The sequence below is a fragment of the Notolepis coatsorum genome (assembly GCF_963971535.1).
Source record: "Notolepis coatsorum genome assembly, chromosome: 1".
NCBI classification, from domain to species: domain Eukaryota; kingdom Metazoa; phylum Chordata; class Actinopteri; order Aulopiformes; family Paralepididae; genus Notolepis; species Notolepis coatsorum.
In genome coordinates, this window is record NC_140165.1 from 159,659,121 (window position 1) to 159,731,209 (window position 72,089).

The 72,089-nt window shown below is 42.3% G+C and overlaps 2 protein-coding genes across 10 annotated transcripts in view; one reads left to right on the top strand and one right to left on the bottom strand.

The window, feature by feature from the left end:
* Positions 1-1,089: 1,089 nt before the first annotated feature.
* Positions 1,090-52,889, top strand: LOC311230308 (E3 ubiquitin-protein ligase KCMF1-like). 6 transcript variants are annotated; one of them, XM_084316541.1, is made up of 9 exons: positions 1,090-1,227; positions 10,080-10,252; positions 14,173-14,232; positions 16,185-16,352; positions 31,036-31,175; positions 34,687-34,788; positions 39,688-39,868; positions 49,378-49,831; positions 51,254-52,889. In XM_084316541.1, the coding sequence occupies exons 2-9, from the start codon at positions 10,117-10,119 to the stop codon at positions 51,621-51,623; spliced, it is 1,611 nt and encodes a 536-aa protein (XP_084172667.1). In that variant the 5' UTR covers positions 1,090-1,227; positions 10,080-10,116; the 3' UTR covers positions 51,624-52,889. The 6 variants fall into 6 exon arrangements, with proteins under 6 accessions (XP_084172667.1, XP_084172669.1, XP_084172672.1 ...); XM_084316542.1 differs by having other exon boundaries at positions 1,107-1,227; positions 10,147-10,252; XM_084316543.1 differs by lacking the exon at positions 14,173-14,232.
* A 14,930-nt stretch (positions 52,890-67,819) lies between these two features.
* The window catches only part of slc20a2 (solute carrier family 20 member 2), a gene marked incomplete at its 3' end in the record, with an annotated part of 192,973 nt that continues 188,703 nt past the window's right edge, over positions 67,820-72,089 (bottom strand). For 3 of the 4 annotated variants that reach the window (XM_084330475.1, XM_084330473.1, XM_084330474.1), the window contains exon 11: positions 67,820-68,000. In XM_084330475.1, the coding sequence (XP_084186601.1) occupies positions 67,836-68,000 (165 nt within the window). The remainder of the gene's footprint in view (positions 68,001-72,089) is intronic. The other variant, XM_084330477.1, reaches the window with a different exon arrangement.

Below are 72,089 nucleotides of genomic sequence, written 5' to 3' on the forward strand. Positions count from 1 at the left end.
ACTGTATTGTACCCATTCTGCAATCTGTTAAATAAAGTTATCATTCATTCATTCATCACTAGACATTTCACAGAGTGCATCCAAACTGCTCACGAGCTGGCCATTGACATCTGTGTGTTGGCTGAGACTGGTTTGCTTCAAATCTTGGGGTCTCTCAGTCTCTTCATTCAAGCCTATAGACGGTGGGCCGAACTTTAGACTGACTCGGCCTCCCCTCTACTAGACCCCAAGGTTTGGAAAGCCTTGTCTGCGAAGTTAAACACGGGGCAACCACTCCCTCAAGTGGTCAGACAGCGGCAACAGCAAATGCATTCGACGGTGACACAGCAGGGGGCGGGGAGGCGTTATTTTTTCCGTAGCCGCATTTCTGTCAAGACGCTCTCTGATTGGCCGACGCCTGTTTCTACACTGGTTAAGCTTAGGCACTCTTTCGATGTTGGTTAAGGTTAGAGTTTGTCTTAGAACGTGACGGCAAGTTCTTTCGACGGTTAAGCTTAGGCACTCTTTCGAAGTTGGTTAAGGTTAGAGTTAGAGAGCATGGCGATAGAACGCCAGGTAGTTTGCAGGCTGTTTGACGCTGAAATGGGCAAAGACACAGCTCGTCACGCGATTGGACAAACGAGTCAGTGGCCAATCAGAGAACGTCAGTCAGTGGCCAATCAGAGAGCGTCTGCCAGAAATGCGGCTACGGAAAAAAATAACGCGGCGGAGAGGGGAGGAGAGGGGCGTGATTACCCAAAGTCGCCGCATTTCTGGCAGACGCTCTCTGATTGGCCGACGCCAGTTTCTACACTGGTTAAGCTTAGGCACTCTTCGAAGTTGGTTAAGGTTAGAGTTTGTCTTAGAGCGTGACGGCAAGTTCTTTCGACGGTTAAGCTTAGGCACTCGTTCGAAGTTGGTTAAGGTTAGAGTTTGTCTTAGAGCATGGCGATAGAACGCCAGGTAGTTTGCAGGCTGTTTGACGTGGAAATGAGCAAAGACACAGCTCGTCACGCTATTGGGCGCGCATGTCACATGACCAGAAACGTCTGCCAGAAATGCGCTACGTTTGGTAATCACGCAGGAGAGGGGGGGTGTGCCAGACCGGATCCTTCATGAGGAAAGAGGCCAGGGACAGACAGCCCCGGCTTCTCTCCTTAGCTAACGTTACCTACATTATTTGCATTTAGCAAGCCAGGAGCCCGCACAGGGGACTGTGTAGTGTCCATAGGATGTCCCGTCATGAAGGTAAGAGTACAATCTACTGTTATGAAGTGAAAAACGATCAGGGGCCAGGGGTGGGATGTGTGTATGCTGTCGCGCTTGTCTTGGTACCATTAGCCACCACTAGCAAAGCCAAGCATTTCGTGTTGTGCCCAATAGCATAAAACTGCAGTGCCGCAGCCCCATACATAGGAGGGGCCTGTACTGTGCGTTGGGGGCCTGTACTGTGCGGTGCACTACTGCGCATGCGAGAAACAAAGTAAAGTAATTCTAATCTAGTCTAAGGGTTAAATTTAGGCCCTCATCCAGAATAGGTTAATTTTAAGAGTAACAGTCAGGGCTGGTAATCCAATTGATATTCAGTTTAAGATACAAATTCTAGTCTATAGACAATTGGTTGCATTGAATGCTTTATTTGGTTACTCCTAATCCAATTGATATTCAGTTTAAGACAAAAATATTTTGGACATTAGGTCCTATTTTCCTTATGTTCTGTATGTTACTTTATGTTTCTAGTGTCCTATATTATATGTTACTTTGTTTCTCGCATGCGCAGTAGTGCACCGCACAGTACAGGCCCCCAACGCACAGTACAGGCCCCTCCTATGTATGGGGCTGCGGCACTGCAGTTTTACCCTACTCGTTGTGCCAGCTTGTCCAGGCAAAACGTGTGCTAGCCAGCGTTAGCAGTCAAGTTACGATTGGCTAACCGGGACACATTATGGCGGCCGCACAACGTCTTCACAATATCAGCCCTGCTCATCCACTTACAGTTGTCTTGTGAGGTTCTCAAACCTGTTAGGGGTCTGTCTAGCTCGCAAGGCAGGATATCGCTAACACATTAGCCACAGAGGCTAACTTTAGCTAACTTAACTGTTAACGCCCAGGGCTAACGTTGGCTAACTAGTTAGCTTACCAGGCAACGCTAAGTAAGTTGGTAGCTAGCAGCTGGTTTGCGAGGGGAGTGCCTAGGAAGAGAATGTCTCTTAATGCGGTGAGGATCGCAGATGGCGTTGCTAGTAGTGTTAACTGGGTCCAGCTACAGTGTCACCATGGTTATTAGCCTAATATCATGATTTCAGCAGCACCCTCCCTGCTAACTCGGCCCGGTGGTCACTTAACGCAAGCTAGCAACCCGTTTAGTTGGCTAACTTGACGGTAATGTCGACCTCGTTGCGATAAGTGTAGCGATATTTACTTTTTATTTTTTTATTATCTTTTCCCCCCTCCTTTTTCCGATTTTTCTCCCATCCCACTGTTAGTCGTTATGCCAATTCCCAACCCCCTTCCTGGTTGTTGCGCACTTTCCCCTACTGTTGGTCCGAGAGGCCGGAGACTGTCGCATGCTTTCCTCCGACGCATGTGCAGCCAGCCGGCAGCCAGCCTGGCCGCGCAGATTCTCACTGGGAGAGTGTAACGTGTGGGAGGCCGCACTACCTCTCACCAGATCCTACCTTCGCTGAGCAGGCGCCCCGACCGAACTGTAGGGGTCGCTGTCCACAACGCCCAGGACCCACCCACGGCTCCCCTCCCCCTAACTCAGCCAAACGAGTTAGTATAGCGATCAGCCCGAGCCAAGGCAACGCTGACTCTCCGGGAGTCGAGACCGCAACCTCTTGCATTGGTGACGAGCACAATCTCCGCTACGCCACCTGACCGCCCAAGCGATATTTACTTAACGCGGAAACGAACTACACGGCGAGCTTTATGTAACGTTGAAATAAAGCACAGTTGACTAGCAAGCTAGTTACTTGGCCAGCCAACGTTGACATTAGCAAACATTTAGCCAACTTAACTTAACATCCCATCAAGCAAATGTCTGGAGTTAAGGGTGGCCCCACGCGACCTCTGTTGACATTTTTATTGTCAACTGTTTGTCTGTAACGTTATTGTAATCGAATGGTTTACTTTATTAAGATGGCTTTATCGTATGAATACAAATTGTTTTAGCTAACGTTGGTTGTCAGGCTGACACATTGCAACAGCTAGCGTTACTTAAGCACAGCAGGATCAGGTTGTCAGTCAAAGCTTGCCAAAAGCTCAAACAGTGATCTCCAAGTCCACGTGGTTGAACTAAAAAAAAATATATATATATATAATTAGGCCTTCCGCGATAAGCAATAAATCGATTAATCGGCGCGATAATTAAAATGAATGCAATGATTTTGACGGGCGCGATTAATTGCTATTTGCGCGTTTGTTTTAATGAGGCGGAACCAGTACCCCTCGTCAGTCACTCTCCGTGTGGGCGGCCGCTGGTCTTACTACAGAGCACAGCACGGGAGCTCCGTGGGGCAACGCCACATAGCTTAACTACATTTCTCAATAGTGTTGCTCCTTTTAACCAAGTAGCGTTATTTGTAGTGTAACGTTAGCTATTTTTAGACCCAAGTAGTTACTCGCTACTGCCCGGAGAAACTGGACAGCTAAATAAAGATTAAAGATCTAGCGTTCGTTGATGCTCATTCAATGCTAACAACATTAGCTAAATAGCTAACAAACGAAATACAACGTATAGCATAGCTACAACACAGAATAACGTTAATACAATTACATGCATCATTGTTTACAATGAACGGGTGGTCAAAGGACTGGACACAGGGACAAGTTAAACATGAATTAATTTATTATAACAGGTAATCGAGTTGCGCTCTCGTGCCTACGCACCACAGCTATTCTATTATATACGGCTTTGCCGCTTCCTCCTCATCGTTGATTGCCTGTAGTAGCTGCATCTAACGTTAGTAGCTAACGTTAAAACTAACCTAAAGTTAGTTGTTCACCAACAATCTCAACATTTGTTTTATCATTAGTAGGGATGCCCCGATCACGTTTTTTGCCACCGATACCGATCACCGATCGCCGTGAGCCATATCGGCCGATACCGATCGTTTTTGATTAAAAAAAACGTTACTGTTCCTAATTTTTGCAAATGACATGTCATCAGCTTGTGACTGCAACTTGTTCCTGTTCGCGGACGACTCAGCCCTGCTGGTCTCTGACGGGGACAAGTTGCAGGTTGAAAAAGCCCTCAGCTCTGAACTCTGGACCTAACAAACTATCATTATACCTGGGTAAAACAGAGTCCATTCTCTTTGGATACATAACTGGGCCCTCATTTATCAATAATGCGTAGAAAGTGTTCTATTTTCGTTCTTAACACTTTGAGTGCCACGGAGCGAGAAATCTTGTTTTTAATCGTTTTTTTTATTAGCGATTTCATATTTCATCGATCTAGCCTCCCGTTACCATTGGAACTCTCTCTGAGCTCCATTGGGAAAATACCGCCCCCTATCGTCTCCCTGTGGTACTGCACCCCATTGGATTCGACTGAATGAAAAGCATGGGGGGGGGGGGAATCCTGCTTCCTCATTTTACTTCTCAGACAAGTCACCCGAGACGATCAGATTCATTCTGGACCATCAGAACAGCGTGGAATCGGTGTTTCGACCACCCAGCGTTGGATCAATAAACGTGATCGATATTTGGAATGGCGATCAGGAATTGGAATAATCTTTTTGGAGAACATCTGATCTGAGGTAAGGAATCTATTTTACCATTTTAGGATAATCAGAGCTTTTTTCACAGAGATATCAACGTGGGCCCTATGTGTGTGTGTGCGATCAGGAAATAAGAGATTCGATTTTTCAGCCCGCTTCTCTAGCGTGCATAATATCGATAATCTAGCGTTTATTTGAAAACGATTCATAAATAGGCCGAAAAATTACGTGTTTTGTGTATTACAGTAAAGGGCATTTATCACAGAATCTTCTGAAATCTTCTGGAAGTTTCAAGAAATGAGCGTTTTTCAAAACGGAAATGAACCGATTTAAAAAAAGAAAAAAATCCGTTTCGACAATGTTGACTGCAAACAAGTCATTGATATGCGACGGCCAGATTAGACACATAGCCATAATTTAAGATGTAGTTTATGCGTTCGCAAATATGAGAGCGCTATCATTGAAGTTGGTGGTGGCACGCAACGAGGTTTTGAAACGGGGAGGCGTGGCATCCAAAGTGTTAAGCACAGAATCTAGAATGTGTGTACGCACAGAAAAATCAGGATTTATCAACCGTGCGTACACGGGTTCTACGCACACTCCGTGTTGATAAATACCATTTGTTCTACGCTCCACGCTCGTGCACGATTTTAAGTATTTGCATATAGAACCGCCCGTAATTAACCTATACGGTAATGAAACACCCCCATGAAATGTGGAAAAGTGGACTAAACCGAGCGAACGTGTGGGAGAAATACGAGACAGGCTGACAGATGTGTACACGCTATGGTGATGTCGGATATGATATCTATTAACTTAAAGACCATTGCTGCCTGGGCAGCGCAAACACTAATAAAGACCATTAACCACTGTTTGGCGTTGGTGTCATTAATAATAACCATGCTGGAATATGAATGCCCTTTTTCGCTTCGTTCTTTTAAAGTTCGATTACCCAGGGATTAAACTTCTCCGTCAATTTGATTCCAAATCGCGATGGATTTTCCGTCAATTTTCTACCTGCATGGTTTTAATATGATTTGTAGAGGCATACAATCTATTTTGATGTCTGTATTAGGTATAGCCTATATAAATTATATATGCATAGCCTACATTATGCAACAGTTATTTGCGCATAACGCAGCATGGCACAGACATGTCACACGGAGCCCCGCGAAGCCTGCATACAGTAAACTAACTTGATCGTTAATATAACTGTTGTCCTTGTGTCTTTACGCTTACGAAAACATTTAATAATATTTATAGGCTATATGCCCTCGTTTGGCCATAATAGCCTATTCTCAAATGGCCAAATCTCCTCGCTGACGGACCCATGTATAGCCTAGATCATATTCCTATATGTCTCCAAGGAATCGTGGGGCTCGGGGAAGAAAGGGAACCCCTGCTATAGCCTATCCTTTATAATGTTATAGGGGTGGACGGTATGGTCTAAAATTTATATCACGGTATAATTTGAAGCATAGACGGTAACGGTATATATCACGGTATCAGTGTTTCCGTTAGAATAATTTTTTTTGCCTGATAGGCAGGCTATATAAAGAATGACATCCTTAAGGCATGTAGATTTATAATATTTTAACTTAAAACTAGGCTACTTTTGCGTATACAGTCATTATATTCCAAATAAAATAAGTCCCGAGTCGAGACTCCATGCTGCTCCCAACAATCCCAATAGTATGCAACTGCAGAGCTGCAGAGTAGGGGCGCTTTCAGGTCCGGTCACAGGCCCGCTCAACAGCGCCCCCCACCCAACGGCTGAATTGCCAATGGCTGAATTGGAGTAATACACAGTGCAATACTCCAATTCAGCCATTGGCAATTCAGCCGTTGGGTGGGGGGCACTGTTGAGCGGGCCTGTGACCGGACCTGAAAGCGCCCCTACTCTGCGGCTCTGCAGCTGCATTATGCTTTTCGCAAAATCCAGCTTCCAGCTCCCGCTGCCCAGCCGTCGTTATCAGAACACTACACACATATCATAATGTTCACAGCAAACTGTAGTTGATCACCAGGTATGTTTTATTAACGTAGAATAATTCATATAAGAAAAACGATAGGGAAATCTCTTACCTTTCTCCACTGGTTAAAAATGCCAGGAACTGAAATTGAAACTTGCTGTGCGCCGCGGTGATATGTTTATTATGAAATGACAATTGCGTGTTGACACGCCCACAGCGCGAAGCCTCCTAAATAACTTTTTCCAGTTTGCACATATCTATTATCTATGACTAATTCTATCTATTTTTAGGGGCAAATGCGAGTGAAATAGTCGCGCTGTGGTTACATGACGTCATTGCTATTTTAGCGCTGCTCTACCGGTTACAAGGTATAGTCAAAATCCATACCGTAGAGCAAATTCATACCGTTTATACCGTATACCGTTTATACTGTCCACCCCTATGTTATATGCTATTTTATTTACAGTAGTCTATTTATGATTTGTTTCCATAGCTGGTCTCAGTTATGCTGTGGCTGAGATGGGTCGGGGATTAATGAAGCTGATAGGAGACTGCTTCTCGGCTATACGAATTAAAGCCACGATTGAAAATAATGTACTTCCTTCTTGACAATAGCATATACTATAACAATAATACGAGAGTACAAGAACAATGAATCTCACTGCCATGTAGCCTACGCCATGTATAGCCTGCCTATGTGATCAATAAAAACGCGAACTTGAATTCCATCATCATATTTATATGTTGTGTCTGTCCACTATGTTTGTTATAGGGATGCACCGAATGGGAAATTCTTGGCCGAAACCGATACCGGAAATAGAAAACAGTTGGCCGAAAACCGAAAGGCCGAAAATGATTCATAGAATAGATTTTTTTTTACCAATGTTGTGGAACATTATGATTATGGAAAAATATATGATTATGGCAAAACTTAACTTAAATAATAAATAATCACTATTATGGGTCCATAAAACATTTATTCAGCACTTCTGAATGCATACAGTACATTAATTCCATCTTTTCTCTGGCTGCCGCAGCGGACATCTGTGCTCTACTGAGCGCACCTTTCTAGTCCCCAGATGAACGTGCTCTCTTGACTTTGGCACAGTAGACGCGCGACAGACAGACGGCGTCAATGTGAGAAACACAATCCCCCCCCCCTCTCGCTCTGAATAATATGCATATTAGATCACTCGGTGATTAACCGCGACGGGCATATAGTAAATAAGGATATAAAAGCATGTTAAAGACGCATTTATTGGACGCGTTGCACGCAGAGTTTACATAGAAACAGCGCGACTCCCGACAGCGCGACATCATCACAACAACATGCGTTAGGTTACAGGTTGTTTCTGTTTCGGTGATATATTTTCGGTGAAAAAACTCTTTCGGCCGAAAGGCAATTTTTTGCCATTTTCGGCCGAAAACTTTCGGTGGCTGAAATTTCGGTGCATCCCTAGTTTGTTACTTTGTTATTTCCCCCCCCTATGTAAAGCGACCTTGGGTCTCTTGAAAGGCGCTATATAAAATGAAGCTATTATTATTATCACGTCTGTGCGGGAGCTCACAAATGGACTGTGTTAATCTCAGTGAAGTTTCAACGGAGGTCATCTATTCTAACCAACAAATTGAAGTAGAAAGCATTTAGTTGTGACCAATCTTATTTGGAAACATGACACACAAAATAATAGTATTTCGCTTTTTATTTTAAACAATATTTAATCGCGTTTGGAGGTGGGTGTTCTGCGTCTGCCCCCCTGTGCCAAACAAGCAGGCCAACCTCTTGTTCGCGCGTGAGCCCGTTATAATTACTGTACACTACTGTCGCTATTTTACAATTAACTATAATGAATTACGGGTCACGCCAGTGTTGAAAATAATGCACGGAAGCTTATTTCCGCGTTGTAGTCTTCATATTCTACCGCTTGGCGCCAGGTACGCATGCTCTGAGCTGTGCGTAGATATACGCACAGTCAAGCACAAAGTCCCACACTTTGCTTAGAAAAGATCATACGCACGGGTTACGCACATATCTGTGCGTACGCACCATTGATAAATGAGGGCCCTGGGGTCCATCCTAGAGGCAAATCTTTCCTGTGATAAAATGGCAACCAATGTAATAAAAAAGTCAACCAATGAACAAGATTCTTGTACCGGATCTCCTCTCTGGTAAACAAGAATACCTTGAAGACTCTTAACACATTGACCGCTAATCACGTTGTACGACGGGTTTCAAGGTCATGCGAATTCCGCCAATCCACGGCGTACAACGTTATTGATATCATATTAAATTTTTTCGCCATGGTATTCATAATTCCCTCACCCAGCCTCGGCTGATACAGTGGGAGCCTGCACAACTCTGCAACGCTTCAATACTGCCGCCTGGTGGATGATCGGGCGAGTTACAACCGGAAATGGATCTCTGGTGATCTCCGTGCATCTGTGAAATGCGTCCGGCACTCTCATATTGTTGCGGGACTCTAGACACACATCCGTGTATATGGATCTCTGCCATAACTCAATAATCGATATGATTTGGGCGTTTATTATTATACAAACCGGAAATGGATCTAGTCGATCCACGTCAAATAAGTGGGATCTTTTTCCTCCAGTCTCATCGGCGAACGGTAAGAGGACGCTGATGTCATTTTCAGCGTGATTGTTTATTATTATTAATGCAAACTGCTCTGATCAATATATCACCCATACTACATAAAGCATTTACTGACGATCACGGAATTATAAACGACCCCCCCCCGTTCATCCGCGCATGATGAGTCATAACGTTTAGGATCGTATTCAGTTGGATTTTTTAATATAGCGTGTATCACGAATAAACTGCATTCGATAATCTATATTATGCGTTTAGGCCTATAACTAACGTTTTAGGAATGACTGCAGAAAACGATAAAAACATATTTATATTCTAGACGGTATTTTCGTATAAATCTATGAATGAAAAAGTATAACGTTCCTACATCCTGAACGATAGATAATCGATGTTGAATGGGCCATAGTAATGTCAATTTAGCAATACAATTTAAAAAGTTATAGCCCTGCAAAGAAGGTAAACATCTCCATAGGCTTAGAGTGGTGGCAGAGAGTGGTATGAGAGGGGCAAACTCCGTGGCAGTTAATGTGTTAACACAATGGGGACTGGCCACGTATATATACGGGTTTCGGTGCCATGCGTTGTGGACCAGAGGCACGTATATAGCCGTGGCAAGTTGTTATTGTTTTATTCCATATTAATAACCGGGTCAAGATCCCCGACCGGCTCTGCAGATCTACCCTCGTCTGTGGAATCGAGAACATGCAATACCGGCCAGATCCTCTTAGGGGTGCCATCGCTCCACTGCAGTATGCCTTGTGGGCAAATGGAAAACTTTTTTTTTTCATTCAGTTTCAGTTTCATAGTACCCGGATCCTGAACAAACACAATGTACTGTGGATCACGTTTCGAATCGCAGATTTCACCATGGAATAATGGGATTTATCATCAGCCAATGGACATATCGATCTACCAGATGCCGATCGATAACGTGGAAATGCCCGGGGGTATCCCACGGGCTCACGGTAAGACCTTTTTCACCTAAATTACAGCCGGATCAGACCTTGCTGTGAGACGCAAGCAGTTGATCAGTGAATGTGGCTAGTTACACGGACACTGTATTGGTAATCAATAATACTAAACGACGTCCCCCGCCCCTTAGCTTGCCCTTTCATGCATACATGCTTTGGGACAGCCCGGATCATATGCAGTTTGAGTTATTTCATTAGCATATATAAAACGGAAATGCCGTTGAATATAACGTTAGTAGCCATTAGCTCCATAACTAGCTTTCCAGAAAATATATGAGACAAAATCTGCGATAAAGCTTATATTCACAGCGCTATAAAATGACAACCTACCGATGCATTTTTTTTCTTTAAGCCATTTTGAAGGGACGGTTTATGAACTCAATTGACAATGAGAATGGACAGATAGCAACACTATAAAGCATAGGTGTCAAACTCACGGCCCGCGGGCCAAATCCGGCCCGCCACGTCATTTGATGTGGCCCCCCAAGAGCTCAGGTAAAAAAATAATAATAATAATAATAAAAATAATAAAATAATTTTTTTTAACGTTAATATTGGGTTAAAAAATAGCAGTGTTAAAATAATTGTGGGTTAATGCGTTAATAAAGCTTTAACTTTGACAGCCTTAGTTATTACACATTCTTACACATACATGTATGTTGAACATCTGAGGTAACAAAGGAAAAAAGCCAAAAGCACTTACTCCTCAGACATTCTTTGACAATTTTACAGCCCAAAATACAAAAAAGATCCAGGCGGAATAGGTAACAAAGGGTTGAAGAAATATTGTCTGAACTAGGGCTGGGCGATAAAACGATAACGATAACTATCGCGATAAATTATTTCCTCGAAATAAACATGAAACGTGGTCGCAAAGTTTCGATATATCGATTTCCAAGCTTGGCTCCGTTCAGCCTCGGCTCAGCACACTCACTCACAACAACCAACGTTACGTGATGACGTGACGTGCATACGCACAACAGCTAACAACCAATCAGTGAAGGAGATGGCCGAGAGCGAACGAGATCCGGAAGGAGACCCAGAGGTACTAGGACTCACTCAACAACAAGGCTTGCTAGGCTAATTAGCTTGCACGGCGTTGTTTTATATATTTACGTGCCGAGTATGTGTGTGTTTTGAATTCTGAGGCCACGTTTAAGTAGTGTGGGGTATACAGTGGACGTCGTTTCAATATATTGTGGCGGAAGAGTATTTTAGTGTAATATTTAGCACATTGTCATGGAATACACCACTTATAAACAACAGGCTAGCTAGGCTAATTAGCTTGCACGGCGTTGTTTTATATATTTACGTGCCGAGTATGTGTGTGTTTTGAATTCTGAGGCCACGTTTAAGTAGTGTGGGTGGGGTATACAGTGGACGTCGTTTCAATATATTGTGGCGGAAGAGTTTTAGTGTCATATTTATTGTCATGAGATGCTCCGCTTGTCGGCTACTGTTAACGTGCGCGGACTGATGACGACATCAACTCGACTTGAGACATTCGCAGCAGCATAAGAAGTTAATTAAACTTGACAGACATTATATCGACGATAATTATCGATATCGAATTATATGAAAATAATTTTATAATTTTATCGCGATAACGTTTTTGGTCATATCGCCCAGCCCTAGTCTGAACTGTCAGATGCAAACTGGCTGTGTGACATAACCGAGCATCTCGCTCAATTGAATAAGAAGCTGTAGGGACGCAAACAAGTCCCACCCAAAACTTTACCAATATAGTTGTGAACTGAGACAACCCTTATTTTGTTATTTTTGAGTACAGTTACAGTTGTGTGTTCATGCAGACACATAATAGCAATTTCATTACGAATTGAAAATGGGGGACCCTGATGTAAACAAGTCGAAAGTCTTTCTCTGGTCTGCATCCCCTTAACAATTGTGTGTATTGAGCTGTACTGTACCCATTCTGCAATCTGTTAATTAAAGTTAATTAAACTATCTTCCATTAGTTGGATGTATGGCCTCTGCAAGGTTGTGTGCAGCCATTTGTTTTTGTAACATCTGCTACATCTGTCCCACGTGTTCTTTGCAGCTCACAGTTGTTAGTTCTGCCCCTCTTGACTGTGACAAAAAGCTTTTGAACAAACTTAATGTCATAGCTTGTATTTGATGATATTCTTCTTTGTTATTTACTTGAATGGTTTGATCATTGATTGGTGGAGTAATATGGGGTTCTGATAAACAAAAATTATTTGTTAAAATAACATAAGCTAACATATATTTTTACATTTATGCAAATGAATATGCAATATGTATAACTTGAATAAGTAATAAATACAGAAACACCATGTTTAACAATATGTAAATGTGTAGCTACATTTATTTTACATTACATTAACATTTATACGGTCTTTGGCCCTTTGAGGGCAACCATAATGCTGATGTGGCCCTCTGTGAAAATGAGTTTGACACCCCTGCTATAAAGCATAGATATAGTTGTACAAAAACCCACACGTTTGTTTACATTCCCCGGTCCTCTAGCCACTAATTAGACTAAGCCCAGTGGTCGCCAAAGTGTTAACAGGAGCACTCATTCAAGGGTACTACGACTATGCGGGTCATGGTACCAATTAAAGCACCTCAAAGGCCCTAAAAACAAGACTACAAATAGGGGTGGGAATCGCCAGAGACCTCGCGATACGATACTAAATATATCGCGATACGCTGAGTATTGCGAATTAATTTTATTTATTTATTTGGATCAAATTAAATTTATTACCTTTTTTCAACTGCAAAGTAAAACTGTCAACATGTTTTATCTAATCAAATAAAGTGCAGTCTGTTCATCTCACTTCAATAATTTTTATTGCAGAACATGGTATTTTCTCAAGCAGACAGATGTAAACACTGTAATCTGTGTTGCACGTACCTGACAAACTGAACTGTTTGTATTACAGTCATATTCCAACTTAACTGAATGCACGTGTGTGTGTGTGTGTGGACTACTGTACTATTACAGGTATTGAAATGAACAATGCAACTTCCTTAAAAAAATATATATATTTATTTTTTGTAATTATCGATACAGTATCGCCACGCAAAGTATCGCGATACTACTACCTATCAATTTCCCCCCCACCCCTAACTACAAACATCACAAAACAAACTGGTCCGACTACTGCTTGACCTTACTCCTAAAACCCACCTCACCCCTGCCCATTTTGACAACCTAGGATGGCTTAGAGTAGACGACAGAGTACAGCAACTTGCAATGGGCCTGGTCTACAAGATACACTACACCAGTGGTCCCCAACCACCGGGCCGCGGACTGGTACTGGTCCGTGAGGCATTTGTTACCGGGCCGCACAGAAAGAATAAATAATTTCCGTTGTATTGATTATTCTAGTCTGATAGGTGTTTTATTTTGTAAAACTACTTGACTTTCTCACACGATAGTTACTCAAAAAATAAGCCCGCAAACTAATGTTAGCTAAAATTAGTAAAAAATAAACATCTTTGGATAGCTTCTTTGCAAAGGGGAAAATACCAACTGAGAAGAGGAGCCTACGACCTCCAAGACAAAGAAAGCTTTTTTTAATAGACAATACCAGGAGTCATACTTAAAATACGTGTTTATCGCAACTGGTCACTCTCACGCGCCAAGTCCTCTCTGCATAATATGTGGCAACAAGCTAGCAAACGAGGCAATGAAGCCTTCAAAACTGCTTCGGCACATCGAGACCAAGCACCCTGGATTAAAAGATAAGCCATTGTCGCTTACCTGTGCGACATATTCAATCTGCTCAACGAACTCAATCTGTCACTTCAGGGGAAAATGACAACTGTGTTCAAGTTGGCAGATTAAGTAGCTGCATTCAAAGCCAAGCTGGAATTGTGAGGGCGGCGAGTGGACAGAGGGATATTTGACATGTTTCAAACATTAGCAGGGATTTTGGAGGACACCGAAACAGAAACAAGCCCAGGGCTCACAATGATTCTGCGTTATGGTGAGTTGTGTTTTTCATGCACTTAAAATTCTGTTCTGTTGCTGCTGTTCATGTTATGCACCTGCCGTGGTGCTGCTGTTCATGTGTTGAAAATCAAAGGCCCATCCTACTGATTTGCTCTGCCCGGTCTGTCTCTCTCGCTCTCTGTGCCGTATTAACGGTATCATTCATCAGTAGTGCTGAATTTCTCAGTTCTCCACTTGATGTAATTAATACAAATGTCCAATCTAACGAAATTCGTTCGCTCATAAAATTCTTAACACGTTAAATGTGATTATAATAGTCTGCTGTTTAATGTCGGGCCGACTGCCCACAGACGGACTTTCGGAAACCTTCATTTGGGATAAATAAATAATACGTTTAATAATAAGTTAAGAACAGATAAGTTTAACAAATTCCATATAATTCGATAGTTTATTACAGAGCTGCCACACCTTGAAGTGCCGGTCTGTGAAAATAATGCCAACATTAAACCAGTCTGTGGTGCAAAAAAGGTTGGGGACCCCTGCACTAGACCACTAAGATAACCATGTACATGTCAAAATACTTCCCAAAGGTCAGTGAATTCCACAACCACCACACCAGAGGGAGTTCCACAAATCATGTTCAACCCAGATTCAGCTCAAACTAGGGACTAAACACGTTTCGCAATTATGCCACAACAATGTGGAATGCCCTACCCAGAGCTGTAAAAGAATGTAAATCCCTACCCTCCTTCAAAACCGCTCTCAAAGAGCACAAATTCGAAACTGGCCACCGTAAATGTCCAAACCCCCACCCACCCACCCAACCCCCTCCAATGTACAGTTTCTTCCCCCACAAATGTATATATTTTCTTTTATGATCTCTGTCTCTTTAAAACAGTACTGTATATTTGTATATCTTGTATGTCATAAATGTCTGTAACAGTTAGAGATGGGTACCTTTCACATTTGAACCGGTACGGTACCGGTACCTGTGAATCGATACCGGTACCCAACGGTACCTTTTTTCTGTACTTTAGTCTCTAAAAATGTAATTTACCTATCTCAGTCAAAAAAAAATAATCCAAACTTCAAATAACTACACTTTCGACCGTTTTCGGCTCGCCATTGCCCCGACTGCTTTGTTGTTGAATCAAGTCAAATCCTAGGTAAGCATAATATTGTGTGTGTGAACGTTGACAAAAAAAAATTTAAGATTTTTTTTCTGTATCTCGCATGAATCGATACTCTGTAGTACCGACGTGTTTCGGTAAGTACCTTTTTAAAAGTACCGAATTCGGTACCCATCCCTAGTAACAGTACTGTATATGTGTATGTCATAAATGTCTTGAGGAATTGAAAATAAATGGGGGACCCTGATGTAAACAAGACGAAAGTCTTTCTCTGGTCTGCATCCCCTTAACAATTGTGTGTATTGAGCCGTACTGTATTGTACCCATTCTGCAATCTGTTAATAACATTTTCAATCACTCAATTGTCACTTGCCGCTTAGATGGCTAGCTATGAATGGAGATATGAGGGAGTTTCGACCTCCGAGTGCCTACAATACAGCCAAGCTGCGCGACTGCACTCAAAACTGTGTGGATACTGCTGAAGAACAACTTTATTTCACACATTTCTGGACTGCTAGCTGTTGTCATGCTAATTAACTTTAATCATTATTTTGTTGAGACGGACAGCTTTGATTATGTGAATGTCATGGATACTGTGCTATAATTATGAGATGTGAGCGGAGATTTGGAGGGTACTAGGCTACCAGTCTCGGGGTTTATTGCTTTGGAAATGGTTATTGAGTGACAGCTTATGCATGCTCATAACATCAATGAATAATGGCCATAAGAGATTGAGTGAACAATTGGAAAATGCATAATTTTTTATTTTATTTAAAAGATAGCCTATATTATGTAATTTTTGTAAAGTGGTGTTGTACCTTATGATGCATTTGTTTTTGTCTCCATCTTGCCCCAGGTGTGAGCTGCGATGCATGTTTGAAAGGCAACTTCAGGGGGCGGCGATACAAATGTTTAATTTGCTACGACTACGACTTGTGCGCATCGTGCTACGAGAGTGGAGCCACCACAACCAGACACACCACAGAGCATCCTATGCAGTGTATATTAACCCGGGTCGACTTCGGTAAGTTACAGTAACAGTGAGTTCACCTCCGCAAGACGTTCACCAAGGATTAGGCCAACTGCTTGTCCACGTGCCAGGCCTGGAATCACTAAGTTTCATGGTGCTTATCCACATGCCAGGCCAGGAGTCACTAGGGTTCATGGTGCTTATCCACACGCCAGGCCAGGATTCACTATGGTTCATGGTGCTTATCCACATGCTCACTCAAATGAACTCACTAAATTGCTGTTATGTTAATATATTGCATTTATATCTTCACTGGGATCCCCCCCATCTTCATCTAACCCATCCCACAGAGCTGGGACCTGTCACCAACCTCACGAAAATCACGTAATTTTAATTTACAGAGGTCGGTTTGTCGGCCTTTATGTTAGGTGCTTTGCTAAATTAGTTGTGCTAGAACCCTTCCTTGGCACTGTTCTGTAGCATCACTTTCACACAGTATGGGCTGCTGCTGGAATCCTTTGCTTTTCCTTGTTAATTTGCCTCAAATGCTAAATATTTCCTGTGTGGGCTCTGCACTTGCCTTCTTTAGTAAGCGAACATCATGCCAACAAGACCAAAGAGGGACAAGACCCACTAACTCTGACCGAAGACTGACAAAGCCCACTAACTGACCGAAGACTGACAAGATTCACTAGCTATGACCAGAGTGACGAGACCTACTAAATATTAGGGGTGTAACGGTACACAAAATCCACTTAAAGTAAATCTGAAGATTATTATATAGCAGATGCCTTGGATAAGTCGTGGACACCTGTAGCGTGTGCTTGTTTATACAGAGCTGGTATGACTTGCTGGCTGAAATACGGATGAGAGGGAACTAGGTAGCGGGGCTCTATTACTTTTAACATGTGCTTAAACCCTGTGTTCTCGACAACGGAGTATGGTCGCAGATCTGCTGCTATAAAAACACCTATGGCGTTTGTTATTGCTTTGGCCCGGTCTGAATTAATAGCGAGATGCTGCTTGAATGCCACGGGGAGCTGGGTTTGCACTAGGGTCTCTTTCTTCCTTGTACCAGTGATATTCACATTCGGGTGATGCCGTTTCAAATGCGTGATAAAGTTTGCAATAAAGTTGAACAATGCCGGCACGTAGCCCCTTTCGTGATTCTGTGATGCAAGGCTTGCATCACGGTCACGAAAGGGGCTAGCCGGCACGTAGCTTTAGTGCGATCCACCTGTCTTTGGCCATTACTGTCGTTAACTGGGAATCCGAAATGATCCCAAACGGGAGACTTGAATGTTGTGGGAGCATCTTCTAGCTCTGGCTTGTCAGTTAGTATTGCACTCGCCATACTAAGGCTAATATGCTATGCTGAATTACAGCTATCGTTCAGCGTGGCTGCGTGGGATGAACAAACAACATCCGGTTAGTTGTGCATGTTATATTTGGGACGGGGGGGTTTAAGTTCAGCAAAAAAAGGTTCCGTACCGTTGCAATCGTTCGGTGCACTGCGCGTACTGTACCGGAGGACCACATTGAGGCGGTACAGTACGGATACGCATACCGTTACACCCCTACTAAATATGTAAGTGGAGCGCATGAGATGAGTCGAGCACTAGGGATGGGTACCGTTCACATTTGAACCGATACGGTACCGATACCCGTGAATCGATACCGGTACCCAACGGTACCTTTTTTCCGTACTTTAGTCTCTAAAAATGTAATCTACCTACCTCAGTTGTAAAAAAAATAAATAATCCTAACTTCAAATAACCACACTTTCGACCGTTTTCGGCTTGCCATTGCCCCGACTGCTTTGTTGTTGAATCAAGTCAAATCCTAGGTAAGCGTACCGTAATTCCTCTAATAGTGACCTGTATTCAATGAAAAACCGACTCTCTATTAATGACCGGGTGCGCTGTTGAGCTAAGCTATTATAAGCCGACCTCCTAATACAAACCGGGTTACTAATATACGCATGAGCGAACCTCTCCTTACTTCCGTATGGAACACGGGTCGCGCGCGGCACGTAACACAACAACAACAGAGCAAGCATGGCGACACTACTTTCCGAGTGGAAACCTTATGAGAGCTAACGTTGCTACCTACTGTACCCGTAGCTGCTAACTGGCTAACGTTAAGAGAGCTAACGTTGCTACCTACAGTACCCGGAGCTGCTAACTGGCTAACGTTATGAGAGCTAACGTTGCTACCTACAGTACCCGGAGCTGCTAACTGGCTAACGTTATGAGAGCTAACATTGCTACCTACAGTACCCGGAGCTGCATAACTGGCTAACGTTATGAGAGCTAACGTTGCTACCTACAGTACCCGGAGCTGCTAACTGGCTAACGTTATGAGGGCTAACGTTGCTACCTACAGTACCCGGAGCTGCTAACTGGCTAACATTATGAGAGCTAACGTTGCTACCTACAGTACCCGGAGCTGCTAACTGGCTAACGTTATGAGAGCTAACGTTGCTACCTACAGTACCCGGAGCTGCTAACTGGCTAACGTTATGAGAGCTAACGTTGCTACCTACAGTACCCGGAGCTGCTAACTGGCTAACGTTATGAGAGCTAACGTTGCTACCTACTGTACCCGGAGCTGCTAAGGTAAAGTTACTTGATTTCACTTTGAAAACGTTGAAATGACCAGTGACCACCTGTAATTGCACTGTTTACTATTTCATACAGTAGCCTACTTGGTTTCAATAAATGAACCCAGTACATTTTACTGGGTTCAAACTGACACAAAATGTTGATTTATTCATTATGATCTGTTTGAAAATTTGAAATATAGGCCTCTCTCTTATACATGCCTCCTCCTAATAAAAGCCTGGTACCCGCTACAGTTGAAACAAATACAAGCCCGGAGGAATTACGGTATATTGTGTGTGTGTGAACGTTGACATGAAAAGAAAAAAGTTAAAAAAAAAATCTAAATAAGTGTCAAAAAAAGATTATATAAAAAAAGATATATATATATTTTTTTTAGCGGTATCTCACGTGCATCGATACTCTGTAGTACCGACGTGTTTCAGTAAGTACCTTTTTAAAAGTACCGAATTTGGTACCCATCCCTAGCGAGAACTGAGAGCAGTACTGAGTAGGGCTGTCACTTTAACAAATCTAATTCGAAATTTGTTGCAGAATTGTAGACTAGTTCGAATTCGAATTTCAGTGCAACCATGGTATGTTTGGTATCATTCTTTTCAGCACAGTCTCACCTATATGACCTGACTGTTTAAATTATTTTATATAAAATTCAGGTTCAGCGCCAGAGGTTGCTGTGGGCGTATGGCCGTGTGTGCCAGCGCTGTAATGAATGGGGATACATGCCGGTGTTTGCAGTGCTAAAACTATATTAAATATTATAGCTATGGATCTAATAATATAGTCGATTGTCATTGAGTTTCTTTCGGTCAAGATGCAAAAAAGATAATTTTTTCATCCATACATTTCTGTTTTATACCGTGGTGAATATGAGTATAGTTTTAGAGTAATTATGTGTAATCGCAGGAAACGCCGCCAAACAGCGTTTTACTGCATTTCACTATAAATCGTGCCATTCCTCGCTTGGATCAACAATCAATCTGAAATCAACGCTAGATTATCAGTATTATGTTTCATCATGTATGCATGAAAGGGTGGGGGGTTCTATGCTTCGATCGTCACCAACGGAATACGTTACACAGTACATTACAGACACACGCTCCGATCGCGGGGAAGGAATTATCGGATCAACGCAAGATTGATAGCATATAGCCCTTACCTTGTCTATGATGTACTGCAAAAAGAATATTCCAATTATCTGATCGCCATTTTCAAGTATTGATGTCGGTCGTGTTGCCAAGTTAATCCACCAAAACCAAGTCTCCCCAAGTCTCCCCAATCCATGTGTTATAAATGCTTGTCCTGCCCGAGAAGGAAAACCCGGACTGGACTTCTTAGTTCGACGTACAGGCTGAGCCAGAGAGATTCATCAGGCTGGATGGATGGATTATGAAGGGAAATATCGAATAAAAGAAATAACGATAAAAACGCGACTTTTCTCGGGTTTGGCACCCAACGTTCGGCGAGTTAACCCGACTTATGTCGGGTCTTGCGTCCAATGTGTTAATAATAATAATAATAATAATACAAAAAAATATATCTTATTCGAAAATAATGTGACAGCCCTAGTACTGAGTGAGAAAGAGGCAGGGTTGCTGTGTGTGTGTCCAGCCTTTGTGTTGCTCTCGGAGCAAAGAAGGAGCAGGTTAGAAGGCACGACCAGGTGCGACAATAAACTATTAAATGATTTAAAAAATATATATATCAATATTTGATGCATTTTTTACTTGTAAAAAAACATTAAATTGTGAAAGAAAAGAATAAAGCAGCAACTACAATGTCTGTCTTCCTCTTGATTACTCACGTGAGTCGTTGCGCTCAATGCGCTGCATGACGGACAGCAGTGAGGACGTTACTTTCATTTCATAGCACATTGAAAATGAAATATAGATTGACTGGTGTCCTTTGAGCTTAAACAAGCCAATAATTCAACAACAATGATGGCAGAGTTCAGAACCAACTTGTCAGCGGAGCGAGTCATCTGCACTCTGAACAATTTAATAAGAAGCCCAGTTTGGAAACACTTCAGGTTTTGTCAGACGGCAAAATTGTGGAACCTCGCTTGAACTTTTCACTGTCGCTCCTTTTCAGACAACCAATTATAGCCGACGATCGTTCAGTTTATAATGTTGTCTTACATGCTTTTAAACGCTTTTAGTATTTTATAAATTAGCACTTTAAAAAATTTGAATGTGGGCATTGATATGCAAAAAATAACTAAATCGATTTTATTATGTGTGTGTGTGTATATATATATATATATATATTAGAGGTGGGCATAGATTAATTTTTTTAATCTAGATTAATCTATCTGCAATCTTGGATTTTATCTAGATTAATCTAGATTAAAATGGCTAAAAAAAAAGAAAAAAAACCTGCCGAAGGCATTCAAAATATGTGTGTTCTACCCAAATAATGACCAGAAGTAAGTCCTTACTTTTTCTTTCCTCCTTATGTTTCTCAGGCCAGGTGGCCCATTACACCATGAGCCCATCTCCCGTTTCCAAAATGCATTACAGACTGTTTGAAAAAGCTGTTTTGCTATGATAATTGGTAATGAAATATCAAAATAATGTTCAATAAGATGTACTTGTGTTTAATAAGTTGTTTTATTCAGAAGTTAACACAAATAAATAATATTACCAGTACAGTACAGTATCTAGCACTCTCAGGAGCAAAACAGAAAGAATCATTTCAAACTTGAACTATGTGACATGGCTTGAATCAACTGCTCCAGTGGAGTTGCTCAGTGGCCAATGGTGTCAACTGTGGTTGTACTGGGCAGTACAGGTGTGAATGGAACTGTAACTCCTTCCAAGCACTGCAGACACAAGTGGTTTCCTTTCGACGGGTTTATTAAAGGCTTGGTCCTCCAATCCACGTGAAAACTTAAACAGAAACATAAGTCGCGTCAGGTCAACACAAACAATAATATACACGGTATGAAAACAACACATCAGAAAAGCAAAATACAAACAAACATTAAATACCTCGTTGGCTGCATGCTACATAAAAAGGGGTCTTATTCTTCTGTTCTTGGTAACAGTCTTGATAGTGGTACACATAGTGGTACACTCTTGGAATTAGGAGAGCCTGTACAACTCGTCTCCGACCATCCCTGCCGCTTGCTCGCAGGTGTCTTAATCAGTTCCAAAGGTAAAAACGCGACAGCAGCCTAAAGGGACACCATGTATGACCAGACGTCAAAATGAATATATTATAAATTGTAGCAAATTAAATAATAAAGAAAATAAGAACTGAAACATAAATACATTCTCAAATATTACACTTACAAACTGAAATAACATAAATGATGAAACCATATAATGGCCACAGTTACACTCCCACCAAATCGCACACACGTGGGATTTCTCTGAACATAATTTGGTTATCTTGTAAATTAAATATTTCTTGTGGTCATTCAGCTGCTAGTTGTGCCCCTCCTGGGGACTTGTACAGAACTTGTAAGTCGCCCTGTATAAAAGCGTCAGCTAAATGACTAAATGTAAATATCATTATTAACATAAGTTTTAGGCAAAACATTAAATTAGTCTGCTTCGAGTAGCGTTATAACCTTCTGTACAGGTATCAAGGAACACTTTTAGTTATAGGTTTACCTTTTAAGGTGGTGTCACTAACCGGCAATTTCAATTTTCTCACCCTACCATCTGACCCCGTGTATGGCCCTTAAACATAGACAGGTAAGTAAGAGATCATATATTTTGAGATTCTTCCTCCCTTCCACATAGATCGGATCAAAGCAGTCTATGCCAGCGTAAGTGAAGGGTGGAGTTGCTTCCGATCTATCTTGTGGTAAGTCACCCATTCTTTGTTCTTCAGTACGTCTTCTGTACTTTCTACACTTGACACATTCCGAGAATCTCTGTAGGCGATCCAATGATGATCTGTTTTCCTTTGCTTTAGTGTTGCACACAAAAGCCTTGTGGAGTTCAGGATCATCTTCCTTAATTTCTCCCACCTTGAGTTCTCTGACAGGTCGTTTTTTCTTCTTTTTTTTCTTTTTTTTTCTTTTTCCTTTTCTTTTCTTTTCCTTTTCTTTGAATGGTAACGGTATGTCGTAGTGACCATTGTTCTTTTGCGTGATGGTCTCTCTCAACTTCGACAGGCACTTGATATGTTCTTGAGACACAGGGTCATGTTCTCCAGTTTTTTCTGAGAAGTCTGATTCAAGAACTCTTATGTCTGAGGGAGTCATTTCTTTTACTTGGGTTCGGCTCACATAGTGTACTTCAGTTTTGAGATTAACAGAACGTTTCACACCTGCTGTTACTCGTCTCAATACTATGCGATGGCTGATTCCGATGTCTACACAGGGATTCCCATGGCCAACAATACTCCATCCAAGGTCTGTACGCTGTGCATAAGGCTGACTTTCTTCGCCAGACACAACTTCCCTTGGAAGCAGGGCTTGTGAGCAGTCGTACCCAATGAGCAGACCTACTTTACAGTCCTGCATAGGTGCAATCTTTCCTTGGAGGTGCTCTAGATGGGACCACGCTTTTGCAGTTCCATCTGTTGGTATGTGTGTTCTGTTGGCTGGAATGAAATCCCGAGTATAGACTGGTGGTAACGATATCTTCTTACCAGAGTACGGATTTGTAAGTTGTCTATTCTTTCAGAGCTTACTACTGTGGTCATAGTAGAGAGCTTGACTTTGACCTTGACTTTGGTAGCTTCCAATGCTTCTGCTACTTCCCTTATAACAAAGGTTGTGTCGCTTTGAGAATCCAACGGAGCGTAAACAAGGACTTCTTGTGTTGGTTGAGTCGTGGATGAAAGCCAGACAGGAATTATTGCAGTTGTTTGTGTGTTAGCTTCATGAAGTATTACTCTATGTGAAGTAGAGTTTGTGGTTGTTTCTTTGCATTGTGTCGATTGAGGTCTTTCTTTGTACCATTGTTGACTTGTACTTGGCTTTTCTTCATTTAGCTTGGCTTGTGGTGGTCTTTGTCCTTCTTTGGCTCGCTCCTCATGCAGACATGTAGGATGTTGCTTGTGGCACACGTCGCACACATTCCTACTGTTGCAGCTCTTTGAGTAGTGACCAGACTTGAGACAACCAAAACATAGCTTTCCGGTTTGAACAAACTTGACTCTGTCTGAAACAGTTTTCTCCATGAACGTCCTGCATTTATGCAAAGTATGCCCTGACTTCTCACAGAAAATACATGTTATGACAGTCTTTTCATTGGAACATGTGGTCAGTGCCTTTGCTTCAAAGCTTTGATATCTTGGGCATTTTGTTTTTTCAGTCTCACCTTGTTTCAGTGACTGTAGTGATGTAACAGGGTTTCAGGCAATTTTCGCTTCTCTTGTCAGAAACTTTACAAATTGGCTGAAGGAGGGGAATTGGTTACGCTCTTCTTCTTCTTGGATAACCATCCTGTTCCATCTCGCTGTTAGCCAATCAGGCAACTTTAAAAGAAATTTCCTGTTTTCATTACAGTCATTTAAAATGTCCAATGCCTTGATGTTGACCATGGCAGCCTCGCAACTCCTGAGAGTCTGCAAACTCTCTGAGCTCAAAGCTGTCCTTAGATCCCATCTTGGGCCATGCTTGGAGCTTGTCTCTGTATGCTTTTGCTATTGTAAATGGATTTCCATATCTCTCCTCCAAAATCTTCCATGCTGCAACATAGGCAGATTTGGTTCCGAGTAAGAAATGGCCATCAAGTGCTTTCTTAGCTTGTCCACTTACATACCTACGGAGGTAGTATATCTTCTCCTTGTCTTCAATGCTCTTCTGATCAATCAGTATTTCAAAGGAAAGTTTCCAGTCATTGTATTTCAATGGGTCCCCACTGAATAATGAAGGTTCAGGAATTGGAATTCTGTTGACACTCAAAGCACCTGCCAGCATCTTAACAAGCTCTGCTGTACTGTCATTTGAGGAGGTGGTCGCAACTTGTGGTACGGGAGACGTATACAGGGACAGAGGACTTGTGGGAGCAGGCACTTTGTTGTCTGCTACCCTCTCATGTTCTAGTACGTCTTTCCGCTCTTCTTCTGTGGCCTCCACTTGATCGTATACAAGAATTCTTGCTCGTGCTGCATTAAGACCTTTCACTGCCTCCAAATGCTGTATCTTTCTCCGCTTTTCCTCCAGAGTCCTTTGTATAGCTCCATGTTCTTCTTCCAGTTGAGCTTTAATTTTAGCTTCCTCTTCTTCTCTCTTTATTCTTCGTTTAACCTCTTCTGTTTCTCGTTCTAAACGTTCTGCTTCTCGTTCTAAACGTTCTGCTTCTTGTTCTAAACGACGCTTTATGCCTGCTGCCTCTTGCTCAGCTATCTTCTTTTTAGCTTCTGCTTCTAGGCACTGCATTTCCAATTGTTCTTTTTCTTGTTCTTTTAACACTTCCAGAACAGCTTGGCTTGCAGCAGCATCAGCGACAGCATCTCGTCGCTTTACAGAAGAACTGCTTGAACGCACTGAGGTGCCTTTCCTGGAAGAAGTGGCAGAACTAGATTTATAGGCGCTTTTCCTGGAAGAAGTGGCAGAACCAGATTTATAGGTGCTTGAGTCAAAGAGAGAGCCTGCTTCTGGCCACTCTTTCTCTCCTTCTTCTAAAACACTTCCCCCCAGTCTAAATGTGGCTCTGGACACAATTATCTCAGAAATCCCTGCACACAGATCCACTCTTAGACGTGTGTCCTGGTTTGGAGTTGAGATGTCACGTAGTTCATCATAAATATGCTGCACATCATTAGAAAGACCTGTGACATCTGTAATGATATCAGTAAGCAGCTCATCAGACAAATGTTCTGTTGATTGTGATAACGGACCTTTAGAAGATTTAACTTGTGTCCTCCATTTATTGTAAATGTAATTAAATCTTTGTTGTAGCGCTTTGATCTTATCCTCCTGCATTGCTTTACCCTTCTCTGTTAGAGTTCTGGTTCTTTGAGATCGTTTTGGTACCTCTTGCTGGGCTTCAGCACCTTCTGGCTGACCTTCTTCAGGTCGGTCTTGGGAATTTGCACTATCCCTAACACTGTCCCCTACTTCAATTGCAGGCCTAATTGGCTCTGTCATTGTAAATCACTACTTTAAAATTGACCAAAATTTGTAAAGAAAAAATAGTAAATACACCTTTAACATGTGTTGTACTCAAATTTGAATTAAATGCAGTACTCTCCGAACAAATCAAATTGCTTAATTCAATTGGCTTTCAAAATAACCTCCACATATATATTAAGCACTTCAGAACACTTAGGAACATAAATATTAAATGCCAATAATAGCCTTCACCTATAAATTATACATGCTTTTTATAGGTTATAATTTCCAAAACACACTTTAAATTAGAAATGGGTGTTCAATCAGAAAATATTTATACTTTAACGTTGACACCTTAAAGTGGAAATGAAGCAGTGAGCAATGTGATCCTAGTTTGTTTGTTGTGTACCTTGTGTAAGACAGGGTTCTATAATCAAATGTGAAATCTATCTTATTTGTCTGAAAAATCAAATATAATATCCCTGTTTTCAACATGGGCGCCGCCATTTTTTTGCTGACGTCATGGCTGACGTCATGAGGCTGGTTTGGTGTATACACTGCTGGTTAGCTGCCTATAGTGAATGGGTCAGTCAGTAAATAAAATGTTGCCTACAAAACAACGGGACCGCGGTGGTTCTGTTTGTATTGCTCCTGGCTGTTCAAACAAATTTTACCATGTGAGAGAGAGGAAAGTTGGTTAATTTCCACAAACTACCAGTGAAAAAAACAGTGTTGTTGGCATGTTGGCTCAGGCTGGCTGCACTCAGGTGGCGTGATCAGCCTGTTGGACAGGGAATGAAGATCCCCAGAGAACACTTCATTGCCTCGGATTATGTTGTTGGGGGTGGAAGGTTTGTCCAGAAGACCACTAATCAGCTGAAGCCTGATGCGGTTCCCTCGGTCTTCGACAGACAGACCGGCGTTAGCTCTCGGGAGCGATCGCTAGCTAGTTGGCACCAGCCGGGGACCGGCGTTAGCTCTCGGGAGCGATCGCTAGCTAGTTAGCACCAGCCGGGGACCGGCGTTAGCAACCGGGAGCGATCGCTAGCTAGTTAGCACCAGCCGGGGACCGGCGTTAGCAACCGGGAGTGTCGCGGAGCATTCAGCCTGCTGACTACCTAGATCCACTTCAACCAGCCGAGCGTCGGGAGCTCCAGCAGCTTGTCGATGTGCTAATAGCCTGGAGCCAGCTACCGTTAGCTTGCCGAGGCTCCAGCACACCGACAAGCTGTGTAGCCAGCTACCGTTAGCTTGCAGAGGCTCCAGCACACCGACAAGCTGTGTAGCCAGCTACCGTTAGCTTGCAGAGGCTATTAGCACACCGACAAGCTGTGTAGCCAGCAGGCTGAATGCTCCGCGACGCTGGTTGAAGTGGATCTAGGTAGCCAGCAGGCTGAATGCTCCGCGACGCTCCCGGTTGCTAACGCCGGTCCCCGGCTGGTGCTAACTAGCTAGCGATCGCTCCCGAGAGCTAACGCCGGTCTGTCTGTCGAAGACCGAGGGAACCGCATCAGGCTTCAGCTGATTAGTGGTCTTCTGGACAAACCTTCCACCCCCAACAACATAATCCGAGGCAATGAAGTGTTCTCTGGGGATCTTCATTCCCTGTCCAACAGGCTGATCACGCCGCCTGAGTGCAGCCAGCCTGAGCCAACATGCCAACAACACTGTTTTTTTCACTGGTAGTTTGTGGAAATTAACCAACTTTCCTCTCTCTCACATGGTAAAATTAGTTTGAACAGCCAGGAGCAATACAAACGGAACCACCGCGGTCCCGTTGTTTTGTAGGCAACATTTTATTTACTTACTGACCGATTCACTATAGGCAGCTAACCAGCAGTGTATACACCAAACAAGCCCCATGACGTCAGCAACAAAATGGCCGCGCCCATAATGCTAAATGCTTCAGAAATGCACACAACAAATCGTTTTTTCTTAGAAACTGCTTATTTTTATAACGTGATTTCTTCTGTGGCTTATCTAAATACTAATGTGATGCTATGAATATGTATTTATCGCACTGCTTCATTTCCACTTTAATGTGTACAAATGGTTAGCTTCAGTTAAATTATATAGGCAAATAAGTCAAAACGTTTTAGCACGCACACCACAGTAATTAGAATTCACAGTCAAATATATTATAGAAACGTTTACAAAGCACTCTTCTTGACCTGACCACTCTTAACTTATAATGTCCAAGTCCTTTATGGCTTTATCTTGAAACGCTGCTCATTATACTGTGTGCATCTTCTTACTTCTTTGTGTTTATGCGTGTAGTGCATATTGTTTGTGACTCATCTGTCCTTTGATGTCGGCGCGCAGGCAGCGCAGCAAACAATTGTCGGGGAAGGTCCGCTGGACGCCGGCCTTAAACTTGGACTTGCTTCATCGCCCACTTGCATCGATGAACAGTCGAGTTTTCACTGTAACTCCTTCCAAGCACTGCAGACACAAGTGGTTTCCTTTCGACGGGTTTATTAAAGGCTTGGTCCTCCAATCCACCGTGAAAACTTAAACAGAAACATAAGTTGCGTTAGGTCAACACAAACAATAATATACACGGTATGAAAACAACACATCAGAAAAGCAAAATACAAACAAACATTAAATACCTCGTTGGCTGCATGCTACATAAAAAGGGGTCTTATTCTTCTGTTCTTGGTAACAGTCTTGATAGTGGTACACATAGTGGTACACTCTTAGAATTAGGAGAGCCTGTACAACTCGTCTCCGACCATCCCTGCCGCTTGCTCGCAGGTGTCTTAATCAGTTCCAAAGGTAAAAACGCGACAGCAGCCTAACGGGACACCATATATGACCAGACGTCAAAATGAATATATTATAAATTGTAGCAAATTAAATAATAAAGAAAATAAGAACTGAAACATAAATACATTCTCAAATATTACACTTACAAACTGAAATAACATAAATGATGAAACCATATAATGGCCAGAGTTACAGGAACTGTGTGAATGTGAAGCAGGGCGTTCCTGAAAAAGAGCATCTGTGCTCAGCGAACCTACCCTGGGTAAATAAAGGTAAAAAAAATTTAAATTTTTTTTTGATTTTTTTTGTTTAGATTAATGCGTTAATTATATTATCGCGCGATACTAGTATAGCGTTAACGCAGCACGTTAACGGCCCAGCTCTAATATATATATATACAGTATATAAAGAGAACATACACCAGTGGGCAAGTAATGTACTCTGTGGATGCCTGAACACTGAGTGACACCGGTATCACCAACTACCGCGGCAAGCCTAGTAAGCAGACATTACATACAGATGTATTACAAGGATACATGAAACTCCCTAATTCACCTCTATGCTGATGACACAGTCCTGTACACCTCTGGTCCCTCCCCGGATGCTGTCCTGAAAACTCTCCAGGAGAGCTTTCTAAAAATCCAAGCTGGTTTCTCCGCCCTTTGCCTGGTCCTAAACACCAGCAAGACCAAAGTTATGTGGTTCGGCCACAAGGGTACCTCCCAGACTGGCACCATTGTAGCCGCCGATGGCAAAAAGCTTGAACTGGTCACCTCTTATAAATACCTGGGAGTGTGGATCGACACCAACTCTCCTTCTCTGAACAACTAACTAAACTGCAGGCCAAAGTCAAAGCAAGGCTTAGCTTTCTGTATAGGAACCGTTCCTCCTTCACTAGATCTGCTAAACTCACCCTGGTCCAGATGACTGTCCTGCCGCTATTTGATTTTAGCGATGTAATCTACCGCTTGGCCCGTAAAGGTGATCTAGAGCGCTTAGATATCCTATATCACTCCGCCATTCGCTTTGCTACCAATGCCCCCTACAGGACCCACCACTGCGAGCTATACTCCCTAGTAAACTGGCCCTCCCTGGAGATTAGACGCAACATCCACTGGCTGGCCTTTGTATATAAAACACTTCTAGGCCGTAATCCCCCTTACCTTACTCGCCTAGTCCACCCTCGTCCACTCTCAAATTACCACACCCGGTCAGCCACACATATCCTGGTAAACGCCCCCCATGCCAACTCCTCACAAGGCCGTTCCTCCTTTCAGTACGCAGCAGCTGATAGCTGGAACACATTACAAAAAACCTTAAATATGGAAACGTTTATTTCAATTAGATTGTTTAAGGAAACTTTAACAAACTCCCTAGAGCACTCATGTAGATGTTTCTCCATGTGCTAACACCATGCTGCCACTATTGTTCTGTTGTCCGCCAGTTGTTGTTCAGTTCAGTTGTTGCTCTGTATGTATGTCCTGCCTTTTTAATAATGTTCCTTTGTGTTTATTTATTTGATTTTATCCCCCATCCCCTTTCCCCTAGGGGGCTTTTTACCCCCAAATAGGCCGTTATTGAAAATAAGAACTTGTTCTTAATTAACCTGCCTATTCAAATAAAGGTTTGATGATGATGATGTAAGCAGACATTACATCCTGACGTTACTACACATAAACACCCAGTAGACAATTTTAGACGGCAACAACAACCACAACAGCAATGCCATATCAGCAGAGCAACAAAAGCCTTTTGTGTGCAAAATCGAGCATAAAAATGGTAATAAAAAGCATAGATGAAATGTAGGGCTGTCTTAAATACTTGAAGCTTTGAAGCTTTGTTCGATGGGCATGGGATTCGAATATGAAAATAAAATTCAATTATGAAAAAAAAAAAATGGATTTTTTTTATTTATTTTTTTGCTAAATCAACTCTGCCTCTCTTTGTTAATTACAACAAGCAATGCTGTCTGTTATTTAAGATGAGGTCGGACTCGGCACTGACGGATTTGTGTTCATTGTGCTGCTTTTATAAAGCCTCAAATGACTGCTTACAATATTTCATGGAAGCAAAGTGTTTAGTTAGTCTAAGATTTAAAAAGGTTTAAACTTTACAGCACTGCCCAAGTTGAACAAAGTGCTGTACAAGTCCCACAACATAAAAAAAAAAGATTGAAAAAATAAATATATATATAATTTTTTATTTCGAAGCTTCGAATTAAAATCGAATCTCGGCCCCGAAGCTTCGAATTCCAAAAAAAAATCGAAGGTCAGCCCTAATGAAATGCATTAACACCAGTTAAACACTAACCAGGGAATGTGTTCCCCTCCAGACTTGTACTACGGCGGAGAGGCCTTCTCGGTGGAGCAGCCCCAGGCCTTCACCTGTCCCTTCTGCGGCAGGATGGGCTACACGGAGGTGTCCCTGCAGGAGCACGTGGCCTCAGAGCACACGGACACCTCCACAGAGGTGGTGAGTTGACCCCGGGGCAGCGTCCCCATCCATGGCTGAAAAAAGTTTTGATTTGATATCACTCTTTACATAATCACGTAGTAAACAGCAGTTTGTTTATTTATGTTGTGACTTTACATGCTGTTCACATATCATGATTAGGGACGTTGACAACAGCTTATTTGCTTGTCGACGTGTTGAAGGCACTTACCGACGAATAGTTTTTTCTGATATAGACAGAAAACCGCCGGCTTAAAAAGTGCACTGTGTTATATGCCTTAATTTACCACAAAACACTGTCCTTTCTCCACCACTATTGCGTGGAGCGCCAGATGGCTCTTCCTTATCTGTTGTGTTCTGTAGAACAGTATGCGGTACATTGATCCGTTGAGTCTGTCGGTCTACGTCTGTTTTTAATACATTTTCAATCGGGAGTATCCGTTTGTTGGACAGGGTTGACGTAGGGCTGGGCGATATGGAAAAAAATCATATCGCGATAACGATATGATAATGTTATCATATTTCTCGATATCGATAATTATCGAATTGTTATAAGTATAAAAAAAAATATTTTTTTTAACAACAGACTTATGTTTATTTTGCAGCAATTCTTTGTCATTGCCGCCATCTTTAGTGTTACATCCCCTCACACTCCAGTTCTCAGGCTGCAGCTGGTTTAAAAGCTAAAGTAAACCGGCTTCTCTGCTGGCTGTGGCTCCAGGGAAGTTGAACAGTTCTGGCTCTGCTAGTTTCTTTTCGATCTTTTGGCGCTTTTTTGGTGGACCGTGACTCGTGACTGGAGTCTAGTTCTGCTAGCACACCTAGCCTACTGTGTACAGACGGTTTCAAACTGTCTTTTAAATTAGAAAGCAAACAAAATAAATGGACAAGAGAGAAATAAATCTCAATTTGGTCAGTATTGTCATTTGGACAAGCAAAGCCATTACTTTAAGTTGCAGGCAAGAAAGACAAGTCTGTCCACTGTCTCTGGTTTTAAAACTGCCCTGTTGCAGGTCACAAAAAAAATTAAAAAAAACAAAGAAAACATAAAAAAACGATTTTTCGATTTTTTTTTTATTTCGATATCGATTATTAAAATATATCGCGATATTTATCGTTATATCGCCCAGCCCTAGGTTGATGCTGTGTCCGTCTCCGCCAGATTTGTGTCTGTGTTGATGGACAGAAAAGTCGAAGAGGGTGGACTTTTGGAAGTGACAGGATATGTTGCCAACCGCAAAGGCACAATTATGTTAGGTTGTAATTATTTTTACTAAACCAACGGATGGTAATACCTTCAGTCAAATTTCTCTCTTCATTGTCGGAACAGTTAACTGCAGCCTAGTTGCAGACCTTTCCAGGGGGCAGTTAGGCTACGTTCACGCTACAAGCCTTACTGCTTAATTCTGACTTATTACTCTGATCAGATCATTTTTCTTTGGCTGTTCACATCATTAAATTTTTTTTGCCAATATCAGATTCTAGTGTGAACTGGTCACGCTCCTGACCCGCATGCACAAATGAACAATAACGAAGATGGGCGTAAACATGGAGGACACTGAAGTCGCAGTTTACGATTGAATTCATAAGTTGAGGCCAACTAATTCATGGACATATGATATGAGGAGGTGAAACAGAGCCATTTCTTCTTTCATTATGCTTTCAAACATGTCCCCGCTATGATACGTCCCCTCAAGTTTAGCTTGTACGAGCGAATCACCCCAATACTTACTACTACTACTAATAAATGCCTCACTGTCCCTCCACTGACCACCTCCATCACTTCTGTATTCCATGTTTATATTCAGAGTGACTCGCACCACAGAATTGTGATGAATGTCAATCTCTAGAGTGACGTAAAAGTCACATGAATTCTGATATGGCTGTTCAGACTGATGTCGCATTGCAAAAAATCAGACCTTTATCTGATTTAGGACCACATATGAAAGTGGCCTCTCATGCCTGCAGTGTGAACGTAGCCTTAGACTGGGACTCATTCATTTTATGCAGCGTCATCTTCAATGCACAAGGTACAGGCTTATAATAGGGGAGCACCTAGTGGTAAACGGATGGAACAGCAGTGGTGCTGCCTAAAATTTGTAATCTTCCGCCTCCTTATTTCAATGGTTTACAAATTAGAACACTACACTACATCGTTTTTATTTGTAATGTTTTGAATAGGCTATTCTGGAAAACAGTAAAGTTCTAAGAACGTATTGACTTTTACTGTCGACACAGAGAACCCGTTGAAAGTCCATTGTTTAGTCAACACATTTTCATATCCCTATATCATATCGAAATAATTCCAGATGATTATTGCAATAAGAATTTCTCTCATATTGCCCCGCATTAGAGATCCTCTGATACCGACACTGGTATGATACCACCAGGCTTAAACAAGGTGTCTGTATGAAGATAATTTCCCCAGTACTTACAGTCTGCTCCTGAGACTGTTGTGACCGGCGGTATGGCCAAAAATGATAATTATCGATATTGTTATAAGTATTAAAAAATTTATTAAAAATTATTTAACAGATGTACGGTATGTTTATTTTGCAGCAATTATTTGTCGTTGCCGCCATCTTTAGTGTTACAGCCCCTCACACTCTAGTTCTCAGGCTGCAGCTGGTTTGAAAGCGAAAGTAAACAGGCTTCTCTGCTGGCTGTGGCTCCAGGGGAGTTGAATAGTTCTGGCTCTTCTAGTTTCTTTTTTATCTTTTGCCGCTTTTTTGGTGGACAAACCACCGCACATGTTCACCGTGACTCGCGACTGGAGACTAGGTCTGCTAGCACACATAGCCTACTGTGTACAGACGGTTTCAAACTGTATTTTAAATTAGAAAGCAAACAAAATAAATGGACAAGAGAAAAATAAATCTCAATTTGGTCAGTATTGTCATTTGGACAAGCAAAGTCATTACTTTAAGTTGCAGGCAAGAAAGACAAGTCTGTCCACGGTCTCTGGTTTTAAAACTGCCCTGTTGCAGGTCACAAAAAAAAGATTTGTCGCCCAGCCCTAGTCCAAGGCATGTTTTCTCTCAGGAAGACCACCACATTATATTTCAATTATCTTTGTCCCAATGACTCCAAACTATTGGTTTATATTTTCATTTCATTTTTCAAACCTTTATTTCAACTCGTAAGACACTGGGGTTACCCTCATTTACAGCGACGACAAGCTTACAAAACAAGACAGTTTATCAGCAATTGCATACATATAGACACAATAAATGGGGATAAACAATAAGAAAATCAGCTAAGACAGTTACAAGTGGACACATGTACCTTTTTTTAAATGCAGCAAAAGAAGGAAGAAGCTTCGGTTTCATTCCAGGTGTTGACCTGGTTCAGTGAAGTTAATGGATACCAGATGGAATGGTACTAGTTAAGAGGCGACTCTTAAAAAGTCTAGCTCTCGGAATCGGCATCCGCAGTGGATATTGATCAGTGTTGTTGTGTTCCCTCCAGAGAACCGGACCCACCAGGGGCTGTTTGATATCCAGTGTGATAACGTCCTCTGTCTCTCCTCCAGATCTGTCCTATATGTGCAGCGCTGCCCGGCGGCGACCCCAACCACGTGACGGACGACTTCGCCGCTCATCTCACACTTGAACACAGAGCACCCAGAGACTTGATATCCTTTGAAAAATGTCACCATAAGTCTGCTCCGAGATTCTATATGTTCATACTGTACTGTTGAGATTAGAGCTGTACCTTATACCATTGTTTCCCCCAACGTTAAGTTTAGCTATTTTGTGTCTCATTTGTTATTATTAAATTGTATTTGATCAGATGCACCAAAAAAAAAGACATATCGGCCATTCGGCCGCACTGCTCACCTAAATATCGGCATTGGCCATTGAAAAACCAACATCGGTCAACCACTAATCTAAACACTAAACATTTTCACAGAGGCTCTCAAACAGTTGGCAGAGTTATTGCTAGTCACTTATCGCTAGTCACTTATCGCTAGTCCAAAAAGTTTCCAAGATGGTCTTAAAAAGTTGTTCCAAGCCCCGTGTTGGCAACACTTGAATGCTCACTGGTTTGATGAGGCCCTGTGTAGCTGCTCTACACACAATGTTTCCTCTTTCTAAATGACTAAAGACACTTCTGCTTCACACACTGGCAAAATGTCTCTTTTCTAAATGACTAAACTAAACTTTATTTGCAACTACACAAAAAGATTCCACGTAATTATACATGCAATAAAGAAAACGGTAACACGTGTGGCACCTTTTGAATGTTTGTTTCATATTGGAATGTCTAGGCTATGAACCAAGCTTCCAATAAATGAATCGGTCCAAGGTTTCCAATGATATCACATGTGGTTTATATATATATATATTAGTGTGAAAGTGTTCCCATAACATCTAAATGGCATCTTGGGTTTGAATATATTAATCAGGATTAATATACAATAGCTCAAAAGCAGCACTAGAAAGGCTATGTCCATGACATTAACCTGCAATCACTTTAAAGAGTTCAGAAGAAATTTCACTTTAATGTAGGGTTCTGGGTTCATAATAAATTGTATCACATTTGATGAAATGTTAACTATCATGATTCTCCTTGGAAGAATATATATACTGTATACCGTAATTTTCGGACTATAAGGCGCACCTGAATATAAGCCGCAGCAGCTAAATTGAATGATGTGTACATATATAAGCCGCACTGGACTATAAGCCGCAGGTGTTTTAATGTTTAATTACCATATGTAAGGGTTCGTGCACAGAGGGGATTGTCGGGAAAGAGATGGCTGTTTGAGGAAGCTCCCATTTATTAACATTTTTGTTTAAACAGTAATGGTAGCTAGGTACTAACGCTAGCTCACAGAATGATAGCCACGCTAGTTAGCCAGCCAGGTACTAACGCCAGCTCACAGAACGATAGCCACGCTAGTTAGCCAGCGCCAGCCAGGTACCAACACCAGCTCACAGAACTATAGCCAGTTAGCCAGCACCTGCGAAATCGAATGCCAAACTGATGATATCAGATCCATCAGTAGCTAGATAACATTAGACAACGCCTTATGCATTAATAAACTAAAGTGAATAGTTCGTTGACTGGGTCATTTTGTTTAATGCTTCAGTTATGTTGAAAGAGGAGCTCTGAGCTGCTCATACACTAGACTCTTGCCGTAATGGTTTGTTGACGTGGGTCTGTGAGGGGGAGGGGCAAGGCGTGCACTGCTGCAGCAGATTTAGGAGTCTGATCTGACGGTCACAGAGCTGAGGGAGCGCGCCCAGTTAGCTGTAAAAATCCATAGATTAGCCGCACCGTTATATAAGCCGCAGGGTCGAAAAATGGGGGAAAATCCGCGGCTTATAGTCAGAAAATTACGGTATATATTTGTATTGTATCGGAAATGTAACCGGTGTATCTATTCCAAATAAAAACATTTTAGAAGTTCCTCTGCTGGGGATTGAACCCTAACCCTAACGTTATGTTTTAACCAACTAACCTCACCTCTAACTATAAGCTATAACCATAATTGGATAGTGGTGAGAGCACTCGTCCGCGACTGCAATGAATGTTTGTTCAATGCCTGGTTGTGGCGTTTGTGTTGGACCTTTGCAGATACAATACGTAAATGTATTACTTATGGCTATAACATAACATACATTATGTACCTTTTTTCCTGTGGTCGATTAGTACTTTATTTACGTTTTCTGATGAGATTGTCTTGACTATGCACATGTATGAAATATCAGAAGAGAGGAAATGAGGAGCAGAGCTCTGAAGCAGCGTTAGCTTGTTTGTTTATTTATGGATTGCCACCCGAGGTTTTTGAAGCATATCTGAAAGGTGAGGCGACCGTGTGTCTGGCTCGTTAGCTCAGTGGTGGCGTACCGTTCTACACTTGCCTCCTACAGTAGGCTCCTTGCTTTGCGCTGACCTCCATGAGGGGTCTTTGAACCAGGCATCGCACGGGTCCTGACCCCCATACCTTCCTTTTAACACTTTGAATGCCACGAGGTGGCGCCAGTGGTAGCGCTTCAATGCCACCATCGGCGCCAATGTTACGCTTAATATCGCCTAATCTATGTTTTAAATTATGGCTATGTGTCTAATCTGCCCATCGCTTATCAAAGAATCCTTTTCCAGTCAGTGCTGTCGAGGCAGATTGGTTTTTTATCGCTTCATTTCCGTTTGAGAACATTTTGAAAAGCACCCGTTTTGAGGTAAAAAACAGTTCATTCTAGAGTAGACCATTCTATGATAATCGTCTTTTACTGGAATATTCCAGAACGTTGATATTCGTCGGCCTATTTATGAATCGTTTTCAAATAAACGCTAGATGATCAATATTATACGTGCACGCAAGCACATTCGAGCCGCGCACGGATAATCGCAGTGTTCATTTCCTCTTGGACTTTTACAGTGAAACCGAAAGAGCCCATTTCACAAAACAGCCTATATCTTCATCAATTAGTCTGATTATCCTAACACTGATAACATAGATTCCTTACCTGACATCAGATGGTATCCAACTGGTATATTCCAATTCCTGATCACCATTCGAAAAAATTGATAAGTGTATGGATCCAACGTGTGTACAGTGCAGTACATGATTCCGCGGGGCTGAGAGGCTCCAGAATGAACTCTAGTAACCCCGGCTGCATCAGTGGACTGGAAAATGTGGAGTACAGGATTTTTTTCCCCATCCATTTTCATTGAGTCCATTCCAAAATCCCTTATGTCATCTGGGAGACGATAGGGGGCGCTTTTTTCCACATCTGATCGCCGGCGGCACTCGGGTATACTCGCGTGATGCAATATGATTTCAGATCGCTAAAAAAAGAATTCCGAGAAATCTCGTGAGTGGCTTTCAACATAACTATCGGAAACCCGAGATATCTCGTGTGTGGCAGTGAAAGTGTTAATGAGGGGACGTATAACGGTGATGTTGTCACACCAAATATAGCTATGCTATATGATTATGCTATTATGATTGTAAACACAGCCTGGTTTCAAACCTGCTTCACTAAATGTTGCTTAAAGGGGCACTTTGCCAAAAAACAATGCTGTTCATTTTTGCATATAATCTTTGCACACATTCATATTTAGTTTGACAGTTATTGGGAGTAAATTAGTTTGAATACGGCCACCAGTGATGTCATCAGGCACATTGCATCCTTGTGTTATATTAATTACAGCTACATTAAAATAAAATGTAACAATACCTTGTCTTAAAAGGTCAGCTACCTTATTTCATTGAGCTGTAATTAAGTTTTTGGATGTATGTGAGATGTGCAAAATCAGCATGGTTTCCTTTGGTTATTATTATTTTTAAATATATATAAATAAATAAATGGTGTTGAGACGATGAGGTCTTACTGTGTCCCCTGTCTGGGCTGTTCTAGAGTGTTCTGCCCTTCTTTTTAAAGAATCCTCACTATGACAACAAACGGAAGCTCTGGTGGAAATCCCCCTTCAATGGGAAACATGACGGTGGAAGCCTGCTCATGCCACACTTTGATCCAGGCTGCCATCTTGTGGAGAGGAGCGAATACTGCAATTAAAGACCTGGAGTTGTGTCTATGGATGACTCTGACCTGCTCAATAAACGCAGCAGAAGATGACCTGAAAGTAATTTGGGTGTGTGTTGCGCCCTATTCTAGAAAGTCAAAGTTATGTTTATTGTCATTTTCCCATTGACATGGAAGCACAAGATACAGCACCCGGGTCTCAGCTAATAGCCATTTGATACTAGATGAACTAGAAGAACTAGAAAAGAACACTCCATCGGCTCTATTGGTAATATTTATACATTGGTTGAAAATGCAAATTTAGGCAGCAGTGCTCTGAAGTTCCAGGGAGAAGCATTTAAAGAACTATCCAGTTAAAAAATATAGACTCCAGGCACAAAACATTTGAGTAAACTGAAATAATAATTAAAACTAACAAGCTATAATGTGTACTTTACAAAACAAATATACAGAGCAGTTTTAGTTTGTCAACATGGCAAGTGTGAGGAGGCATTGATGCACGTTTATTGAAATGGAGTCGGTTGCCTTCACAAAGTGTTTGTATGTATAACGCAATACCTATTCTGAATGTCTTGAAGCTTGCCCCTGACAAATATATAACAAACTAAAACTAAATTGAAACCCTCTCTGGAAACAAACAAAATTCTCTAAACAATAAGGAAACAAAGACCAATGAAGAGCTTCAATCAAGCTGCTGATTGTGTTGCTTTACTCGAGCTCTGTCATGTCTACAATAAATTATATTTTCAAGCCTGAGATGCCATTTTTCTGAACTAGCACCATTTTATCACTATTGAAAATAGTGTCTTAGTGTGCCTTAACCTTGCTTGAAATGTTGCCCATTTTTCCTCTATGGAAAGACAGTGGGAACAGTAAAATAATGTTTTTCTTTTGAATGTGGTTACAGGCAGCCATGTGGGAAGAAGGAGAACTACACAAGCATTTATTGCAAGCAAGGTCTCTTGATGAATGTGTTGTGAGCGTTGGCCCGGTACAGGGTCTGTAGACTTGGTGCATTCCTTGACAGTGAGCTGCACGATGAGTCGAGCGGCGTGCGGCATGTGAGGAGGATGTTCCACCCCGGGCGCGGTCTGGGCGGCCCCCGCGCTCGCCGCTCTAACATGCACTTCACCAGCAGCACCACCGGGGGGCTCTCTGCCAGCCAGAGCTCCTCTCAGAGCTCCAACTACAGCAGAGAGGCCATGGACCCCATAGCAGGTTAGACATACACACAGGTTATGGACCCCATATGCGTTTGTTGGAGCACTTGTATTGCCACACTATACACAGTGGGATTTAGAGTTACATCCCTTATTATGCATGTAGGCATTTCACCTGAGAGGTCAGTGTTCAGGGTTAGCTATTTACAGGGGACCCCTCGAGCAGGTAAGGGGTGCAGGGCAGGCACAAGTACAGTATACACTCGCACATGCAAACCGAGACCATTGACCACACAGCAGGTATGACACACATGCATGATATGATCGCTATAGGCTCCCTTACATCCGCACAGCTGTTATAACCAGCAGACCCTTTAGGCCCTATTACAGTCCAGACGTATATCATGATACAATAGCGGACTTCTGCATTCATTCCCATAGGCATGTCCGTGCTGCACCACTCGGTTCTTCTGCCACCATGTCCGTGCACCACTCTTGCCCACCATGTGTGGGTCATGTCCGTGCACCACTCAGTTCTTCTGCCACCATGTGTGGGTCATGTCCGTGCACCACTCAGTTCTTCTGCCACCATGTGTGGGTCATGTCCGTGCACCACTCAGTTCTTCTGCCACCATGTGTGGGTCATGTCCGTGCTGCACCACTCAGTTCTTCTGCCACCATGTGTGGGTCATGTCCGTGCTGCACCACTCAGTTCTTCTGCCACCATGTGTGGGTCATGTCCGTGCACCACTCAGTTCTTCTGCCACCAGGTGTGGGTCATGTCCGTGCACCACTCAGTTCTTCTGCCACCATGTGTGGGTCATGTCCGTGCACCACTCAGTTCTTCTGCCACCATGTGTGGGTCATGTCCGTGCACCACTCAGTTCTTCTGCCACCATGTGTGGGTCATGTCCGTGCTGCACCACTCAGTTCTTCTGCCACCATGTGTGGGTCATGTCCGTGCACCACTCAGTTCTTCTGCCACCATGTGTGGGTCATGTCCGTGCACCACTCAGTTCTTCTGCCACCATGTGTGGGTCATGTCCGTGCACCACTCAGTTCTTCTGCCACCATGTGTGGGTCATGTCCGTGCACCACTCAGTTCTTCTGCCACCATGTGTGGGTCATGTCCGTGCACCACTCAGTTCTTCTGCCACCATGTGTGGGTCATGTCCGTGCACCACTCAGTTCTTCTGCCACCATGTGTGGGTCATGTCCGTGCACCACTCAGTTCTTCTGCCACCATGTGTGGGTCATGTCCGTGCACCACTCAGTTCTTCTGCCACCATGTGTGGGTCATGTCCGTGCACCACTCAGTTCTTCTGCCACCATGTGTGGGTCATGTCCGTGCACCACTCAGTTCTTCTGCCACCATGTGTGGGTCATGTCCGTGCTGCACCACTCAGTTCTTCTGCCACCATGTGTGTGGGTCATGTCCGTGCACCACTCAGTTCTTCTGCCACCATGTGTGTGGGTCATGTCCGTGCACCACTCAGTTCTTCTGCCACCATGTGTGGGTCATGTCCGTGCACCACTCAGTTCTTCTGCCACCATGTGTGTGGGTCATGTCCGTGCACCACTCGGTTCTTCTGCCACCATGTGTGTGGGTCAAAGGACATTGGTGCATCAAATAGCTGCTAACCCCTGGATTGCGGACTGTCTGCATAGTGTCTGCATCCTATACGTAACCTATACAAGCTTTAACACGGCCGGACGGCCCAAAAACACATTATTTAAACTACAAAGGACATGGGCTGTTCATTTGGTCAGACAATCGACACCCACTACAGAAATATAAATCTGATATTCACACACATACACAACTATGAGAGGTCAGACATACAAAACATTAAATAATAACTCATTCATACAATGGACCTGTCTCAAACCCTGCCCTCTTTTCTTGATCCTCCAATCACAACTGTCGCTTACCTCGGACAAACTTGGTTTGTCCGAGGTAAGCGACAGTTGTGATTGGAGGATCAAGAAAAGAGGGCAGGGTTTGAGACGGGTCCATTACAAAATAATTGTCATAGTGTAGTATGTGTAGCTTTGCCACTCTCCTCCTAGACTGTTAAAATATAGTGTAGCTTTCAAGTTTCTTTAATAGTTGTGTCATACAGAAGTACAGAATACTTTTATACAAAATGCTTCTTACTGTTATGCTCCAGAGACTGTGCAAGACAAGAATGAAATAAAATAATAGTATAGCATGTAAATTAGAAGTAAAAAAAAAATGAGGTCAGTGTTCAGTATAGACATATGTACAATGTTCGATGCAGAATAGACGTAACTGAGTTACCATATAATATACAATACTATGCAGTGTACTAATATACAATACTATATAGTGCAAGGCAGAAATGGGATGAGGTGCAATTTAGGTACAATTTACAGTAGGTGTACGAGTTGTAGTGCAAATCCTTTATCAATAAATATAAAGTGTGTTTGTGTGATCTAAAGTGTGGAGAGTGGGTGCTGCAATGTGTTGTTTGTTTAAGTGAGTGTGGGTGTGTGTGCTGTGTGCATTTGATGGTTGTTGCATAGTGTTTATTGTTCGTTTAGCAGCCTGATGGCCTGGGGATAGAAGCTTCTTCTGAGTCTTTCTGTGCTCGCCTTAAGACTCCGGTATCGCTTGCCTGACCGCAGCAGTTCAAAGAGGCAGTTGTTCGGGTGGCTCGAGTCCTTAATAATTCTCTTAGCCTTCCCCCTGCACCGCTTGTTGTAAATGTTCTGGAGGGTGGGAAGCTTTGCTCTTCTCCCTCATCAGTATAGTGTATGTAGCTTTGTGTCTCTCCCTCATCAGTAGTGTAGTATGTAGCTTTGTGTCTCTCCCTCATCAGTATAGTGTATGTAGCTTTGTGTCTCTCCCTCGTCAGTATAGTGTAGTATGTAGCTTTGTCTCTCTCCCTCATCAGTATAGTGTAGTACATAGGTGTCAAATTCATGGCCCGCGGGCCAAATGTGGCCCGCCACGTCATTTGATGTGGCCCCCCAAGAGCTCTGATTTTTTTTAAACATTAATCTTGGGTTAAAAAATAGCGGCGTTAAAATAATTGTGGGTTAATGCGTTAATAAAGCTTTAACTTTGACAGCCTTAGTTATTACACATTCTTACACATACATGTATGTTGAACATCTGAGGTATTGATGAAGTAACAAAGGAAAAAAGCCAAAGCACTTACTCCTCAGACATTCTTTGACAATTTTACAGCCCAAAATACAAAAAAGATCCAGGCGGAATAGGTAACAAAGGGTTGAAGAATTATTGTCTGAACTGTCGGATGCAAACTGGCTGTGTGACATAACCGAGCATCTCGCTCAATTGAATAAGAAGCTGTAGGGACGCAAACAAGTCCCACCCAAAACTTGACCAATATAGTTGTGAACTGAGACAACCCTTATTTTGTTATTTTTTAGTACAGTTACAGTTGTGTGTTCATGCAGACACATAATAGCAATTTCATTACGAATTGAAAATGGTGGACCCTGATGTAAACAAGTCGAAAGTCTTTCTCTGGTCTGCATCCCCTTAACAATTGTGTGTATTGAACTGTACTGTACTGTACCCATTCTGCAATCTGTTAATTAAAGTTAATTAAACTATCTTCCATTAGTTGGATGTATGGCCTCTCCAAGGTTGTGTGCAGCCATTTGTTTTTGTAACATCTGCTACATCTGTCCCATGTGTTCTTTGCAGCTCGGTTGTTAGTTCTGCCCCTCTTGACTGTGACAAAGGTTTTGAACAAACTTAATGTCATAGCTTGTATTTGATGATCTTCTTCTTTGTTATTTACTTGAATGGTTTGATCATTGATTAATGGAGTAATATGGGGTTCTGATAAACTAAAATTATTTGTTAAAATAACATAAGCATCTATGCAAATGCATATGCAATATGTATAACTTGAATAAGTAATAAATACAGAAACAACATGTTTAACAATATGTAAATGAGTAGCTACATTTATTTTACATTACATTAACATTTATACGGTCCCTTTGGCCCTTTGAGGGCAACCATAATGCTGATGTGGCCCTCTGTGAAAATGAGTTCGACACCCCTGGTATGTAGCTTTGTCTCTCTCCCTCATCAGTATATAGTGTAGTATGTAGCTTTGTGTCTCTCCCTTATCAGTATATTGTATAGTATGTAGCTTTGTCTCTCTCCTCATCAGTATAGTGTATGTAGCTTTGTTTCTCTCCCTCATCAGTATAGTGTATGTAGCTTCGCCTCTCTCCCTTATCAGTATATTGTGTAGTATGTAGCTTTGTCTCTCTCCTCATCAGTATAGTGTAGTATGTAGCTTTGTGTCTCTCCCTCATCAGTATAGTGTAGTATCATGTAGCTTTGTCTCATCAGTATTGTGTAGTATGTAGCTTTGTCTCTCTTCCTCATCAGTATATAGTGTAGTATGTAGCTCTGCTCTTCTCCCTCATCAGTATTGTGTAGTATGTAGCTTTGACTCTCTCCCTCATCAGTATTGTGTAGTATGTAGCTTTGTCTCTCTCCCTCATCAGTATAGTGTAGTATGTAGCTTTGTCTCTCTTCCTCATCAGTATAGTGTAGTATATAGCTTTGTCTCTCTCCCTCATCAGTATAGTGTAGTATGTAGCTTTGTCTCTCTCCCTCATCAGTATATAGTGTAGTATGTAGCTTTGTGTCTCTCCCTCATCAGTATAGTGTATGTAGCTTTGTCTCTCTCCCTCATCAGTATAGTGTAGTATGTAGCTTTGTGTCTCTCCCTCATCAGTATAGTGTATACTGTAGCTTTGTGTCTCTCCCTCATCAGTATAGTGTATGTAGCTTTGTCTCTCTCCCTCATCAGTATAGTGTAGTATGTAGCTTCGCCTCTCTCCCTTATCAGTATATTGTATAGTATGTAGCTTTGTCTCTCTCCTCATCAGTATAGTATGTAGCTTTGTCTCTCTCCCTCATCAGTATAGTGTAGTATGTAGCTTTGTCTCTCTCCCTCATCAGTATAGTGTATGTAGCTTCGCCTCTCTCCCTTATCAGTATAGTGTAGTATGTAGCTTTGTCTCTCTCCTCATCAGTATAGTGTAGTATGTAGCTTTGTGTCTCTCCCTCATCAGTATATAGTGTAGTATGTAGCTTTGTCTCATCAGTATAGTGTAGTATGTAGCTTTGTGTCTCTCCCTCATCAGTATATAGTGTAGTATGTAGCTTTGTGTCTCTCCCTCATCAGTATAGTGTAGTATCATGTAGCTTTGTCTCATCAGTATTGTGTAGTATGTAGCTTTGTCTCTCTTCCTCATCAGTATATAGTGTAGTATGTAGCTCTGCTCTTCTCCCTCATCAGTATTGTGTAGTATGTAGCTTTGACTCTCCCTCATCAGTATTGTGTAGTATGTAGCTTTGTCTCTCTCCCTCATCAGTATAGTGTAGTATGTAGCTTTGTCTCTCTTCCTCATCAGTATAGTGTAGTATATAGCTTTGTCTCTCTCCCTCATCAGTATAGTGTAGTATGTAGCTTTGTCTCTCTCCCTCATCAGTATATAGTGTAGTATGTAGCTTTGTGTCTCCCTCATCAGTATAGTGTAGTATGTAGCTTTGTCTATCTCCCTCATCAGTATATAGTGTAGTATGTAGCTTTGTGTCTCTCCCTCATCAGTATAGTGTAGTATGTAGCTTTGTCTCTCTCCCTCATCAGTATATAGTGTAGTATGTAGCTTTGTGTCTCTCCCTCATCAGTATAGTGTATGTAGCTTTGTCTCTCTCCCTCATCAGTATAGTGTAGTATGTAGCTTTGTGTCTCTCCCTCATCAGTATAGTGTATACTGTAGCTTTGTGTCTCTCCCTCATCAGTATAGTGTATGTAGCTTTGTCTCTCTCCCTCATCAGTATAGTGTAGTATGTAGCTTCGCCTCTCTCCCTTATCAGTATATTGTATAGTATGTAGCTTTGTCTCTCTCCTCATCAGTATAGTATGTAGCTTTGTCTCTCTCCCTCATCAGTATAGTGTAGTATGTAGCTTTGTCTCTCTCCCTCATCAGTATAGTGTATGTAGCTTCGCCTCTCTCCCTTATCAGTATAGTGTAGTATGTAGCTTTGTCTCTCTCCTCATCAGTATAGTGTAGTATGTAGCTTTGTGTCTCTCCCTCATCAGTATATAGTGTAGTATGTAGCTTTGTCTCATCAGTATAGTGTAGTATGTAGCTTTGTGTCTCTCCCTCATCAGTATATAGTGTAGTATGTAGCTTTGTGTCTCTCCCTCATCAGTATAGTGTAGTATCATGTAGCTTTGTCTCATCAGTATTGTGTAGTATGTAGCTTTGTCTCTCTTCCTCATCAGTATATAGTGTAGTATGTAGCTCTGCTCTTCTCCCTCATCAGTATTGTGTAGTATGTAGCTTTGACTCTCCCTCATCAGTATTGTGTAGTATGTAGCTTTGTCTCTCTCCCTCATCAGTATAGTGTAGTATGTAGCTTTGTCTCTCTTCCTCATCAGTATAGTGTAGTATATAGCTTTGTCTCTCTCCCTCATCAGTATAGTGTAGTATGTAGCTTTGTCTCTCTCCCTCATCAGTATATAGTGTAGTATGTAGCTTTGTGTCTCCCTCATCAGTATAGTGTAGTATGTAGCTTTGTCTATCTCCCTCATCAGTATATAGTGTAGTATGTAGCTTTGTGTCTCTCCCTCATCAGTATAGTGTAGTATGTAGCTTTGTCTCTCTTCCTCATCAGTATAGTGTAGTATATAGCTTTGTCTCTCTCCCTCATCAGTATAGTGTAGTATGTAGCTTTGTCTCTCTCCCTCATCAGTATAGTGTAGTATGTAGCTTTGTGTCTCTCCCTCATCAGTATATAGTGTAGTATGTAGCTTTGTGTCTCTCCCTCATCAGTATAGTGTAGTATCATGTAGCTTTGTCTCATCAGTATTGTGTAGTATGTAGCTTTGTCTCTCTTCCTCATCAGTATATAGTGTAGTATGTAGCTCTGCTCTTCTCCCTCATCAGTATTGTGTAGTATGTAGCTTTGTCTCTCTCCCTCATCAGTATTGTGTAGTATGTAGCTTTGTCTCTCTCCCTCATCAGTATAGTGTAGTATGTAGCTTTGTCTCTCTTCCTCATCAGTATAGTGTAGTATGTAGCTTTGTCTCTCCCTCATCAGTATTGTGTAGTATGTAACTTTGTCTCTCCCTCATCAGTATAGTGTAGTATGTAGCTTTGTCTCTCTTCCTCATCAGTATAGTGTAGTATGTAGCTTTGCTCTTCTTCCTCATCAGTATAGTGTAGTACAGGGGTGAGAGGGTGAGTACCAGTCAGAGACTAAGAGCCACAAAAATTACTGTGGTACCACAAAGAGCCACACCATATACCAGCGTTTCTCAACCTTTTTTTTCAGTCACGGCACCCTTCATGTGTTTATAGGTCTCACCCTCTGGCCTCTGAAGTTGCTAATGTCTTTTTTTATTTGGGTCTCACAGGGTTAAAAGTACCGTGTGAGACCCACGGTTGCAAAATTACAAAATCACTTTTAGCCATTTAAAAAAAGTCAATGTATAGTCAATTGGTCCTGTTGTTCAGCCTCACAATGCTATTTGATAGTAAATGTGTTTATATGTCCCACCCTCTGGCCTCTGAAGTTGCTAATGTCTTTTTAATTTGGGCCTCACAGGGTTAACCTCTTAAGCCCGAGATATACAGTAAAAGTGTATATTTTCAGCATTACGTTTGTTTACCAATGATTTTAACTGTTATTAGTGAAATATAAGATTATAGAAATCTGGGCGGCCAGGTGGTGCAGTGGGCAAGGCACTCACCACCAATGCTGGAGACGCTGGGTTCGCGTGTTCGATCCCAGCTCTCCACATTGTTTGGTTGGTCGTCCGTACTAATACAATTGGCAGTATTAGAGGGTGGGAAAGCTGATGGGTGGCTCCTGGGCGTTGTAAACAGAAAAATACTCCTACAGTTCGGTCGGGGCGCCTGCTCAGCGAAGGAAGGATCTGGAGGGAGGTAGTGTGACCTTCCACGCGTTACACTCTCCCAGTGAGAATCTGAGCTGCCAGGCTGGCTGCCGGCTGGCTGCGCATGTGTCGGAGGATAGCATGTGATAGTCTCCGGCCTCCCGGACCAACAGTAGGGGGGGTGCGCAACAACCAGGAAGGGAGTTGGGAATTGGCATAACGACTAACAGTGGGATGGGAGAAAAATCGGAAAAAAGAGGAGGGGGAAAAAAGATAGTAAAAAAAAAAAAAAAAAAAGATTATAGAAATCTCAGGGCAGTGAGTCGGAAACCGGCGCATATTGACAGGAGGAAGTGGAGCAGCCAAAAGTGAGTGTAGTCTTTTGAAGGAAGAGACTCAGGGCTTTCGAAAAAGAAAAAAAAACTACCCTACCCAGCTCACGCCAGCCCCTGTCAATCATCTGACTTCTGGATTTACTTTTGTATCTCTTATTTTTGGGGATTATCTCCCACAAACCTGAACGTTATTGCCATAAAACAGAACGCAGTTAGTTCCTCTACCGTTCTGTGAACATCTAGCAAAAAACGGTGTTGCAATATGATGAAAAATTGTGGAGAAATTTACATTATAAAAAAGATGGCAGAATTCAGTACTGTATCTACAAAAACTTCTGTTTAATCATCTTCCCTTTATTCATTTGCTTAGATTTTTCAGTTCTGGTCAATTTTAGCATGGTGTTATTCAGTCAAAGATAAAAAATCTTTTTTAAATAGAATTGATATTCTCCTTTGGTTCATTACAATTTACTCAAGCCTAGTAACAGACACACTATTTCTGACACTGGGAATACATTCCCTGAGATCCATAGATGTCCCTAGATTCAGATACCAAGAACATGCAAATGGACCATTTAAAAAAAATCTGTAAATGTTTATTCTACGTCCTTATGGAATGAGTGACATAAAAAAATAAAGAAAATAAAACTATAATTTTGAATTTTTTTGGATGGAAGAGCCACACATTGACGGGCAAAGAGCCACATGCAGCTCGCGAGCCACGGGTTGGCCACCCCTGGTGTATGTAGTAGGGGTGTAACGATGCATCGATTAATCGAAATGCATCGATTCTAATGTGTTCGATTCGATGCATCGATTTGAATTATGTTAGAATAGATTATAATCGAAATTAATCTAAATAAATTATTTTATTTTTTATTTTAATGTTTTTTTTTTTGTGTATTGTTTTTATTGAGCTATAGTCCATTCATACTGAGTGAATCAGTTCCCCCAGCCACATTTGTGTATTCAAAATGTTTGGGGGAATTAACCGATAGAAAATGTATCGAAAATGTATCGAATCGTGGTCAAATGAAGAGATTTCATGATGCATTGAATCGTTGCCTGACTAATCGTAATCGAATCGCTGTGAGGTCGAATCGTTACACCCCTAGTATGTAGCTTTGCTCTTCTTCCTCATCAGTAGGCTATATAGTGTAGTATGTAGTTTTGCTCCTCTCCCTCATCAGTATAGTACATGTAGTATGTAACTTTGTCTCTCTCCCTCATCAGTATAGTACATGTAGTATGTAACTTTGTCTCTCTTCCTCATCATTTGTCTTTGCCATGTGTTTCTGCAGAGCTGCTGTCCCAGCTGTCTGGAGGGCCGCGCTCGGCCGGGGGCCAGCTCAGCTCCGGGGGCCAGCTCAGCTCCGGGGGCCAGCTCAGCTCCGGGGGCCAGCTCAGCTCCGGGGGCCAGCTCAGCTCCGGGGGCCAGCTCAGCTCCGGGGGCCAGCTCAGCTCCGGGGGCCAGCTCAGCTCCGGGGGCCAGCTCAGCTCCGGCCCCTCGGCCTCCCAGCTCCACATGCAGCTCCAGATGCAGCTCCAGTTGGAGCGCCAGCAGGCCCAGGCGGCGCGGCAGCAGCTGGAGACGGCCCGCAGCGCCACCCGGGGCAGCGGCCGCTCCAACGTGGGCCTCAACACAAACTCGGCCGCCTCCAACCCCAGCACCAACCACAGTTCCAATCCCAACTTGGGGCCCCAGGAGCCCAGCGTCCAGCACTCCGCACACAGCTCCCAGTTCCTACTCAGCAGGTCGGTGGCTTCACTCTGTGCAATAACACCAGGGTTCCTACTTTTGCATCCTGAAGTTCGGAGAGGGCGAACTTTTGGAACTCAATTGCTTTTTGGTATTCAACAACCACACAATAAATATATTCAACCACTTTACCCCGTGGGGCTCTGTGATGAATAATAAAAACTGTGTGGCTAATGTTTTTTTTGCCAGAAGTTAAGGCCGTAGTGAGTGAAATAGTTTGGTAATTGTAATGCTATCACAGTAATTGTAACGCTACATATCACAGTAATATGTAACACTACACTAGCTACATATCACAGTAATATGTAACGCTACACTAGTTACATATCACAGTAACATGTAACACTACACTAGCTACATATCACAGTAATATGTAACACTACACTAGCTACATATCACAGTCATATGTAACACTACACTAGCTACATATCACAGTAACATGTAACACTACACTAGCTACATATCACAGTAATATGTAACACTACACTAGCTACATATCACAGTAACATGTAACACTACACTAGCTACATATCACAGTAACATGTAACACTACACTAGCTACATATCACAGTAATATGTAACGCTACACTAGTTACATATCACAGTAACATGTAACACTACACTAGCTACATATCACAGTAACATGTAACACTACACTAGCTACATATCACAGTAATATGTAACACTACTAGTTACATATCACAGTAATATGTAACGCTACACTAGCTACATATCACAGTAATATGTAACGCTACACTAGTTACATATCACAGTAACATGTAACACTACACTAGTTACATATCACAGTAATATGTAACGCTACACTAGCTACATATCACAGTAATATGTAACGCTACACTAGCTACATATCACAGTAATATGTAACACTACACTAGTTACATATCACAGTCATGTAATGGCTAAGCTAGTTGCATATCAGTAATTGTAATGCTACATATCACAGTAATATGTAACGCTACACTAGCTACATATCACAGTGATATGTAATACTACACTAGCTACATATCAGTTATGCAATGCTAAGATAGTTACATATCACAGTAATTGTAATGCTACATATCACAGTAATATGTAATGACAGGCTAGTTACATATCGCAGTAATTGTAATGCTAAGCTAGTGACATATCACAGTAATTATGCTACATATCACAGTAATATGTAATGACAGGCTATAGCTACATATCGCAGTAATTGTAATGCTATGCTAGCTACATATCACAGTAATTGTAATGCTATGCTAGCTTACATATCACAATAATTGTAGTGCTATGCTAGCTTACATATCACAATAATTGTAGTGCTATACTAGCTTACATATCACAGTAATTGTAGTGCAATGCTAGCTACATATCACACATGCTCATCTTTCACCCTCCCCATCTTTAACCCTCCCCAGGCTGAGCGGTGCACGGCTGTCTGAGGCAGAGCGGCAGGCCTGCGAGGCCCAGTGGGCGGACAGGAGCCTGTTTGTAACGGAGCTGCTGCTGTCCACGCTGTTGCCCGACTACGACGCCACAGCCTCCTCCTCCTCCTCCCAGGACCAGGACTGGGACCGGGACCACTGCTACAGGGACTGCCACGGGCCTTTGCGGGACTTCGCCGACTTTGGGGCGATGGGCTGCATGGAGGTCATGACCCTGGAGGTGGCGATGGAGAGCCTCAACCTCAAAGAGACAGCCCCCGCTGTCACCAAGACCACGAAGACCGCCACCATGACCGCCACCCCCACGACGAAGAATAAAGAGCCCCCCACCCCGCCCCTTTGATGACACGGTCGGTGACCTGCCCAAACAACCGCTGAAACCGGCTGACCGGCGCGTCTGTCCGACTGCCAATGGATGAGAAGAAGGAAGAAAAAAAAGACACTGCAGCTCTTTTCTGCTTTTTTTCTTTTTCTTTCTCTGTGATCATCATTTGAGCTCCGTCTGCTCCCCACCCTCCATGTTTATTATGTTGTGTACGTTGAAGACACGTAGCCAGATGGGAGAACGTGAAAGAGTGAGCGTGCGAGAGAAAAATGACAATATATGAATATATTATAGAAGATTTATGAAAGTTGATAATCAATTCCATGTAACCGGTGTTTTCCTCTTAAGCAGACGAGCGAGCGTAGGTAGAGACAAACGCATCCTCACACACACACGGAGAGGTAGAGACAAACACACATCCTTGCACCCTCGCACACACAAGTAGAGACAAACGCATCCACACTTGCCTGCCTCCTCTCCAATAAAAAACACTGCTGTGTATTAATGGTTAATTATTAAAAAGAAAAGAACATTAAAAAAAATAAGTGCTTGGATGGTTTACCACAACGTAAGCATGAGCTTAAATCACCATGTGCCCATTTTGTAACTGCACAGTCACCTGACGGGACGAGGGAGGGGTCTTTCAGTCGTCCAGACACCTGACTAAACTGTACATTTAGGGTGTCGAGACCACACCAGTGGTCTGCTTCTCACAGACAGACTGTTCCAAATTTGGTTCCATTCATATCGAGCCTCAACCCCTCCCCCCATGTGACATCACATGTAATTTGGTCATGTGACCTGGCTTTATATAGACTGTGGGCACTTTGGTTTTGAATTGCATATCCAGATGTCTCATTTTGAGTACACTACTACAAATGCCCTACTTAACGGGGATATGCACCGGGGGGGGGGGGGGAGCGCGAAAGAGACGGGAGTCATGAAAAACGAATAATCTCTTCAATGTGACTGTTTCTGGCCTTTTTCTTTTTATATGGAAGAAACGCACAGCCCTGGTGTCCAGTATACGTTAGTACTTTTTTGTTGTTTTTTTCCTTGAGACCAGATGCTACTCTCTCCAGCTTCCTGTGATCTGAAGTTCTCTCTCCCTCTCCATTGCTCATGAATGCAAAGGTTATTCAACATGTGACTTGAAGGAGAGGGTCCTGTATGCTCTTTCCATTTGTTTCTCTTTGAGTAGAAGATCTTTCTAGGCCTCCAGTGCTACCTTAAGAAATGCAATGTGAGAGATGGTTTGGGCAGGGGGGGGGGGACAAGCCAATAGACAGGGTCAACTTTTAAATACAGGAAGACAATAAAATGTTTTGGATGGAAATGAACTAACCTAACCCTGCCGTCTCGTGTGTTTAATGGCAGCATGTGTCGTACAGGGTGTGGTGAGATTAAATCTACCCACCCACATTCATACGAGGGACCTGGTGCTGTTCATGATTATTTTGATTGAAATCACGCTTATTAAACACGATTACTCATTGATTTGAGAACATCATACGATGTTCATCTTCTTCAAGTTACCAAAGACGTTTCAGAATAACTGCAGAAACACGCCATGGCTCCCTACTGTTTTAGCGGGGGGGGGGGGGGGGGGGGGTTAAGACCAAATTGAAATTGAAACTCGATTTATCGTCCAGCCCTACCTGGTGCCAAGCATGTTGTAGCCTGGCATTGGTCTCCCGACGTCGCAATCACTGACCCAACAGGGTACTTACCTTCATGGGGTTTACCATGTATTATCTTCCCCAGGTCTGAAAAGGTTATGGGAAATAATACACTGCTCAAAAGAATTAAGGGAACACATAATCATTACAATGTAACTCCAAGTCAATCACACTTCTGGGATATCAACCTGTCCAGTGAATTAAGGAAAACTTTATTTAACAGATTGCAGAATGGGTACAATACAGTACGGCTTAGATGTTTGGGAGTTGAAATATTCCCTACCATAAGTCAAACGGTGAAGCACAATTGCATAAAAATCCAAAACAAAATCAAATACGACCTTGTCAGGTGGTCAAAACTTAAAAACTCAGTACAGGCACGGATATCAATAGTTAAGATGGACGTCCTACCTAGAATCAACTTCTCCCGCTCAATGCTACCGTTACCCCCTCCAAAGGGTTACTGGAAAGAATTACACTCCTCCACATACAAATTTATTTGGAATAACAAACCACCACGTATAAAAAGATCCACCGCACAGAGAAACAAAGCAGACGGAGGTATGGCATTTCCAGATTTCTACCACTACTTTAAGGCGTACACTTTAAGACCACTAACAACATGGTTTGATCCCCAAGCATTGGTATCCTGGAGAAATTTAGAAGAAAATATAGTAGCTCCACATAGGCTGAAGGGCATAGTATACACCAAATTATCAATTAAGCAATGCGAACGGAAATTTGGCCCCATAATCACTCATGCGATCCGGATATGGCGTGAAACACAAAAAAAATATTCTACCCCACATAAATGGCATAATCATACTCCCTTATTCAATAACAATGCACTCTTGATTGGAAAACAACCTATAAGATTCCCTAGATGGGAAAAGCAAGGCATACACTCATTAGGAGACGTTTTCAACAAACAGGGTTTTTGTATAGTTTCAATGAAATACGCAAAAAATGTAATCTCACCAAGTCCACATATTATTTTTACGCAAAGTTATTGGCATGTTTGAAGGCTCACGGTGTTCCATTAAGGATACCAATTGAACACCACAGATACCACACATTTTTCTATGAAAGAGAGACATCGAGAGGTTTCGTTTCAGATTTTTATCATCAATTACTAACGGCCTCGTATGAAACCCTCCATCTAGACTCAGTCTGGAGGAGGGATATACCAGACCTGGAGACAGACTTTGACTGGCAAGAGGCCTGGGCAAATGTACGACTTGCATCAAGGAACCCGGACCATCAACAAATAAATTTTTTTTTTTTTATTCACGTTTTCTCCCATTTTCTATATTTTCTCCCATCCCAATTTCGTATCATCCAATTCAACCCTCCCCTGTCACGAACGCTGTTTCTTGCCTCCCACAAGCCGGCTGCAATGTGGACTAAGTCATACATAGCACAAGTCCCCTCCGGTACTTGAGGTAACAGCAGTCGCATCTTTTCACCTGCGCAGCTCGATCTCTCAGTGGCGAGGAGTAACGCGTGGGAGGCTCACGCTGCCCCCGACACTTCCTGATTCCACTGCGCAGGCGCACCAACCGACTTGTAGGAGTCGCTGTCCACAACGCCCGATCCCCACCCATCAGTTTCCCACCCCCTAATACGGCCAATGTGTATTAGTACGGACGACCAGCTAAACTGAAAGCAAATGTGGAGCGCTGGGCTCGAACAGGCGAGCCCAGCGTCTCCAGATTTCGTGGCGAGTGCCTTGCCCACTACGCCACGTAGCCGCATCAACAAATCAATCTTAACTATATTCACAGGACATACTTAACTCCTATAAGACTGAACAAAATGGGTCTTAAACAAGACTCCAAATGCTCCCTATGTACAAATGGGGACGAAGGGACATTTATGCACATGTACTGGGACTGCCCACCAGTTAAGATATTTTGGAAAGAAGTGACCCAGCAATTATCAAATCTCTTAACTCTGGATATACCTGTACACCCCTCTGTATTACTGCTGAATGATGTCTTTAAACATGCAGTACCTCCACAGCTAAAGAGATTGGTTTTATCCGGTATCACAGTGGCTAAAAAGCTGATAGCATCACGATGGTTTCAACCGGAAAAAACGTGCCGGAAGGTCTGGACTCTTACATATCTCGATGTGATTTATCAAGAAATATCTACAGCAAGAATTTTGGGTCTCAATGAATCCAAAATGACAATGTGGTTAGAAGTGGTGGAGAGAATAAAAGCTAGCATATAATGGTAGTGTCTGGTTAGGAACAAGTTATAATGGTTGGATTATCCAATGGGGGGTCCGGGAGGGGGGGGTACGAGCTGGTGTAGGTTTTTAGATAACAGGTATTAGGGGTATATCCTGTATAAGACATTTGACTAAATGGTAATTTCATTGGATATGCACTGTAATTAATGCTTGTATATCTTATCGTGTGTTGTCATGTTTGTTTATATGTTTGTTTAAAAAATAATAATAATAAAAAAAAATATATACAGTACGGCTCAATACACAATTGTTAAGGGGATGCAGACCAGAGAAAGTCGTTTGTCTTGTTTACATCAGGGTCCCCCATTTTCAATTCATAGTGAGAAGGAGCACTGCCGGAGCCTACAAAACAACTAAACCTCCAGCAGGCCACTAATGTGCATGTTTCTGCTCAAACTGAGAGGCAGACTCCATGAGGGCCCGACGTCCACAAGTGGGGCCTGTGCTCACAGCCCAACACCGTGCAGCCCGATTGGCATTTGCCAGAGAACACCAGGATTGGCAGATTGGCCATTGGCTCCCTGTGCTCTTCACGGATTGCAGAGTCTGCACGACTCTACAAAATAGGAATTAAAGCTTGTTGCAATTTGAGGTCCATCCTGTGTAATATTGCCATTCACACAGATTTCTAGGCACTTTTCCCCCCAGTGTGTTTCCCTGTCAGTTTATTCAAGTTCTCCCAAATCAATTTGGAGTCTCCCTTTGCTTGGTCAATGATATTAACAAAAAAACTGGCCTTTGCTTTCCTTATTTCACTTGCCACATTATTTCGCAGTCTTAGAAACTTTAATTTATCAGTGGTCAGTTTTGATTTTATGGCTACTTTCAGTGTCCCATCACGCTCCCTCATCATTTTAAGTAAATCACCTATCCATGGAAGGAGGTCATCTAATCTAGTCCACAAGTACATTAAAGTTAATAAAAACCGCTGAAACCGGCCGTCTGTCCCAGGGGCGGGGCTAGGGGGTGGCTACTTGGGCGCAAGCCCCGAACGTTTTCTGAAAAGCCCCGAATCTATTTAAAAAAAATATATATATTTTTTTTTACAATTAATCATATGTTTGCACCAGATTTAGCAGAAGCTAATTTCCATCTGTAGTCTATCCAGCTGCTAACTGTATTTGAGTGAGTTAAGTCTTGGTGTTATGGTAGACTCAGACCTAAGCTTTAAATCACAATCAACAAGTTGACAAAAACATAATTCTTCCACCTTAGAAACATAGCTTTTGAGATATGTGATAACACAGGCTGCCGGCATGTCTTTATGAATGGAAATATCGAATAAAAGAAACAACGATGAAAACCCGACTACACTCTGGTTTTCGGGGTCCTGCCGCTCAACGTTCGGCGAGTTAACCCTAGATCTTAGATCCTAATATGAAAAACGATGTGATTTAATGTTCTATGTCTTACCTTGACTTTGTCTATTTTACTGCTATCTATTTTATGCTTTATGTCTGCACTTTATGCATTGCTCTTGATCTGCCAATGTTGTGCTCTTTTTGTACTGCTGTGAAGCACTTTGAGCTGCAATTCTTGTATGAAAGGTGCTATACAAACACAGTGTATTATTATTATTATTATTATTATTATTATTATTATTATTATTATTATTATAAATTATTATAGTTTGCTTCATTAATTAAAGGGTGTGAATTTAAGTGTTCTCTAGTGCCTTTTGTCTGCTTTAAGGTGGTGGTATAAGTTAACGGTTGTGGTGTCGAAGTAAAAAAAATCATGACACAATGTGATCCTATCTCCGATAGAGCGGCTGGTCGCAGAGACGCGAGTTGAACGAACACATCGGGAGGAGAATGAATGAACCTGATGTAAACAAGACAAAAGTCTTTCTCTGGTCTGCATCCCCTTAACAATTGTGTGTATTGAGCCGTACTGTATTGTACCCATTCTGCAATCTGTTAAATAAAGTTTTCATTCATTCATGCATTCTCCTCCCGATGTGTTCGTTCAACTCGCGTCTCTGCGACCAGCCGCTCTATCGGAGATAGGATCACATTGTGTCATGTTTTGCTAGAGGGTGTATATGTTTATTATTCCGAATAGATCTACACGGGCTTATAGCCTATAATACGTGACATTTGAAGCAGGAACCACTGCTGTTGTATTTGTCTGGCAATAGCTGTTTCGAGTGTTTATTATTACTGCCTTCCTATACCCAGTTAAATCTGTCTTCATATCTCACGCCCCAAAGGCGATAGTGAGGGGGGGCGTACGCGTGTAGATCAGTGGCCAATCAGAGCGCAAAACGGGAACCCGGAAACACAACTGCGTTGGTAAAAGCATACACGCAGAGGGGATACATGCACGCCATGTACATTTTTTTGAATTTTTTTTAATGAGTACTCTACATTCAAATGTTATCTTTAGCACCTTTAACTCTGGAGAAAACGAGCAAACCTGAAACAAGTTAACAGGAGAGAACAGGAGCAGACCTGAAGTGAGTTAAAGGTGCTATAGATAACATTCAGCCACTAGATGTCACACTAGCCGTTGCGATTGCATACCTAAGCTTTACTTCATACCAAACAGACTCCAATGGACCAGGGGCATAAAAATGGTGGCCAACTGCTGTAGCTGTTCAAGGTCATGGACCATTGATCCAGTCTTGCATGATCTGCACAGGCCTCTTTGCACCCAGTTGATCCCAATGCACGAGACTAAGCTCAATCACTATAAACACGTAACTTACCACAGGCTAAATAAAATACATACTAGGAAAGAAAAACACCAGCGATCATGGCTGAAGATAAAAGCCTGACTTTACTGGACTTCTAGAATAGTCCAGAACCAGGTTCAACTGGGATATATATATATATATTGGGTTCTCTGTTGAGGCACAAACATCAGCTAAATGTAGCCACTGCTGATGCTAAATTAATGGAAGTCATATGCTTAATTATTATTGGTCAAATCAACTTAAATCGCTAAATGAGGATGTTTAATACTAGAGCAGTGATGTTCAACCTCTTCAGCTTGTAGCTGTTAACCCCTTGCTGGTTCCCTTCTGTATATGTACCGCTATGCTTTGTTCATTTCATATCATAGCCGGGCGAATGAACAGACATTGAAATAAACTTTAGATCTCCTGGGCGATGGTATGTCATGTAATTCTTATTTTACTTAGTAGCATTTTACATGATCTAAAGATAAGATCTGTGCCACTTATTTGTCGAACACCCTGAAGTTGTTGAAATGGCGATTGTCTATTTACTGGGCATGATGAATCTAATGAGACTTAGTAGTGAAAATAACTTTTCATTCTAATCAGGATGTCAGCCCCAGTAAACAAAGTTGGACCATTGCAACAACTTTGGGGTAAGTGTTGCACAAATAAGCGGCCCAGATTTAGTTTAGGTCATATAAAATGCTTCTGAGTAAGTAAAATTAAATTATATACCGTCACCCGGGAGATCTAAAGTTAATTTAATTTCATGTTAATTTTCCCGGCTGTGATATGAAGCGGGCAAAGCATAGTGTGGTACAGCAACTTAACCCCCTAACTTGATTCATAATTGAAAGAATGGACAAATACTAAATATTTCAAATGGGAAGAAAGCTATGTAAAAGATAATGGGCTACACATTTTAGAAATTATAACTCTGATAGCGCAGCACTGTGCTACATAACCATACCACTGCATTCCAGTTTTACCCCACTGCTTCTCCTGCTATTCAGAACTTGCTCTTGTTACAGTAATTGTGCAACCGTCAAGCCAGCCAGCCAGCATTCTTCAGTGTTACTGAGATACCGAAGTCCAACCACACCGCTGGGTACTGAAAACAGAAACAAACAAACAAGAAAACTGGAATTTGACACCATCTGTGCCAAGTCACTGAATGATTCCCTGTGCTACACGAGCATCACTCAGAGCGAGGTTGAAAGGATTTGGCAGATTAATTCTCCTGGGAACCCAAATGGAAGTTAAGTTGCTGTGGGAGACCATATGTATGCATTGTAGGCAAATCTAAAATCTAGCATCAAGGCTAGTAAAATGTAATCACAGTAGGTTATTCACTTGTCACTATGCAGGTCACAATCCTCTCTGGTACAATGTTTAAAAAAAGAAAAAACGACATAGCATTATTCGTCATTGTAAATACAAATATATATTAAAACAAAAGGAAAGCAAGAAAAGGCCTTGATGGCTAAAACAAAAGAATGATTTGCACAATGTTTCAGTCATGTGACCAGAGGAAGTGATCTCAGATACTCTGAAAGGTCCCCACCCACCCAAAAATAAGAAATAACACACAACTCAAAAATGTGTTTTTGGTATTCTTTGTAATTTTAATTCCCATAATTTAATTAGTTTAAATGCAGACATTTTCTTCTCACTAAATTCTTTAAATAAAAACAACATTACAGTACGATATATGCAAATCAGAAGAGCTTTGTTAGATCTTGTAGGAGATCTTTTTCTTTATTATTATTATTCAACTCCAAAAGACTGGACAGTCAAAATAGCAAACAGTAAAAAGACAACACAGAGAGCTGTAAGCCTGCAGGCCAAGGAGCACATTCTAGTACAGACAAAGTATAAGCTAAAGGCAGCGTGCCAATATTTCCTTAGCTGCCGCCACCTTCAGGTGAAAGTGAGAAATTACGTCTTGGCACCTTCGCGAGGTGGCAGCGTCACCGCGGCCGGACCGGCGCGACCTCAGAGAGACAGCGGGGCCGGCCCGCCTTCACCAGAGACAGCTTTTATCGCACATTCAGGGAGAGAAATGGCATATTCCGTTTCCGTAGTGAAGTGTGAAAAGGGGGCTGGACAGTTGAAAGCATGGGAACTCCCTCACTGGTTTACACAGACCAGTTACTACTGAATGGTTCAATGTCCCTCTCTAGCCTGAGAAGTGCATCCCTTTTGGCCCACCAGGACTGACTGCATGGGTAAAGACAGAATGACCGAGTTTCAGAGGGGCAGGAGGGGGGGTCTGCAGAGCGTGGTGATAGAACCTGTCTTTCACCAACTTAGATCGTAGCTTTGGCCGGATTTCAGATCCAACTTTTAATTTGAGGATATATCGCACAGTGACGAGGCTGTCACTCCGTGACATAGTGATGGTTTCCCCAATGATGAGCCTTTCAACTACGATGACTACAAAATAAAACCATGCCCCTTGTCGATGGTGAAAGGTTGTCTATGGTGAAAAGTCATCGATGGTGAAAGGTTGTCTATGGTGAAAAGTCATCTATGGTGAAAGGTTGTCTATGGTGAAAAGTCGTCGATGGTGAAAAGTTGTCTATGGTGAAAAGTCTGCAGGAGAATGGATCGTATTCCAAACCATCACATTCTTCCAAGATCCATGGTTGCTGTCCCTAAATGTTGGCATATTTCTAACTTTATTGTCATATAGTGTGAAGATCTCTTTCATTTATGACTGTAGATTTCCCTCCTACATGTTCAAAAAAGGTCTGATGCATTTGGAAATACACCCTAAATCCTATTTCTATAGATCTTTAAAAATAATTTATAAAAAAAAAAGCTAAATTCCTGTTGGCAGCAGTCAACATTGCCCATTTAGCAACTGTGGCAAATGACCTCCACTTGTTGGCATTATAACTCTACAGATTTACCCAAATGCACATCAAATCGTATTATTTTTCAGCCAGACCATTGCTAAAAGAACACAACCATTAATAACCGTGAAAGACAAGCATACATTTTCACCATAGAGAATTCCATACCAACCCCAACGAGAGGTAAGTTACATAGTTGGTCTATTGTACGTTAATGGGATGAAGATCAAATTCAAAGCGGGTATTACATGCCAAACCAGACCACAATTGATATGCCACGATCAAACATATAGCTCAACACTAGCTCCACGCTCCTACAGTTTGCGTGGAGTGGAAGGAGAATCGAACACACCAGCGTTATGCAGCCCCCAGAGTAAACCACCTCCTAGAAACATGACTAGGCAAGCCAGTGAAGCCGGACTCACAGGTGTTTCAACAGGGCTGGTATCAGGCCCTCTGGGTCCGGCCAAAAAGGTATGAGCTGCAAGAATGGTGCTCCCCTCCAGAACCTCCCTCCCTCTCTGAGCAAAGCCAATCATATCGCATCTTACTAAACCGAGATATCTTATCTAAGCCCTATGTTTTTTTTATATTGCTGGTCACGGGCCTTCCTTAATACTGAAGATGCGACATGGTTTCCTGGTGTCTGGCAGGTACCCCCCCCAGTCTCGCAGCTCATAATAAAAAGCGGTATAGGGAAACAAAATTACAAAGTGTTTTTGTCTAAAATTCAAAAATAAAAATGGTAATTTCAAAAGATCTATTGGCAACAGACACATAAATCTATGCGATGAGAGAACACGCTGGGCTAAGCAGAACAGAGCACCCCCCCCCCCCCCCCCCCCCCCAGCAATGCGGTGATGTCACCCCCCCTCCTCTCCCGTCTGCCAGGCGTCCAATCAGAGCCTCCGCGTGTCCTCTCCTGTGTCTGGCAGCCTGGCCCAGGTTAAAACTCAGATATGGTAGAAAAATATAGTCTTGATGAAATCTATTTCTCTATTCTCTTCATTATTGAATTGCACCCATACATGTAGTGTTAATGTACTAGTAGTAGTAGCAGTGTAAAGTGACTCTTGGATCATGATTAGCACTACTACCATAAGAGAAAATAAAAAGGACAAATGAGACATCATCGCTCACAGCACACGTTCTCTACACTTCTGGTTTTAGTTTTTTCTCTTGCACTTGGTAATTCATGGTTAATAGTTTGTCTTTCATTGGCATCATTAGGCAACCGTATTTTTTTCCAGATACTCTACGTCTACGATATGGTTACGATGTAAACACCACAGTATTTAAAATCATTTTACTGTATCCGCGCACAGTAAAAACACGTTACAAGGCAAGTGGCCACTTTTAAGCATAGATTTGTTCATGAGAAACGTAAAATTAAGAAACACACCACGGGAAAAATAAAAAACACCTCGCGTTGGATTTGTTCAAATTGAAAAAAACCTAAAACAAAGGTTCTCTTGTTCATTTAGCGGTCAAGCAATGGTTGAGAAGCTGGTGGCGATCAATTCTATCCCTCGGATATCAACTCATACAAAAATAAGGTTTCTAAACACAAGATCCTATATCTCCATACTACAATGGCATAGAAATCCACAATGCTAGCCCTCATCTTCACCCAGCCGTATCGCCCATGGCACTTATTTTATTCATTATCCTCGATGTGTGCATTTCAGATTCCACCAGCAGCTAGCTGAGCGTGGCTGGGATTAAAACACAACTCTGTCATTTCCCCTCTCTGTCCACATCTGTCAGGGAGACTGCTTTTACACCTGTCTTGTTTGTTGCAGTTGAATCGAACCCGTGGAGCTTTTACACCTGTTTTGTTTGCTGTGGTTGAATCGAACCCCTGGAGCTTTTACACCAGTCTTAGAATAGAATAGAAATCAAGTCAAGTCAAGAGTTTTATTTGTCACGGCATACAAGTAAGAAATACTTTATTCATCCCGAGGGAAATTTGGCCATGTTTGGTGCGGTTGAATCGAACCCCTGGAGCTTTTGCCCCCTTGATTCGAGTTTGTTTTGGGGACTCTGGTCCGCCTGCCAAGAGGTGGTTTCAGTAAGTTTCCAAGTCTCACCCTGGAGCGGTGCGCATCAGGCAAGAAAATGGCCAATAAATTGCAGATTTAATTAATCTGACAGTTTTTTGTTGACAATTTCTCAATATGTGCACCACGCACATCATTTTAGCTTTTAGTGTTCCAAAAAACAAAACACATCATTATACTAAAAGAAATACCAAACAACCCAAATTTGACAAACCAAATTATATTTTGCATTATTTAACGTGGAAATAACTTGTTTATCTTTGTCCATAATATGTTCATTAGGATTCAGAAGTCTATCCAATAAACTGTTGCATGACCACATAGCTTTGTTGATTAAGTATGGCTTGTTTGTCAATTGCCAGTGTGTAACAAAGGTGAAGCAACGAAACAAAGGTCAAAACTCTCTCCTGGTTCGGACCATCTCAAACAAAGCTGGGTGAGAAAGCGCCCTTCATGTGACTTTGAGGTGGTGCTAAAGTAAGGCTAGATGAATGTTTGATACGACACGAGACGTGATAGGACTATTACATAGGACTCTGACCATCGCCAAGGAGCTTTCTGATGAGAGTTTTGTGACCGCAGACAGATAAATGGACTCAAGGACAGCTCAGCTGACTAGCGAATAGAGAGGGAGACAGGATACGCCTCTGCAGCAGTCTAGCCGTTGGGACTAGAATGGCAATGAGCCTTTAATGTTGAGAACAACCCCTGAAACGGACTTGCAGTGTGTATCTACAAAGGCATAGAGTATGGATATTGGTAATTATTTATAGGCCTAATCTGTGTGCATGTCCATAATTTCCCCACCAGTATTTTGGCTATTGCTGCACCTAGACAACTCTACATGAACTTGGCATGGTGACATGGCGATGACGACTATTCGCGGCTTACTTTGGCATGGTTGGCTCACCACGACAAAAAATCCTCACTGGACAAAGTAGATCTACCCATCTAAAAACGCACCCACACGCTTTCCATAGAGAAAACCTCAAATCGGAGAACCTATAGGAAGATACTGTAAAATCTGATTGTTCGGAAAAGTTACCCAGATAATTAACTAGAGGCAGTTCTGAACGGAAATGTACCCAGATAATTAACTAGAGACAGTTTTGAAATAACTCCCAGTAACGCCCAGCAGATAAAAGGCAGATCATTTTACTTCTGCTTTAAACACTGTTTTCAGATCCGAGCATATTAACGAAACTTGGCTCAATGACTTAATTCAAGAGGCTAATGTGACCGATCGTACTTGACACCTCTGCGTTGTGTCACAGCGCAAACACACCAGTCGTGCATGCAGGCACTCGCGGGTTCCGTGCGAGAACAGTGCGTGTGGCCGGGCACACCGAGTCCGACTTCAGAGCGGGCGAAAGTGCACGGAGGAAGGCACATTTACATTGGAACAGCTGTAAATGCCTAGTCTATTGCAAAGTCAGTCCCCGTTTGAAGATTCTTTAAAGATTTACAGTTCCAGTGTTCTATTGTCCATTTTGCATGTATAACCAGTTATTATATAATTAATTAGAATGTTAAATTCATTTTAGAATGATGATCAGTGTGACTGTACTCCTGAAAAAGTATAGTAATATGGTTTATTTGTATTGGGAAAGATACAGACACATTAGCTGGTTGAACAACATCTATATGTGTGGTAATAATGCAGATATTGAGTGTATTTCTGTGAAAATGCGCGTGGTGCATGCCTCTGAATCCAACCTGGCACAGCTATGTCCATTAACATGGGAGCGAAAGTGAGGCGCTGGTCGCCCGCCCGCCCGCCTGCCTTCATGCGCGACTGGTGTGTTTGCGCTTTTAGGTTCCGATGCCCCCGAGGGAGTCTCGAACCCGGGTCGGCCGCACCGCGGGTGACATCACAGACCGCTATACCAAGAGGTGAATTCACTGCTTGGTAACGTGTCTATATGTGTCTTAACACTTTCAGTGCCAGCCATAACGTTGATTAATGTCCTTGAGTGCCATCATCCACTTCAATGATAGCGTTAAAAACGCATAATCTATGTTTTAAATTATGGCTATGTGTCTAATCTGCCCGTCGCTTATCAATGACTTGTTTGCAGTCAACATTGTCGAAACGGATTGTTTTTTAATCAGTTCATATCCTTTTTATAACATTTCGAAAAGCTATCGTTTTCTCAAATTTTTCCGGAAAATAGAAAGATTACGTCATAAGCGGCATTTATTGGAATATTCTCGAATACACTAGACACGTTGTCAGTTGTCGGCCTATTTATGAATAGTTTTCAAATAAACGCTAGATTATCGATAGTATATGTGTACTTATGCACGCTATAGAAGCGAGCTGAGAAATCGATTCTCTTATTTCCTCAACAGCACACACACACACACACATATACACATACGGGACACGCTGTTATCTCAGTGAAGACAGCTCTGATTATCCTAAAACTGGTAACATAGACTCCTTACCTTAGATCAGATGTTCTCCAAAAAGATTATTCCAATTCCTGATCACCATTCCAAATATCGATCGCGCTTATTGATTGATTATTGGCTGCTGTAAATATATATTCCAGGCTGCTTTCCATCTTGTGATCACTTCCCTCGTCATCAGATCCCTCGCCAGCATAGTGGAGCCAGTAGGCTCCCCCCACACAGATCCACCAGTGTAATCGAATGGCCTGCAGTTACACAGGGATAGACGATAGGGGGCGGTGTTTTCCCATCGGAGCTCCTAGAGGGGCTGCTGTACCAACGGGAGACTCGGTTGATGAAATATGAATTCAGATCGCTAATAAAAAAATCAAACCGACAATTTGCGTCGGTGGCACTCAACGGGGGGCATGAAATGACGACAGAACACGTCTGTGGCACTCAAAGTGTTAAGGGGGAGTGAGTTTAACTTGCAGTACCGCTTACTGCCACAGTCACTTCACAACACAGTCCATCGTAACTGTGGATATTACTCACGGACCTCCGTTACACTAATGCAACGCCTCTTGACCTCACCGTCGTCCTAGAAATGGGGGCCAGTCACTAAATCGGTGTGTGGGTGCGTTTGTTTTACACATACTGTCGAGGGGGGGGGGGGGGGGGGGGGCAATGTGCATTATGACATCATGTAGAGGAACCTCCCCCATTAAAACAACTTCATCAAAAGAAAGAAAAGAAAATCATATGACCCAAAAACTATTGAGGAGAATATTTACAGTACAAATTACAGTATAGTACATCATTAAAAAATAGGATATCCATCTTTAGCACATTGAGGAGCTCTGTTAAAATCACGACTTGGCATCGCCATAGTATCGTGTTGAAAATAACAAGGGAGAAAAAAAAGAGAAGAGAATGACAATGTGTCACCTGGACGAGACGCCCTCACCGTGAACCCCGCCTGTACCTTCCTGGCTAGCAAGTTAGGGTGACATGAAGGATGGGTTGGTTGACCACACGCACATAGTCTTTTTTTTGGGGGGGGGGGGGGGGGATTTCTTTTTTCCTTAAAGCGAGCTGCGGTACAACAAATCACACTCAAATAATACCATATTACAATATTTACAGTTTTTTCTTTCTTTCCGTGTTGAAGATTAGCTACTGAAGCGTTTACGCTGCTGAGGTTTTCGCAGGCGGCGATGATGCAACAAAAGCTCTACTTCTATATATCTGCAGGCGTGTCACAAGAGGTGTGTAAATTAATCAGGTTATTGTTTTTGTTATTGTATGCAGTGCCTGTTTTTTAAGTCCATGTTTTCGAATGAAGAAACACAATGCTGCACCATGAATAAATATCCTAGTGTTGTCTTATACAGTTATCAGAATATCCTAGTGTTGTCTTATACAGTTATCAGAATATCCTAGTGTTGTCTTATACAGTTATCAGAATATCCTAGTGTTGTCTTATACAGTTATCAGAATATCCTAGTGTTGTCTTATGCAGTTATCAGAATATCCTAGTGTTGTCTTATACAGTTATCAGAATATCCTATTGTTGTCTTATACAGTTATCAGAATATCCTAGTGTTGTTTTATGCAGTTATCAGAATATCCTAGTGTTGTCTTATGCAGTTATCAGAATATCCTAGTGTTGTCTTATACAGTTATCAGAATATCCTAGTGTTGTCTTATGCAGTTATCAGAATATCCTAGTGTTGTCTTATGCAGTTATCAGAATATCCTAGTGTTGTTTTATACAGTTATCAGAATATCCTATTGTTGTCTTATGCACAGTTATCAGAATATCCTAGTGTTGTTTTATACAGTTATCAGAATATCCTAGTGTTGTCTTATACAGTTATCAGAATATCCTATTGTTGTCTTATGCAGTTATCAGAATATCCTAGTGTTGTTTTATACAGTTATCAGAATATCCTAGTGTTGTCTTATGCACAGCAGATTGATTGGTAAGATTGAACAAATTGGTTACACACCAAAAAGAAACTGATCAGAAACTCAAATGAGTCAAAGAGATCTCTGGACTATTTTAGCCAGGCAGCATGTGAAACAACCCTCCTCACCACGGTCCAACCAAGTCCATCCCTCAACCCCTTCCTCCCTTCTCCTCCTCCTCCCGTTCCCCAGAGCCTCCACCTTTCCGTTCTCCCTCTCTTCACTCCCTCTGCTAACTGCATCCCTCTCTTCATTTTTGAGACCCTTCATATCTCTCTCTCTCTCTCTCTCTCTCTCCCCCCCCCCCCCCCCCCCTTTGGCTCCCTCTCTCAGACGAAGGGCAGGATGCCGTAGACGAACAGGGCCATGACGGCGGCGCTGAACAGGCCGGCCACCGGCACAGTGACGAACCAGGCCAGGAAGATGTTCCGGAAGAGGCGCCAGTCCACCGCCTTCTTGGAGCGGATCCAACCCACAGCTACGACCGAGCCCACCTGAGGGTCCGCATGGTACAGAGAGGAGAGGAGAGGAGAGGAGAGGAGAGGAGAGGAGAGGAGAGGAGAGGAGAGGAGAGGAGGGAGAAGGAAAGAAAGAAAGCAATCAACAGCAGCATGGAACAAGTCTTTTCAATCGGTTGAACGAGACACTCATCTCATGAAGAGCAGCAGGGTGTTTCACTTAATGAAATCAGTAACTGACATGTGAGGTTGTCCTCACCTACAACACTGTAGGTTCAAGTGAGATTCAAACAAAGTTATTTTGGTTGTTAGGGGTAAAAGAATAGGCCACATTCTTTTGAGTTGTCTGTCTCATTTGTCGCAAACCGTGAGTAATTTCGGTTTCATCTGAAAAGTCACTTGTGCAGGTGTCTTGGTGTTTGAGACATTGGCAGTGATCGCTGGCAATACTAGTATAAGTCAATTGGGGCATGAAGCCGTGTCTCAGAACAATCATGGTAGCGCCCTTCAAACGACCTCGTTTCACAACATAGTTCAGAGACACGCTTCATGCCATTACTCTTCCACAAAGCTTTGCTAACAAATCCTGCCAACTTCTGCTTCCAATGTCTAAAAAAAAAAGGGTAAAAAGAAAATACATACATAACTAGAAATACTGGTGCCAGTGCTTTCCAAATGGACTGAAACAACTCCCAGTTTGTGACACGTCACATAGCATTCTTGCCTTGGGACTCTATGGGGAGGTGAATGGTCCAAATCAAGTGTCTTGGGACTCTATGGGGAGGTGAATGGTCCAAATCAAGTGTCTTGGGACTCTATGGGGAGGTGAATGGTCCAAATCAAGTGTCTTGGGACTCTATGGGGAGGTGAATGGTCCAAATCAAGTGTCTTGGGACTCTATGGGGAGGTGAAGTCTACAACCCTTTGCTCTTCAAGACCAGTGGACTACGACCACCTCTTGGGTTAGTTTGAGCAGCAAGCTGATTGGATCAGTATGTAGGTTCAAATCTGGATGTAGAAGTCTGAAATCAGCAGCTATGGTATTTCAAAAACTTTTACAAGTACAACAGTATAGATCTTTAAACATAACCATATGAGACAAGTTAAATATAACTTATTTAAGGTTGTCTTTCTTAATTTTTTTTACTATATTGACATATCAATATATCACTATTAGGACTGTCAATATTAACACCTTAGGTTTTTCAGATTCATTTTAAATCCTTAACGCATTAAGAAAAATGGGCAAAATGTATTGCGTTACCCTTTTTGACCCCAACCTCCTCCCATAGCTTTGACATCCAACCCACAGTAGGAATGTTTGTTTACGTCCCTGGGCAGACCAGTAGAATAATGAGTGACTTCTAACCGCATGATTTGCTTGCATTAGCGCATATTAAAGAAATACGTAGCAAAGTCATTTAAAGTACTTCAGTTACAGGAGTCTTCAATCATGTTGAATGGTGATACATTTTGTGAATACATTTGTTCTCTGATGCAAGTGCAACAAAATATTTGTTGGCAGACGACTCCTTCAGACAACCTGTTAACAACACTGCTACCAAGCATAATTAGCAAACATAGATCGACCTGTGTAACGTTACTTGTTACTCCGCTGGGAAACACGATCATTGCTTAGTTTTTACAACTTGGTTTAATCCTAAAGTCCATTTGGAAACTTTGTATAATGAAATAAGACTAAGGGTTGTCTGGTCACTCATTATGTCACAGTTATCAGGAATGTAAACAAACGTTCCCACTGCTGCTGGATGTCAAAGCTATGGGAGGAGGTTTGGGTCAAAAAGGGTAATATGATTAATTGCGTGTTAAATGTGTTAAAATGTGCTATAAATAACATTCCGCCACTAGATGTCACACTAGAGCACCAGCATGTAATTGATCCAATCAGGTGCATTCCACTTGGGGAAATGGGAAGTAGGGACCTGCAACATATTTTTTTAATTAATCAAAATCTTTTTTTGGGAAAAGCAATACTTTTATTCCGCACTTTTCTAATAGCTCTGTAGATGTATATGTAGCCGTTCTCATATTGCCATCTCTGTGTTGTGTTAAAGTTTGACCCATGTTAAGGGATTGCCCCGAGTGAGTCTCGAACCCTGGTCTCCCGCCGCGGGCGACATCGCAGACCGCTATACCAAGAGGTGAGTTCATCCATCGTGACTGTGGATATACTCGGATATACAGTATAAATATAAAATACATACAACATAAAATATTTGATCATATACAGTGTAGCACCTTTAATGTTAATAGAAGAAATGTACATGTTAATATTGACAGCCCTAATATATAAGCTATCAAAATACATTTGGCTATGTAGAAGCTTTAACCAAATGCAACTTCTGCTCAGTTCAGACTTCCACAAAACAGTATTTACCCACTATTTTCACATTACTCAAATCACAATTGTAGTTATTGCACAAACAACAACAACTCTTTTTGAAATTCAAACAACATGTCAGTGTGCTACAGAGCTGTGGCTCCAAGGTCAACAACATGTCAGTGTGCTACAGAGCTGTGGCTCCAAGGTCAACAACATGTCAGTGTGCTACAGAGCTGTGGCTCCAAGGTCAACAACATGTCAGTGTGCTACAGAGCTGTGGCTCCAAGGTCAACAACATGTCAGTGTGCTACAGAGCTGTGGCTCCAAGGTCAACAACATGTCAGTGTGCTACAGAGCTGTGGCTCCAAGGTCAACAACATGTCAGTGTGCTACAGAGCTGTGGCTCCAAGGTCAACAACATGTCAGTGTGCTACAGAGCTGTGGCTCCAAGGTCAACAACATGTCAGTGTGCTACAGAGCTGTGGCTCCAAGGTCAACAACATGTCAGTGTGCTACAGAGCTGTGGCTCCAAGGTCAACAACATGTCAGTGTGCTACAGAGCTGTGGCTCCAAGGTCAACAACATGTCAGTGTGCTACAGAGCTGTGGCTCCAAGGTCAACAACATGTCAGTGTGCTACAGAGCTGTGGCTCCAAGGTCAACAACATGTCAGTGTGCTACAGAGCTGTGGCTCCAAGGTCAACAACATGTCAGTGTGCTACAGAGCTGTGGCTCCAAGGTCAACAACATGTCAGTGTGCTACAGAGCTGTGGCTCCAAGGTGCAGCGACCGAGTCCAGTGGGCAGGTCCAACCAGCCCGTGTGCTCTTATACGGCCCGGCGTAACCCGACACGCTCTCTGTCGCTCCGCGGCTAAATGTGGACCACCGGGTCAGAGGCTTCTACAGCCTGCTTCCATTCAGACCCATGTTAACCCTGCTCTGTGCAAAACAGGTATCTTCACTTTTTAAGTCAAGGAAGAATAAGGCCACATTGAAGGTGTTCTTTTTGGACCCCTAGCCCCGTTTCTTACTCACCAATGTTGTTGATCGGTAGAGTCCTTTCTCAGCACAACCCATGCTGTTCCTCATACCAGGTCTGGATAGTTGGTCACAAACCAACGCAAAGTACAACAGGGTCAAGCTTCTGTATGTAGAATCTGAATGTACTGAAATGTACTCCACAGAGCACACAAAGTAGACTTCAGCTTGAGCAGACGGGAGCTCGACCCCATTGACTTTGCATTGGTGTGTGGCTAACTATCTGGAGCTAGTATGAGGAACCAGTGTTGTAGTCGAGTCACTAAATCTCGAGTGGAGTCTCGAGTGACTCCCCAGTGTTCCGAGTCCAAGTCACCAAAGAAGAGCCCGAGTCGAGTCCCCATTACCCTAGTCGGAGTCCGAGTCCAAGTCATCAAGGTTGAGTCCACTCCACTCTGGCAGTCAATGAGCTGACATACAAATAAAAGGTCTACATTAAACATAAATGACACAGCGGTCACCATTTCAAAGGGAGTTTATTTACTTTGTCATTAATATAGCCATCAATATCTGTTGAAGTGCCACGAAGTAACCCTTTTTTATTTTGACATCCTGTTCTCTCTCTGTCACTTGTATGATGTGGTATATTGAGCATTTAACATGTATATATAGAGGATTAAATATAAGTATGTATTATAAGCTTGATAACAGGACAAGTAGGCCTCTGATCTAAGCACCAAATGCGCACAGAAAGTCAGTGATTTATGACAAATGTCTTTTTGTATTCTTCCTCCTACTTATGT

Coding starts and splice junctions, on each gene's coding strand:
- LOC311230308 (XM_084316541.1), top strand. CDS start 10,117: ATGTACTGTGGATCACGTTTCGAATCGCAGATTTCACCATGGAATAAT. Junction 10,253..14,172: donor GGGTATCCCACGGGCTCACG/GTAAGACCTTTT, acceptor AAACATTAGCAG/GGATTTTGGAGGACACCGAA. Junction 31,176..34,686: donor CGGACACCTCCACAGAGGTG/GTGAGTTGACCC, acceptor TCTCTCCTCCAG/ATCTGTCCTATATGTGCAGC.